Here is a 63,248-nt window from a genome sequence, read left to right as displayed (position 1 = left end):
ACTCTACTCTACTCTACTCTACTCTACTCTACTCTACTCTACTCTACTCTACTCTACTCTACTCTACTCTACTCTACTCTATTCTAGGTTGATAAGATTAATGATTCTGACCAACAGTCCTCTGATGATGAATTTATCAGGTATCTAAATCGTTTATAAAAACCTGTACAAAAATAAGTAAATTTTAGACAATATACGAAAAAGTTCAAACACGTGTTATACTGTTAAAACTTTCAAATTTCAAAACAAATTTAAACTTTATTTTACAAAAGAAATCGAGCAATGAGAAAGATGAGACTTTAAAAACGACCTAAAACTCTTTCAATATACCAATCCGCAGATTAAATTTTACTTTGTACATTTAAAACAGATTTGGAGAAAAAATTACCATTGCTGAGAACTTTGAAAATTAGTAAAAGTATTTAATAAGTTCCGTACAGACGTGTCTGAAGTCTCATCCTTTGTGGGTAACCCTGTATTTTGTAACTGTAACAAAACCTATGAAAAAACATGTATATAAACTCCTTTGGCCGAAAAATCCCTTACAACATCTTTAATAGTACTTTTTTGTTTCTACTAATACTATTTTTTAATAAAACCCCAACTTTTTTAGAGCTTTCCAAGAAGAAGATGAATATTCTGAAGATGAAAGGGAAATAAAAGTTCTTAATACAAGGAGTGTATAAAATGTAAAACATAATTTATCATTAAAGGGAATATTGTTGTAATTTCAAGTGCCCCCCCCCCCCATTTAAACATTTTTCTTCTCAAAAATGTGTAAGATATCTAATAAGTTTCTTCATTGTTTCTGCAGTATGAAGGCGCAAGTTGCACAACTTAATTGAGAAACCACAATTAAAAACAAATTTTATTTAGAAACATGTATTATTATGTATTACTTATTCATTCTATTCTTGATTAGGTTAAGCTTTATTTAAGGATACCGTTGTGATTTAGACTTTCCTTCTTAAAATGGTTACGTCTAACAGTCCCTTTAACCGGTTTTAAAATCCTAGTTGAACAAGGATCTAATGAAACTTTAATGAAAATCTAATTAATCTCTTTTCTCATTGGGAGGAAACTTTAGAAGAAAAATTTGTCCATAGAAAAGGGAAGTTTGGATAAAGGAACTTGATAAAGCACTGGACTCAAACTCAAATAATTGAATCCCTCTAGCTTTGAATTCTGATTCTGCAAACCTTAGTTATTTCTGACTTTGAATACTAAATCTTGCAGAAATTATTCAAATAATTCGTTTCTTGAAGGTTTTGATTAGAAATACAGCTGAAAATTATCAATATTAAAGTTTGAGGTAGTGAATAGTTCCATTGCAGAGTTTTATTTATTGGCAAAAGTTTTGTTCATTCTATAAATTATGATTTTTAAAGAAAGTTTAGATAATACAGAGATATATAACACCTCCAATCAGATTTCTGTGATCAGAAACTGATATTTTAATCCCTATATCTTTGTAATCCGACGTCGTACACATATCTTTGATATTTCAAACAATAAATTTTGTTAGATCAAATAGTTTAAGTTTGACGTAGACCGTAATTTCAAGTGTTCAAGTGAGTGAGTTTCCCAATATAAATTTGAGGAAAATAGGTCAAGGGGGTTCATGAGTTATGATCGGACATCTAGATAGACAGAGATTAATACTTTGAATATATAGTAGCTGAAGTGCCCGGCGTTGCCCGTTGTAAAAACAAATTTAGAATTTTGGAAAAAATATACGATTCTTGAAAGAAAATTCATTTCGAATTTTTTTTAGCCTTTGTTACCCCAATGGTATAACATTGGGTTCCCTAAAAAATGTCAGCTCACTTGGTCCAGTCGTTTGGCCAGCCATAGCTATTATATATACATTACATACACCCTACAATATACGAGTAAAAGCTTTATTGTATAGATAGATATTCTTATTTGTATAACCTGCTGCATACCTTAAAATATGAATTCTGTTATATCAAATGAAAGTTTGCAACGACTAAGGGATTTGGAAACATTAGTTTGCGACGAGTATTCAGTTCTTTTTTATCTTAAATTGAAATATTGGGATCAATTAAAATTATATCTTAAAGGAATTGAGTTTTTGCCACAACCTTTGATTTTTTAATCCCAATATCTCTGCAACCCAATGTCGTAGACATATTTCAAACTATGTATTCTGATATATCAAATAATCTAAGTTTAAAATATTAAAGGTTTACACCATCAGGTTGCAAAGATATAGGAATTAGAACATATGAGTTTGTGACAAAGACTCAGTTCCTTTGCTAATCCCTATGCCTTTTGCAACCTGTTGGTGTAAACCCCTTAATATTTTAAAATAGATTGTTTTATCTTATATATTTAAACCGCCGCTCAAATTCTTTAAATTCCGCCACTGACTAGAAAAGTGCTTAATTCTGACAATGTCCGCCATTGTTTCTGAAGAAGAAATGTGCAATTTATGATGCATGTTCTTTTTCAGTGTTACCGTTGTGCATCGAACATACCCCTTTTCAAATTGAGGGAATTACCTAAAATTACATCGACACCCTAAATTCAGAAATGTTATGCTTAGGAGTTTATGAAGATTACAGAGGGTAGAGAAATGATGGAAATTCTGAATGATTTCAAAACTTTTATCTCAAGAATTGGAATAATTCCGGGACATATCAACAATTTCTTTCCAGCTTTCAGGGATGTCCAGTTCTATGAATTGTTTTTTTTTGTCAAAAATTGTTTTAAACGAGGATACATTTTCGCTCAACTTTTTCTACCAAAAAAATTCTTCTACGGTGGTAGGCGATTATATTCATATAATGAAGACGAGTTTTTTTTTATTTAAGTTGTAATTGTAAACAAGCTTTTTTCGAATTACAAGTTTACAAGTTAATAAAGAGAAGCTTTTCTTAATGACTGCTTCTCTTTGTTTCTATGTTTTGTGTATAAAAATTTGATATTAATTAAAATAAAAATCGAAAGTTATCTTTATTATATTGATATAATCGTCAACCACCGTATATGAAAATATTTGCCTTTTTGTGTGTAGTGAACTCTGCATAAAGTTCTGAAAAGCTTGTTTTTTTATATTATATTTTAATTAAGTCTAGAGAACTGTAATTTCATTAGAACGTTCGTAAAGCGTGAGGTTTCGTTCAAATTCAACGATTTATTAGGTAATACTCTAGGGTTAAAGTGTCTTGATACATAATTATGCTTGAAAAAAATAAGTTAGGTCTAACTAGAGGGACGAAATAAACGCATTATACCCCCTCCCCCCTCTATCCCGTTCTAGCGATAAGTTTTTAAACAAAAAATAAGTTAGGTCTAACTAGAGGTACGCAATAAACGCATTATACCCCCCCCCCCTCNCCCCCCCCCCCTCTATCCCGTTTTAGCGATAAGTTTTTAAACAAAAAATGTCCGATCGTTCATCTGGTTCAGGCGAATATCCTCTCTCAGGATTAAACTTTTAAATAGTATTTAATTAAATACTTTGGGGGTATTTTTTTTAAAGTGAAAATATTTTATAAATGTCTTAAAAAAAAGAACGAAATCCAATGTTCAACAAGGAGACTGTCAGAAGCCAATACTTACAGGGCCAATATATATTTTAGATAAGTTGGAAAAAAGACGACATCTCCCAGAGTATAAGGGTGGTCTGGTGGGTAGGGGTGAGTTTATACAAATTCATAAACGCAACAAGATCCTGAGAAAGTTTACAAAGGAATTATATAGTCTTTGTCAAAAACTTAAATTTTTATAATCTCTATATCTTTGCAACTTGATTGCGCAAATCTTTGATATTTCAAAAAGTTTAAAATATCTAAAGTTTATGTTATTGGGTTACAAAGATAAAGGGATTAGAAAATCTAAGTTTGCGGCAAAGACTCAACTACTTTCTTTTTTCTTCCGAAATGATATAATTAAAAAAAATTATATTTTATTTTTTTATCAGGAAAAAAAGTTTTGATAATTGGAGCAGGACCTTGTGGCCTACGGTTAGCCCTGGAAACTCAGCTACTAGGTAAGCAAGGGCCGAGGTTGGGGGGTAGGGCTGAGCATGCTTAGACTTTTTTAAAGCCTTTCGTTAACAGTTAGTTTAACCCTTTCAACAAACAACTTTTCTGGTAGCCGTTCTGTCTTTAGCTGAGAACTGAAAGTATTTTTCTTTCTTTCTTCAAGTTTCCGTTCGTTAACGGTATTTTCCTTTCTTTTTTCAAGTTCCGTTTGTTAACGAACTTAACTTTAATAACGGTGCCAGCCTTTCAGGCAAAAATAGCCTTACAATTTTGAAATAACTTTATGAGTTCACTTTAACCCTATTTTGAAACAACGTCTATGCGGCCACTTTAACCCTATTTTGAAATAAAGTTTATACGGTCACATTAACCCTATTTTGAAATAAAGTTTATGTGGTCACATTAACCCTATTTTGAAATAAAGTTTATACGGTCACATTAATCCTATTTTGAAATAAAGTTTATGCGGTCACATTAACCCTATTTTGAAATAAAGTTTATGCGGTCACTTTAACCCTATTTTGAAATAACGTCTATGCGGTCACTTTAACCCTATTTTGAAATATAGTTTATGCTGTCACATTAACCCTATTTTGAAATAAAGTTTATGCGGTCACTTTAACTCTATTTTGAAATACCGTTTATGCGGTCACATTAACCCTATTTTGAAATATCGTTTATGTGGTCACATTAACCCTATTTTGAAATACCGTTTATGCGGTCACATTAACCCTATTTTGAAATAAAGTTTATGCGGTCACATTAACCTTATTTTGAAAAAACGATTATGTAATCACTTTTATCCTTTGAAAAAATAGGATTAAAAAAAGTAGTAATTAAAGTTTAGTAATAAGTCAAAGAAAACATCATTGTTCTATGAAAAGAGGCGCGAAGCTTAACAAATTTGTCATTGGATTAAATATTTCAGGAGCTGAGACTACAGTTATTGAATCCCGTTCATCCATTGACAGGAAACATTATACAATATTCTTTCTTAATCATCATTTACAAAAATAAAGTAGATATTAAAATATTGGATGAGGAAAATTTCAAAATATTTTAACAATCCAGGGGCGCCACAATATCTTATAACATTTAAAATTTTTTTTTTTTGCAAAGTTAAAGCATAAAAAAGAGATTCATTCTAATCTCAACATAAGACAAAAGTTTACACTACTAGGCTTTCGATTTTAAGTTTTAATGGTTACTTTTTTATCGATTTTTTTATTTGATTTTGATCATTTAATTTTTTCAAGGCAAATTTTAAAACTTTTGATTATCTATAAACCATCCCCGGGGTCCTGTGAGTTGCTTACAAAGTTTGGGTTCGATCGGTTCAGCTGTTTATACGTATATTGGACACAAACAAACAACAAAGCATTTATATTATGTAAAGATTAAAGTTTACGACTCTGTAAAGCAAAAAAGAAAACTTGTTTAGCTAAAATGAAGGACTTTATGATGGCTCAGTAACATTTTGCCTAGTACAAGTTCGCCTAGTACAAGTTCGCCTAGTACACTTTCGCCTAGTTCAAGTTCGCCTAGATAACATTTTGCCTAGACAACATTTCGCCTAGATAACATTTTGCCTAGATAACATTTTGCCTAGACAACATTTCGCCTAGATAACATTTTGCCTAGATAACATTTTGCCTAGATAACATTAGAGAGTAATTTTCGCCTAGATTGACATTCTTAAAATTAACCAGCTTTTGGAACCAAAAAATACGCAATTTTTACTGTAAAAATTTCACAATTTTTTTTTTGTAGTTTAAATCATTCAGTTTTCTACGGACATTGATGTCGACATGACATCCTTAATTCAGGCTGGGAAAACCAAACGAGGCAGACCAGCCAAAATTGATAATCAACATTTCTCAAATGTATCCAATGGACCTGGTAGTCAGAAAGTTTATAATTGGCGCTGTTCAAACAGCTAGTGCCCTTTAAGAAAAAATTTGTAAACATTATTATAATACATTTTTTTGCTTTTATTTGAATTTCTTGAGAAAAAAGAGGAACTTTATAAATTTTAGTGAATTTATCTAGGCGAAATTTACCTTCTAATGTTATCTAGGCAAAATGTTATCTAGGCGAAATGTTGTCTAGGCAAACTGTGTTTAGGCAAAATGTTATCTAGGCAAAATGTTATCTAGGCAAAAAGTTAGTAGGCGAACAAGTACTAGGCGAAAGTGTACTAGGCGAACTTGTACTAGGCAAAATGTTACTGAGCCCATCATTTGTTCAGTAGCTGTCTGGAAATCGGCTCTAAATTTAAATTCTTACTTAAATTGAGCAAGTTTAGGTTTTCACTTATAATTTTATAATTTTTTAGATTAAAGTTTTACATTTGTAATTTTTTTCAATTTTCTGGGTTCAAATTTGAAAGTTGAAAACTACGTTAATCCGTTAAATGAACTAAAATGACGAGAAATAAAGAATAATTTTGTCTAGAAATTAAATATTAATCCTTTGAACCTGAAGTATGATGGGAAATATATAATAAATATCAGGAAAACTGGAATAGAGGGGGCTAGAAAGATAATGGAGGGGGTAGAAAGATAAGGGAGGGGAGTAGAACAAATTAGTATCTAGATATCGAAATATTGACAGGAACAAAATTGATAATATATAATATAAGAGATCGTGAAGTTTAAAGAACACTTCTTTTGGTTACAACAATTACTTTTATATGCATCATTCTTTTAATAGACATGACTGGACTGGAGATAGGCTATAAATTTGAATTCTAAAATTGAATAAACTTATGTTAAAAAAAGTAGAGTGGGTATGACTAAAAGTGGAGAAGAACGAGAAACCATTTAAAATCATAGCTTGGGTCTAAAAGTCGTCTTCCTATCCGTATCCCACAGTTTAACGAGTCTTACATGCTTACATAGAATATTTGTATGATGAACATCTTTAGGAACAATATCTTGAAGCTGTGGAGCTTTGTGGTGGAGGACCTCAAGGGTCTAGGGGGCAAGAAGCTTTGCCCAAATTTAGGAATCTTAAACAATATTTGTTTTTTGTGTTATTGTTAAAAACCTAAATTTTTTCAATCTTCAAAATATCTTTTTAACTCAAAAACTAAAACTAAAATATCGGATAAAAAAATGTATCAAATTTCAATTTTCCATTTTGTTGTGGTGGTTGTGGTTAATAAAAAATTTAGATTTCATAACAATAAAATTAAATAAACGTCATAAGGATAAAAATATGCATCAAATTCGATTTTTTTCCCGTTTCTGGTTTTGAGTTTTAAAGATGAAAAGCTTCACATAATCCATTCTCCTTTAACTTGAAATCTGTCAAAATTATGAAATTACTGACTCAGCTCTTTGTTCCTAGCTGACAGCTTTAAACTAGATTCTTTCAAGAATTATGCTAAAAATGCTTAAATCTGCTATCGTGTAATAGACATAAAGATTTTCCAACTTAATTAACAATTTTTACAACGTTTTTATTAAGATGAAAGGGACTGTAAGCGTAATTTAAAGGAACTCTCCTTGCAAAGATGGCAATGCCCGATTCACAACTGTATCCTTCAAACCTTTATCTGATCAATAATGCAGAGGATATTGTCAGGTTTCTACAGGTTGACCCAAACCTTCGGAGACACCGAACAAATTAACGAAATGTCGTTTTCTAGACCTAGTGATAATTGAATGCTGCAGTTATTTAGATCATTTGGAGCACTTTTAAACTGTTCACGCATATTTCATGGCTATTTATTTATTTTTCAATTTCTGAGATTTAGGTATAAAAGTTTAAAACCCATTTAAAAATTAAAAAAGACGACATTTTAAAGATTCTTTCGATTTCTCCGAAGTTCTGGATAAAACTGCAGGTTCAAAAATGGTTATTTCTGAAAGTTCCTCGATGTTTTCTGCAGTAGAAATGCGCAAGTCACTTTTGTAGAAACATTTGAAAATAACTATTTTTCAAAATCGTTGACTTTGATATCTTATTCATATTTGACCAGTGAAAGCTTTTAAGGATACCGTTGTTAATCTGACATTGACATCTTTGCATGGAGGGTCACTAGGAATTAGACTTTAAAATAGAAATCTTAATTTTTAAGATGATGTTTAGGAATAAGCTGTCTGAATCATATAAGCATTAAAACCCTTCAACTGATCTTACTAAAGGTACATGGACAATTGGATAATTAAGCTAATTTTTGTGATGATGTAATTTAAAAAGTATAAAAAAGGCTAAAATCTTTCCAGCTCATGCTCGGTCCCAGTTTAGCAATTTTGATTGACACAGCTTTAGTTTGTCCAAACTAAAAAGGGTGGGGAGAGAACAGGTGAGGGGGAGAAGGGGGGGATAAAAGGAGAAAAGAGGAGGAGAAGGAAGATAGGATGAGAACAGGGGAGGAGGAGAAGGAGGGATAAAAGGAGAAAAGAGGAGGAGAAGGAAGATAGGATGAGAGGAGAGAACAGGGGAGGGGGAGAAGGGGGGATAAAAGTTTATTCAATTGTTCAATATTCAATATAAATACTGCAGAAGAAGGATTTTTATTGAAAATCTAATTTAAGAAATTTCTTCACATTTTCTTCATTTTTATGAATTTTTGTTCTATTCTTTTTGAACTTTCTTTCTTCTTTCTCAACTTTCCTTTTTTTTAAATAAATTGTATCCTAGATATATTTTATCCTAGATATATTAAATCCTGGATGTATTGTATCCTAGATATATTGAATCCTTTATATATTGTATCATATATATTGTATCCTAGATATATTGTATCCTAGATATATTGTATTGTATATAAAATTTATCCAGGATATATTGTATCCTGGATATATTGTTTCCTATATAAGTTGTATCCTGGATATATTGTATCCTGGATATATTGTATCCTGGATATTTTGTTTTCTATATATTGTATCCTAGATATATTGTATCCAATATATTGTATCCTAGATATGCCTGATACTGGGTGTCCGGATTAAACCTCGCCAAACATTTAAAGCAATTCTAGAACCATCTTCCTCTTCTTGGCCGGGTAGATTATTTTTATGTAATAACTATTATCATTATTATTTTTTACGATTATTATTATTAATATTATTATCCTTATTTTATAATGTTATTATTATTATTATTATTATTATTATTATTATTATTATTATTATTTTCTATAAATGTAGTGCTAAGTGATATTCAATGTGATAATGGAGGGTTTGTTGAGGAAGAAGAAGAATTTGATGTCGTCATTGGTGCAACAGGCAGGTACAGTACACATTGGTACACCTGTCAGGTACAGTACACATTGGTAACCCTGGCAGGTACTGTACACATTGGTACACCTGGCAGGTACAGTACACATTGGTACACCTGGCAGGTACAGTACACATTGGTACACCTGGCAGGTACAGTACAAATTGGTACACCAGGCAGGTACAGTACACATTGGTACACCTGGCAGGTACAGTACACATTGTTAACCCTGGCAGGTACAGTACACATTGGTACACATGGCAGGTATAGTACACATTGGTACACCTGGCAGGTACAGTCCACATTGGTACACCAGGCAGGTACAGTACACATTGGTACACCTGGCAGGTACAGTACACATTGGTGCAACAGGCAGGTATAGTACACATTGGTACACCTGGCAGGTATAGTACACATTGGTACACCTGGCAGGTACAGTACACATTGGTACACCAGGTAGGTACAGTACACATTGGTACACCAGGTAGGTATAGTACACATTGGTACACCAGGCAGGTACAGTACACATTGGTACACCTGGCAGGTACAGTACACATTGGTACACCAGGTAGGCAAAGTACACATTGTTACACCTGGCAGGTACAGTACACATTTGTACACCTGGCAGGTACAGTACACATTGGTTTACCTAGCAGGTACAGTACACATTGGGTTTTTTTTCGTCTGTTTGAATCCAATAACCATCAACGCAGATTAATATAAACTAATATTGACGCTTTTTCCATTTTACAGGCGAGTTACACTTGATGGATTTGAAAGACAGAGCTTAGAGGCAAAAATGGCAATTGCCATTACAGTTAATTTTAGGTAAGAGATTTAACCCTTTTAACCAAATCAAATTTTTCAAAAAATCTCTTTTTGTCACTTTTGTTTTGTATTTTAATGCAAAAAAATGCCAGATAGTTGTGACATTGGACAAAGAAATTTTCATAATAAGAAATATGTTTTATGGCTAAATATGTAAATAATTAAAACTGAATAAATTAATATAAAGGTCTAAAAATGTTGTTCATATATCAGGCCTTTTACTGGATGGATTTTGACATTTTCAAATAATTCTTCAATATTTAGGAATTTCAATACAGAGGAGGAGAAATGTGTTAAAGAAATTCCAGGTACAGTGGCAGGTTATATCAATACAAGAAAGACGACTTTTATATTGAAGTTTTGATTTTCAAGCTTTTTTCGAATTACAGGTGTACAAGTAATCAAAGAGAAGCTTTGTTATTTGACAGCTTCTCTTGATTTCTATGTTCATGTTTCTCCATGCTGTTGAAAAGCTTGATACAAAATCAAATTTGAAATCGATTGAAGTCGTCTTCATTGTATTGATATAATCGCCTATCACTGTATTAGACAAAAATATAATGATCCATGAACTTCAGTCAAAAAGAACATTTGACAAAAATAAAAATAAAAAATAACGATTTGTTGAGAAGCATGGGAGGGGTAATTTAAGTTCCAAAATAAGTATTTGTTGAGAAGCATGGGAGGGGTAAATTAAGTCCCAAAATAAGGATTTGTTGAGAAGCATGGGAAGGGTAAATTAAGTTGCAAAATAAGGATTTGTTGAGAAGCATGGGAGGGGTAAATTAAGTTCCAAAATAAGCATTTGTTGAGAAGCATGGGAGGGGTAAATTAAGTTCCAAAATAAGTATTTGTTGAGAAGCCTGGGAGGTGTAATTTAAGTTCCAAAATAAGGATTTGTTGAGAAGCATGGGAGGTGTAATTTAAGTTCCAAAATATGGATTTGTTGAGAAGCATGGGAGGTGTAATTTAAGTTCTAAAATAAGGATTTGTTGAGAAGCATGGGAGGTGTAATTTAAGTTCTAAAATAAGGATTTGTTGAGAAGCATGGGAGGTGTAATTTAAGCTCTAAAATAAGGATTTGTTGAGAAGCATGGGAGGTGTAATTTAAGTTCCTAAATAAAAATATTCCGACTTTTAATTGGGCAAAACCTTTATTTGCAGACTTAGTTTTGATAGACGAAATGAAAGCATTGAATATTTTCCAGAATTTTTAATCTTTAATTCCAATATCTCGTCATCCTGATGTCGTAGACCTTTGATCTTTAAAGCAATAAATTCTGTTAGATAAGAAATCTGAGATTGAAATATCAAAATTATATGTCGTCAAGTTGCAAAAATAAAAGGATCTGCAAAAATAAAGTATATGTATCGAGTGTAGAGAACTTCAGTTCCTTTATGAATCACATGACCTGATTATTCGCCACAAACAAAAATTTAATTTTTCCTATCTTTATAACCTGATTTTGTCAAACCTTTGATATTTTAAACGATGTAGACTGCAGAGGTTAGAAAATAGATATTGTGGGCGAGTAATTAATTTATTTTAATTGTTGTTAACACAAGATATTTAAATAAATTAAAGATTGATTATTTTTAGAGCTTTAAGAATGAGAACCAGAAGGGGGGGGGAGAGTGGGGTCCAGAGTGGGGCAAATGCCCCTAACTTTTACCCTGAAATATTTTAGGATTGTCTAAACAGTATGATCTCCAGTTTTTCTCATCTCTAGAACGGGAACGAGGAATTAAACTTGAAAACATTGTTTACTATCAAGGTAAAACTATTAAAACAAACAAATTATATTTTGCAAAATGTTCTATTGAATTAAATGGCACAGCATCCTGCAAAAAAGGTAAATGCAAACTTTTCCCTTAAAGGGACCGTTTCTGTCATTTAAAATGACCAGCTCCATTTAAATAGGGGAATATGTCTGATTTTATGACAGTGTATATTTTAAACCTTTATCTGATCAACAATGTTGAAGATATCGTTGTTTTCTTAGCTTAAAAAAATGTTAACTTATCTTAAACAATATAAACAGTCATAACCATCAGCCATTAAGAGTACCGTTGTGAATAGAACATATTACTTTACATATGAATGGAGGGTTACTTAAGATTAAATTCGAAAAGTATCAAGAAATGCTTGTCAGTAATTACACAAAGTTTAAAGCTCAACAAAAGCCAACTTAATTATCATCTGTTATTAAATATTTTGAATGAAAGCAAGGAAATCATGCAATGCCTATTATAAGAAAAATCAGAATTAAAAGTTACTTTCAGTTACAAGGTTACCCACATAAACGATGAGACTTCAGAGACGACTATACGGAATTAATACTGCCTGCTTCTTTATATTCATGATTCCATGCAACAAGACTGTTAACTTGTTTCTGTCCTTGCTAAATCATTTAATAAGCTATCAAAATACTATATTAAAGGCGGAAGACTTAAATTTAACCTTTAGATCGTCATTTTTAAGAGTTTTATGTCGTCTTACAATCTCATTCTTTGTTGGTAACCCTGTAGATTTTCCATAACATTCTTTAAGCTTTTTATTTTTCTTGTCTTGAAGATAAAACTAATTGTTTGGTAAATAAATCATCAAATTTGTGTACATTACACAGTGTACACTAATTAACACGGGGAAGGAGGGGGAGGGAGAAGAGAGTTGGGGGGAAAGAAGATGGGGAAGGGAGGAGGGGAGGGTAAAGGAAGTTGATTGAGGAGAGGAGATGGAGGGGAAGCAAAGATGAGTGGAAAACTAAAAATAGTGCTGTTTTTCTCAAATCTAGTCTCTAAAGTGTATTCCTTTATTTTCTTTTATCTTGCTTATATCTAGTCTTACTCTTGTCATCTAATATTCTTTTGTCAGGCTCACTCCATGTATACTTAGTTTATATACACATACTTTATACATAGATGTAGTAATATATACCTAGTTTATATACACTATACTTTATACATAGATGTAGTAATATATACTTAGTTTATATACACATACTTTATACATAGATGTAGTAATATATACTTAGTTTATATACACTATACTTTATACATAGATGTAGTAATATAAACCTAGTTTATATACATTATACTTTATACATAGATATAGTAATATATACTTAGTTTATATACACATACTTTATACATAGATGTAGTATATATACCTAGTTTATATACATTATACTTTATACATAGATATAGTAAAATATACTTAGTTTATATACACATACTTAATACATAGATGTAGTATATATACCTAGTTTATATACATTATACTTTATACATAGATATAGTAATATATACTTAGGTTTTATACATATACTTTATACATAGATGTAGTAATATATATACTTAGTTTATATACACCATACTTTATACATAGATGTAGTAATATATACTTAGTTTATTTACACATATTTTATACATAGATTTAGTAATATATACTTAGTTTATATACATATACTTTATACATAGATGTAGTAATATATACTTAGTTTATATACACCATACTTTATATATAGATGTAGTAATATATACCTAGTTTATATACACATATAGATGTAGTAATATATACTTAGTTTATATACACTATACTTTATACATATATAGATGTAGTAATATATACTTAGTTTATATAGACTATACATACACTATACTCTTATTCTCATTAATTTTATTTATTTATCCAACCTCAAGTCTCAAATCAGTTCAAATTAAATCTAAACTTTACATGCCGATTATCAAGTACTATATCATTATTTAATGACAACTTATTCATGAGAAATTGATGTATTGCAATTATTATATTTTATTTTCAAACAGTAATGTTAAGTTATACATGTACCCTAATATATACCCCTATCCTCTCCTTTCCATTTCTTTTAATTAATCAATCACATTCAATCAATCAATTCATTTTACCCTCAATAATATTTGGGAAACAATTAGTTTAGCAGTTTACATTGTTTTAAGCTAAACCTTGATTTTAAAGATTCAAATATATACTTGTTAAATGCGATGTGACTGGATTTTGTAAATTGTATTTCAAAACCACTAAAGAAACTGATTTTTTGCCACAAACACTGATTTTCTAATCCCTTTATCTTCGCAACCCAAAGGCATAGCTCTTTGATATTTCATATAAATTATGTTGATATTATGATATCAAATGTTTACATCATCAGGTTGCAGAGATAGGGTGATATAAAATCAGAGATTGTTGCAGAAACTTTATTCTTTTGCCATTTAATTGAAAAGATAAGAAATACAGTTTGACGATTGTGTTGTACCATTGTAAAGTGGAAAAGCCAACCCATGTGAAAAGGAATGACAACACTTCAAAGTCGGCCCGGTTTGAAAATTACTCACATGATGATAATTTCTTCCATGGTTTAGGAGATACACACTATTTTGTGATGACGGCCAAGAAGGAGAGTTTACTAAGAAAAGGAGTTCTCTACAGAGACCTAGGTACATGACAACTACAGTGAGAACCAAAAAGATAATCAATTAATTTTATTTGTATTTGATGTTGTTACAAAGATAATAGGTTTACTGGTAGCTTAAAATTCACTTTTCAAAACCTTAGAAAAAAGCTTTAACGTACATATCTGGCTAAAAGGACGCGAAGCACTCTGAATTCCTACCAACTATCAAAGGAATATTTCTCGCTGTTAATAAGTGGAAATATTTTGCGGTTCTTAATTATGTTAAAATACATTATCCTCCCTTTTCAACCTGGGGATTTCTTAGCTAGGGGAAATGTTGGAAAATGCTTTTAGAGGAAAAAATATATTTTTATTTACTCTTGAAATTCATTTAGTTGTTGTTCATATTGATATTTATAACAACAACAACAATAATAATACTGATAATAGTAATAATAATAATAATAATAACAATAATAATTGTAATCATAATAATAATAGTATATAATAATATTTCCTAGGAGAAAGAATGGAACTTCTAAGACCTGAAAACGTAAACCGAAAAAAGCTGGAAGAATATGCGAGGGTAAATACAGGGTTACTCACAAAGAATGAGCCTTCAGAGACGACTCTACGGAATTCATCAAATCTGTTATATTTACTATTCCCTGCGCGCAATATTAAACTTGTTTCTTTCTTTGCCTAATCATTAAATAAGCCATTCAAAATCCTTTAAGTTATTAAGTTGAATTCCACCTTGAGATTGTACTTTTTGGAAAGTTTTATGTCGTCTTTACAGCCTCATCCTTTGTAAGTAACCCTGAATCTCAAATCATACGTCAATATGAATATAAAGAAGAAACGGGTTTATTTTAAGACAAACAAATAATATTGTAGACATAGGTCAAAATTCTTAGTCAGGACAGGAGGCCCGGCCTGGGCAATCATTGTTTACAATAAACTATTGTTTGTTTACAATAAACTGTTGTTTTTTTTACAATAAACTGTTGTTTGTGTACAATAAACTGTTGTTTCTTTACAAAAAACTGTTGTTTGTTTACAATAAACTGTTGTTTCTTTACAATAAACGGTTGTTTGTTTACAATAAACTGCTGTTTGTTTACAATAAACTGTTGTTTGTTTACAATAAACTGTTGTTTGTTTACAATAAACTGTTGTTTGTTTACAATAAAACTGGTTTCTGAGTATTTCTAATTTGTCACAGCAAAACATAGCATCCACTTTGTTCACCTCTTCCTTGTTTCTTGGTGCACACAAGGGCCCTTCCCCGGCCCTAGATCAGTAAAATCTCTGGTTTACAGTTGGTTTTTAAACCTCCCCACCTAAATAAAATCCAGTATACAGAGAGTATACACAAAGAGAATAGAATATATATTAGAGTGGAATTTAGACATTCTCTCGGTATGAATTTTTTCAGTTCCTTTTAGCCTGAAAGGGAGTTCAAAGTGTACAAATCATGTAAATGTTCACAAATTATATGCAGTAGAGTACATTAATACAGTATATTCCCTAGACTATCTATTTCAATTTTGAATTTTTTAAAGCTGTTAATAAAACTTTATAAAATGAATTAGGTGAATAAAAAACATCATTTGATTTATAGTTATAACGGAAAATCATCGTTTGTAAAGTGAAAGGCATAGAGTCTATGTGAAATAATCATTGGTCAATTATGAAACCAGCCTATTTCATAATTTGGTTTTCTTTTAATATTAATTTTAGATTTTATATTAAATGATGTTCCAGGGCCTAAAAGGTTATATAGCATAAATATGTGAAGTACACCTGCAGTATTGAAACAGTACAACAAAATGGCCGTTTTAAATTTTTTTCAAGTAAATTTCACTCTAATATATATTCTATTCTTTTTGTGTATACAGTACACGTTGGGTATTCGCTAAAATACTTGGCTTATTTATTTATAGAGATTACAATGTTGACTATATAGGGATCTTTTCACACCTATAAGGACGGATATTCACATCGCCGTGGAAATGTCTCGAAGTATATTTTTAGAAAACGTTTTTTTTTGATTCAACCTTTTCCATCTAAATAATGCATATTAATGTATAACTCATTTTTTTTCACCACAGCAGATGCAACCCAAAGGTTGCAAAATCTGCTGTCAAAATCGATTAGAATTTCTGTAAATAAGCTAAGTGCTTTATAGTATAAAAATGGTCATGTCTTGGGCTACAAGAAGTATATTTAACCCATTAGTGACGAGAAGGTCAATTTTGACCGGGTGAGGGTTTTTTTTTAAAGTGCCTTTTTTCTTAAACTAAATGTTGTCTTATCTTTTCCTGCGCTTTCCTTAAGATTTCCTGTTTTCAAAACATATTTTATATTTGACGTAAATTCAAAATTGGGTTTTTTATTTTATTTTCAATTTTAAAAAACCCAAAAAAACAAGATTTTGAATTCGGAAAAAACCCAAAAGAACACCCTGTAATTTAGTTTTGAATCTATAAAATTGTCAATTTTTTTGCTAGAAAAAATTTAAAGATATTTTTGGAATCTTCTTTTAAAGATCTAAATAACTAAAACATGAAAAGTAAAGTTTTGAATTATGTGCCCTGGGCTGCCCTAACTGTTTAATGTATGTTCTCTGGGCTGCCGTAACTGTATAATGTATGTGCCCTGGGCTGCCCTAACTGTATGATCTATGTGCCCTGCGCTGCCCTAACTGTATGATGTTTGTGCTCTGGGCTGCCCTAACTGTATAATGTATGTGCCCTGGGCTGCCCTAACTGTATGATCTATGTGCCCTGTGCTGCCCTAACTGTATAATGTATGTGCCCTGGGCTGCCCTTACTGTATGATCTATGTGGCCTGGGCTACCCTAACTGTATGATGTACGTGCCCTGGGCTGCCCTAACTGTATAATTATGTGTCCTGGGCTGCCCTAACTGTATGATGTATGTGCACTGGGCTGCCATAACTGTATAATGTTTGTGCCCTGGGCTGCCCTAACTGTATAATGTATGTGCCCTGGGCTGCCCTAACTGTATAATGTATGTGCCCTGGGCTGCCCTAACTGTATGATGTGTGTGCCCTGGGCTGCCCTAATTGTATAATGTATGTGTCCTGGGCTGCCCTAACTGTATGATGTATGTGCCCTGGGCTGCCCTAACTGTATAATGTATGTGCCCTGGGCTGCCCTGCGCTGAAAAGTTGAATTTAAACTTGTATATAACAGTTGTAAAAGTTGTATAAAGTTTACTAGCTCTTCAACCAAATGAAATTAAATTGTTTCTATGTCAAAGTTATTTAGATTATTATCTAACATTTATACACATTTGAAAACAGTAGATGGTTTTATTTGTTTGCTTTGCGCTTATCAAGATTTAATTTTAGAATAAAAATAAACAAAAATGTGGTTTTATGGAAAACTACGAACATTAATTACAATTATGCCCCGTACTTTTACTATATGGATTTTCTAAATCATCTTATTAAATTTCATCCATGAACATAATTAACTTTTTTATCTACAGGGTGTACCAAAAAAACATGGGAAATCAGTGATGAATTCGATATCGTCTTTGTTATGAATTAGCATTGTAATACCTAATTTCAAAAGCCTTAATATTATGTCTGCTAGAGTTTATTTCATGAAAAGGGTAAAAGACTGCAAAGATGTGTCTATAATGTCTCCGCAAGATGAACAGTGAAGACGGACAAGTTTACTCTGTTTGTATACAGCAATTTTCTTTTTTTACTAAGTACAACCGTATACTGCAGTCAATTATAAACAAACAAAATGTGAACATAGCAGACGAAAGTCGAAACCCTTACAGATTACAGCTTTCTCAGTAGGTATCACTATACTAAATCAAAGAATTATTTTAAAAGACGATATCGAATATTCGTCACTGAAATCCCATGTTTATTGGGACACCCTGTATCATAAACAGACGTGTCAGCTTTAAACAATGCAATGTTCTGCCTGCCATGCATTTTAAATAAAGAATGAAACTAACAAATATCTACATTTGATTTTAAAAACTGTTTGTTTAGGAAGCTTCTGAATTTGCCACAGCTCATTTCTCAAAACAGCTTCCTCGTCGTCCTTTCGCGGAGTGGAAGGTATATTTCAAATTGACAGCTACCGTTAAAAAAGAGTTGTTGCATAACGGTTTTCATTAAACCTTTATCTGATCAATAACGTCAAAGATATTTCCGTTTTTCTAGCTTGAAAAGTGATAAATTCTGACAATTATCTCCACTTCTATATAGAAACCACAGTTTAAAAATAATCAAAACAATCATTTATTCTCGAGAATAAAAGTTTAAAAGGACAAGTGCTCCGTCAGAAATCTAACAAACCCTTCAACACAATTATCCTTAATCCCTGTTAGCTCTCTCGACCCCTTTATAAATCCTATTCTATAGTTATGTTCAACAAAATTTAGTTGTATAGGCTAGCAGAAGAAGTCCATTTATCAAAGGGATAAATATATGGAAGATGTTTTCCAAGAATTCAATATTTTCAAACTCAAAGGAAATCTGTTAAAATTTGTAACACTGCGGCACGGTGATAACCAGAAAACGGTGGTACTGATTTTCGTCCTCTTTCTTTTTTTTTATTTAGAAATTTTCTGTGGTTTTGTGACTCTTTAATGTTATAACAAATCCATTTCGGAAAATGTTCCACACAGTTTGAGACTTCAGAGATATTTTTAAAGGAAAAGACAGAAATTAAGCTTTAGAAAATTCTATTTAACGAGCTTTATGGTCGTCAAAAAAGTATATTCTTGTGGGTAACCTTTTACTATAATTTGGCCAGCCAAATTTTCAGTTTATAAAACACGTTGGGTCAACCACTAGACCGGGTCACTACACAGTCATGGTATGATGTAGACTAGACTGGTATCCTTGTACTGTATCACTAGACCGGGTCACTAGACAGTCATGGTATGATGCAGACTAGACTGGCATCAAGTGTACTTTACCACTAGACCGGGTCACTAGACAGTCATGGTATGATGTAGACTAGACTGGCATCAAGTGTACTGTACCACTAGACCGGGTCACTAGACAGTCATGGTATGATGCAGACTAGACTGGCATCAAGTGTACTTTACCACTAGACCGGGTCACTAGACAGTTTGGTATGATGTAGACTAGACTGGCATCCTTGTACTGTACCACTAGACCGGTCACTAGACAGTCTGGTATGATGTAGACTACACTGGCATCAAGTGTACTTTACCACTAGACCGGGTCACTAGACAGTCATGGTATAATGTAGACTAGACTGGCATCAAGTGTACTTTACCACTAGACCGGGTCACTAGACAGTTTGGTATGATGTAGACTAGACTGGCATCCTTGTACTGTACCACTAGACCGGTCACTAGACAGTCTGGTATGATGTAGACTACACTGGCATCAAGTGTACTGTACCACTAGACCGGGTCACTAGACAGTCTGGTATGATGTAGTCTAGACTGGCATCTTGTATACTGTACCACTAGACCGGGTCACTAGACAGTCTGGTATGATGTAGACTAGACTGGTATCCTTGTACTGTACCACTAGACCGGGTCACTAGACAGTCTGGTATGATGTAGACTAGACTGGTATCCTTGTACTCTTATTGTTTTCTCATGCAATAAAGAGAAATAAAAAGGATGACAATAATAAACTGTTTTCTGGCTACCCCTGTATTCGGCAGCTTGGGTATTTAGTTTAAGAACTAGGGCTAGGCAAAAACCTTTTAATTTTAAAACCGTTAAAGAATGGAAATAACCATTTATCATGATGGAAAAATAAACAAGAACAAACTTACAGAAAATAACAATTAAACTTGTATACCCTTTGATATTCTTTGACTTGTTACAGGCTCGTTAAACTGTTAAAAAAAGTTCGTTAACAAACGGTGTCGGTAACTTTAAAAAAGAATGGCTTGAAAAAAGTTTGAAAATGTACAGCCCAAAGAGACTACAGAGGACACAAACAATTTATTCTTTCTGTTTTTTACGTCTAGAGGTTTAAAACAATGATTTACAATGATTTCTTCACAGAATTTAAGAATTTAAGTAAAGGGTTTCATTTCACCGACAATAAACTAATTCTCATGTTTGCACAGGGTGTAAAGGATGTATCAATATTTGATTTTACCAACCTGTATCGGAGCCAAAATGCCAGCAGGATTATTCAGCGAAGAGGATTCACGCTTCTAACAGGTTAATAAAGTACAAGACTTTTAACCGTATTCGAGATTTTTTATTGTAAACTGCAAAAAAAATTACAGAAATTATTAATTATTGGCTTTCAGGATCGATTTTGAGTTGTGAGATATGCTTTGATGTATTTTTAATTCCATAAACTTAAAATTATTTTTTTAAGGATTAGTTGGAGACTCGCTTTTGGAGCCGTTCTGGCCTGAGGGTACCGGAATAGGACAGGGGTTTTTAGGGTACTTTACAACTTTTACAACTTTTATAACTTTTACATATTTTACAACTTTTACATTTTTTACAATTTTAAAAACTTTTACAAATTTTACAACTTGTAAATATTACCAAATGTTTTAAATCTCAATATAAAATGTTTTTTTTTTTAAAGATAATTTAATGGGACTTTCCCGGAACTTTTGTGCCCTCACATTTAAAGATTTATGCTCGATCCACATTTTTCATCATTACTGTAACATTTTCATTTTCTTACAATCCATGATTTTTCGTTTGATTTCCCTTTGAGTTTAATATCTGATATGGTAAAAGTGCAAAGTTTAATATTTTACTGTTTGCATAAATGTCTAGTCATCCTGAAGACAAATTGTGTTGGACTAATTATTAAAATTATCCCAGGAAAAGAATACTTAATAACCCCCAGGAATTTGAAGTATAAAATATGTGCATTCTATGATCCCTTTACACTACTAAAAATATCCTTTGACGATCCTGTAACGAACCTGTAAAGATCATGTAACAATCCTTCAACAATCCTTTAACAATCCTGTAACAATCTTTCAACGCTCCTGTAACGAACTGTATGTTTTCAACAAAAATTCTTACCTAAATAAAATCCCAAAATGGTGGAATTGCAAATTAAACAAATATTTTACGTAAAGCTGTTTATAAATTTGTACATACAGGGTAACCCCCAAAGGATAAGACTTCAAAGACGACAGGACGGAATTTTACTCATAATCTTTGGTTCCCAACAGCTGGAAACTTGTTTCATTCTTTGACGAATAATTCAGCTATAAAAGACTACATTCAAGGCAGAGGACCAAATCTAACCTTCGAACGTTATATTTTAAAGATTGTAAGGTCGTCATTAAATTCTCATCCTTTCCAGGTAGCCCTGTATATTATACAAAGTGATTCTGAGGAGATCTAGAGTTTCTTAAAAGCATTTATAATTAAAGTTTATGATAGCATTTCGTAATTTTTCCATGTTGTTTGTTTGTAAACTTCCCGTACTGCAGGACATTTGACACTGCCTGGATGGTGAAGAGATATTTTGAAAACACCGATCTATACGAGGTAAACAACAACATGATTCATTTGTTGCTTGTCTGTCTGTTTGTCCGGTTACTCCCGCCGTTTACCCGCACTTGAACGCTATTAAAGTCGACCCACTAACTAAGAATCTTTAAATCAATCTAAGAACATTTCCGTGGGTCTCCCGAATCCTCCAATCAAAATTTGAGGCAAATTGGTTCAGGGGTTTCTGAGTTATGTTCTGACAAACAAACAATCAGACAGACAGACAGAGAAACAGAGATTACTTAGAATATTTATATATATAGATTAAAAGAAAATTTACATTTTTGAACAGGCCTTGAAAAAAATAATGAACGAACATGTGTCGCATTTCTGAAAATTAATATTTAAAAATATTTAGACTATTAGGGAACGTGAGAAACTGTACAGTCTTCTTCGTCAATCCACTCAAACCAGCCTGAAGAAAAACTTTGAAAGTAAACGCTCAAAATGTTAAATATTCCTAAAAAACGCTTAGAAGAATGTAAAAAAAAAAATAGAATAAGAATAAAGATAAAAAGAACAATAAGAATAGCAGTTAGAAAAGGATTAAAATAGAAATAAGAATAAGTTAAGGTATAAGAATAAGTTTCTTTTAGAAAAACAATAACAAGATCAAGAATACAAGCGAACAAGAACAAGAACAAGAACAAGAACAAAAACAAGAACAACAACAAGAACAAGAACAAGAATTAGAATAAGAATCAGAAAAAGAATAAGAACAAAAATGAGAATATTAATAATAATGATAATGATAATAATAATAGTAATAATAATAATAATAATAATAATAACAATAATAATAATAATAATAATATATTCAGAGTAAAGTGTTCCAACTGCTGGACTCTGATGTGCCGAGCTCTCTGGATCAGATAGATAGCAGGGTAATTACTGATTAATCATAAATAAAAATTTTAAAACATAATTTTCGAAAATAACACTAGGCTTTTAGCAAGTCCATCTTCTTGTTCAATTGTATACATTGTAAAACGAAAGCAAACGAAAATTTCGAGGATTTTATCAAAAACGTGGATTTTCAAAATTTTCAAAAATTCGATCATCCATAAACCTTCCCCGGATTTACAGAAACAAACATTTCGTGGATTATCAAAAAAATTTTATAGGCAAATTTTTGAAAATTTGATCAACCATAAACCTTTCCGGGGGTCACAGAAATCTGGTCACGATCGGTTCATCCGTTTTGACGTTTATTGGATACAAACAAACAAACAGATTGACAGATTGACAGACAGACAGACAGACAAGCAAAGTATATAGACTGCTTATTTCAGGATTCAGATGCGGTCAAACTCAGGAGAAAATCAAAGAAACATTCCCGCAATCATAAACTCAGAGAAACCATGTTTTTTGCAGATTAGTTTGTTACAAGTGTTACGGAGACGAAATATCGTCATGTTATGGTTGTTCAATAGACTGATTCCCAGCATGTCAGGGTTGTATATAGACTGATTTCCCATGGCATGATCTATGTTATATTTGTAGCAATCTTGTTTTAAAATGTAAATAAAAATAAACCTGTTTTCTGAATTTAATCGTAAATTTTTTTAGACGCTTCTTCTTTGAAAAAATCGTTGAATTGTTTAGATTTTAGTCTGATAGATTTTTTTTATTTAAATGGATTACAATTTTTTTCGATAATTTTATGTAACGTTCTTTTATTTTATAGTAACTTTTGAGCATTTTTCTCTGATTCATTAAAAAAATAACCAATAAATCTAAGATAACTTCTTAGATTTTTATAACTGACATTTAATTTCTGATAAGCCCCCTAGCTTATTTTTACGTACTGTTACGGGCAGCCGTAGTACATTTGAATTTCCGTGCTGGGTCCCAGTTAGTACTGTACAGCTCTATGGACAGGACTAGCCGGTGCAACAAGGTTGACGCGGTCAGACTTTATGCTTCATATAGGTTTAATTTACTTTTACGAAAGGGGCAGAGGTGTGCGCTGTTATTATCAAATCTCATCAGAATTTTAAAAACTGTGTGATTTATAAATAAGATGAAACTCATTTAAGATTTGAAAAAAGACCGAAGTCCAATTTTAAAGCCATAACTCAATTTGTTATCAAAAGCTTTATAATTTGAATCTCTTTTCCCCATCACTGATAAAATATGGGTTTGACAAGAAACTTCTTAATATCTTGAAGTGAATTAAAAATTTAAAAATTCTGATTTGGAAATCAGGAAATATATATCTTTAAATCAAAATTATTTTATAAACCCTTTTAAAATTTAGTTTGGTAATTTTTCTTATTTGTTTTCAATCATATTCATAACTCTTCAATTGAAGAGCTATTGAGAAGAACAAACATGTTTTGAATTTTCCAATATGAAAGATATTAAAGGAATTAAGACATTGCCCCATTTAAAAATTTTAATCCCTATATCTTAGCAATCTGATGGTATAAACCATTCATATTTTAAACTTAAATTATGCGTTCTAATTTAATTAATAGTTTGAAATATCTAAGGTCTACGACATTGTGTTGCAAAAATATGAGTTAGTGGCAAAGGCTCAATTCTTTTGTCGGTTACACATGTTCGCTTATACGCACTGCTTAAAATCAATTACGCTAGAGAAGCAATAAGGTCACAAAGCTATACTGGTAATTTTACCTTCTTCTGTGTAAAGTTTGCAGTGTACCATTTTCCTGATTGGATTGATGAATTTCTCCTATTTAGTATTCTTGAAGAAGAAATTCTATCCGAAGACAGAATATATAGAACATTTTCTATAAATATAGTTTTTAAGATTCAGCTGATGGGGGGGGGGGGGTTTTGTCAAGGCAATTTGTTGTCCGATTTTTTAGTGCATACGTTTTTAGTAAACTCAAATTAACAGACTTCTAAAGAAGCAATCGGCTCCACACAAAAGACGAGTTAACCATTTTCCTTAAAAATAGAAAAAAACAAGGTTTTAGATTAATTTGTGATTGGTTGATTATGATTAAATAAGTTAGTTTTAACATTGTATACGATATAAACATACAGGGTGTCCCACATCAAATTAGACCGCGTCAATGGGTCTAAATTACGATTTGGGGGACAAATCAGAAAATTTAAGAAGAATGAATCATTTTGAAAAATTTAATAAGGCTAATATAATTTTTTTTTTGCAGAAAATGCTAGATTTTTCGAATATTATGTGCGTATTTAAGTGTTAAAGATCGGAGATAATCTAATTTGATATGGGACGCTCTGTATGTAAACATTTCTAGAGTTTTTTTGGTTATATGCCACAAATTCAAATTTTCTGATCCCTACATCTTTGCAATCTTTAAATAGAAATCTAACAGAATTTATAGTTTAAAATATCAAAGGGGACATCTGTGTTGCAAAGATATAGGGAATCGAAAATCAGAGTTTGTGGCAAATACTCAATTGCTTTTTGTGTAAATTTTAGAATCTTAAATTGTATTTAGTACACATTTTCTATACAGGTTTTTAATAAGTCTAATTTCCTTTTTTTTTTGTTGTTAATGTTTGGTAATTATTTTAAATTGAAAGTTTAATTTCACACAGTTGTTTTCTTTAACATGTAACCCATCAGAGAACTTTTAATGGATTTAAGATTATATTCTAGGTAAAGTGTCGTGCAGGCAAAGACCGTGGATTTTTAAAAGCCGTCTAGCACTCGGCTAAAAGCTGCTTCCTGGATAGACATTTTTAAACTGAGGGAATTGCTCCCATAATTCTGAGTAATGCAACTGTAAACTCTTTTATTGGACAAACAGCCATTAAAAGACTTTAAGTTTGAGGTACACGATGTAATTCAATCTAAATTACGTCATGATATGTTATTTTACCTCTACGTCAAACTAAAGTATATTGAATATAAGATTAACATCTTATATGCTTGTAACAACTCCTCTTAATTAATAACTATTGCGTACAGATAAATAATGTTTTGAATTTGTAATATCTAACCGAATAAATTATCTATTCTCGTACGTGTACGTAAAATAAAATTAAAGGAGCTACGAGGTCACAGAGGAGTACTAGTTATGTCGGATAAATTTGATATTCCCCTCCTGTCTTGTTTGTAAACAGAAGCGAAATTAAAAAATATGTTACCATTTTTTTGTTTAGAAGTTTCAATAAAAACTTAATTTGAATTGACTCAATTAGATTTAATTGATTTAATTTAGTTGAAACTGTTTGAACATAATTCTTTTCAATTGTGGTTTCTCTATACAGTGACTTACGAGTTGTTAATTTAGAAACAATGGCGGACATGTTTAGATGTTTAGAAACAATGAAGGAGATGTTTAGATGTTTAGAAACAATGGAGGAGATGTTTAGATGTTAAGAAACAATGGAGGAGATGTTTAGATGTTTAGAAACAATGAAGGAGATGTTTAGATGTTAAGAAACAATGGAGGATAGGATATGTTTAGATGTTTAGAAACAATGGAGGAGATGTTTAGTTGTTAAGAAACAATGGAGGAGATGTTTAGATGTTAAGAAACAATGGAGGAGATGTTTAGATGTTAAGAAACAATGGAGGAGATGTTTAGATGTTTAGAAACAATGGAGGAGATGTTTAGATGTTAAGAAACAATGGAGGATATGTTTAGATGTTAAGAAACAATGGAGGAGATGTTTAGATGTTTAGAAACAATGGAGGAGATGTTTAGATGTTTAGATGATTAGAAACAATGGAGGAGATGTTTAGATGTTAAGAAACAATGGAGGAGATAATTAGATGTTTAGAAACAATGAAGGATATGTTTAGATGTTTAGAAACAATGGAGGAGATGTTTAGATGTTTAGAAACAATGGAGGAGATGTTTAAATGTTTATAAGCAATGGCGGATATGTTTAGATGTTTAGACACAATGGAGGAGATGTTTAGATGTTTAGAAACAATGGAGGAGATGTTTAGATGTTTAGAAACAATGGAGGAGATGTTTAGATGTTTAGATGTTTAGAAACAATGGAGGAGATGTTTAGATGTTTAGAAACAATGGAGGAGATGTTTAGAAACAATGGAGGAGATGTTTAGATGTTTAGAAACAATGAAGGAGATGTTTAGATGTTTAGAAACAATGGAGGAGATGTTTAGAAACAATGGAGGAGATGTTTAGATGTTTAGAAAGAATGGAGGAGATGTTTAGATGTTTAGAAACAATGGAGGAGATGTTTAGATGTTTAGAAACAATGGAGGAGATGTTTAGATGTTAAGAAACAATGGAGGAGATGTTTAGATGTTTAAATGTTTAGATAATGATCACTTATAAAGTTTAAACTGAAAGAAGTCCCTCACGCATCCAAAATAAATTAATAGTATCAATACATTAAAACAAAAACAAAAAATCTTTCAATTTATTATTTCAGGACATAACTTTTTTTTGTTTTATAATTTCTAGACATTTATGTCAAGTTTTGGTCTTCATGTGTTTTGTTGTAGATAAAGCATTAATCTGTGGAAATGGGATTAAGTTTCAACCTTTAATCTGAAATCCAATTCATTTTATGTTTCCCTCCATCACATTGTTCTTGGCGAGAATTTACTAACTTTTCTTTATTTTCGATACTGCTTAGAGAAAACGGTTAAAATTGTAAGCTGATGCATCATGGATCATTGAACAAAAGCGCCTTAGACATTTACACCAAATTCTTAAGCTTACCCCCATCTGGGCCATCCTCCCTCCCTTCTGCTATCTTTGTTGTGCATTACTACTGCTCTCATTTTTAGAAAACTAAGCTTGCAGGGCGCTTCGCGCCCCTCTTCTTTTTCAATTGTAAACATTGTCTCCTTGTATACATTGTAAAACAAACATTTCGTTGATTTTAAAAAAAAATTTCGTTGATTTTCAAAATTTTCAAAAATCGTATTTTGTTAGAGGCGAATTTTTTAAAATTCAATCATCCATAACCCCTCTCTGTGGTCAAGTGAGGTCCCACAAAAAAATTGGGCCTCATCGGTTCTGCAGTTTTGACGTTTATTGGATACAAACAGACATCCAGAGAGACAAATAAGAAATCTAAAACTTGGCCGAATGGATCAATGAAAATTAACATTAGCTTCACTGTGATTGAAAGGTTGAAAGCTCTCTATGAGAATTTTGAAAATTTTTAATTAAAAAATGAAGCTAAAATGTAAAAAAGGATAAGTGAGATAGCTGTAAATTCGAAGCCCAAGGCTTAGGGACACTTTAAAGTCGAATCTGTCTTCAAAATCGATGCAACTTTTCATAGCAGGCCTCTGAGAATTCAATGCAACTTTAAGACCTAATTTGGCCTTTTTTGCCCCCCCCCCCCCCCCCCACGGCATTTCAGGAGTAAAACGTGTTCTTCTCCTTGCAGCTGAAGTGGAAGAAAACTGAGTACCATCATTAGTTAAAGAAATAATGGAAGAAAGAAAATTAATGAATATACATATATTGGGTGTTCTCAAACCAGGTATATATGTATACAGGGTTACCCACGAAGAATGAGACTGTAAAGACGACCCAAAACTCTGTAAATTAAGTTTAGAAGTTGCAGGGAATCATATATATGCCGAAACAGACAGCAAAAATTCCGTACAATCATCTCTGAAGTCTCATCCTTTACGGGTAACCCAGTATATTTAATAATGATATATATTAAATACCAGCTTGGAAACCCAGCTTTGCTTGGAGTTTAAGTTTCCCTATAAAAGTCAACTCACGTAACTTAATCCGAGCTAAAGAACATTACTTTGGTTCTTTACACCAAGTTCTCTAATCTAAATTTGAGCCAAATTGGTCATGGGGTTTCTGAGTTATTATCGGACAGCCATCAAAACAGATAAACAGAGTTTATTTATTTCAGCGTGGATACATATGGTAAAATATCCATATTTAAAGTGTACATATAGTTATACAGGTAAATTGGAATTAATGGATAGGCATCTTTTTGACATCTAAGGGTTTTTTAACTTTTTGGTTTAAAATATGATTTTCTACAAAGAAACCCTCAATAACGAATACATCGAAAGAATTCATCAAATGTCGTATTCTTCATTTTCTGATAATGGAATGTTGCAGATATTTAGTTTTTTAATTAAATAATTATATGGAACTCTTTAAAACTGTTCCTGCATATTCATGGCTATTTATTTATTTTCGCAAATACTGAAATTTACGTAATATAGTAAAAAACTCATTGAAAAATTGTCAAGACGACATTTGATAAATTCTTTCGATGTATTCCTTATTAAGGGTTTCACTGTATAAAAGTTCTAATACATTGAGAAAACTTTTCTTTGGACATTGGCCAATGATATTATCCCAAACGATTTTACTACTCGTATTGAAAAATAAATCTGATTGATTCAATACGTTGATTCTTGCGGTAGCTTCCATAATTCAGCAATCATACTTTATATTTTTTTGGGATCAGTTTAATTATTTTCTTGGTTTCCTTTAGCATGCTTTTTATTTGTAACATTTTACTTTTCTTTCACTTTTTTTCGTGAGTACCTTCAGTTTTCCTGGTAGAACTAAGGTTGCCAAGGTATTGTATAAAGAAGATTCAAGATTGTAAAAACTTTTTTCTTTTAAGGAAAGTTGAGAAAGAAAGTTTGAGGGGCTCACCACCAACTCATTCGATATCTACAATTCCTAACTATTAGGATAAAGATTTTTAATTCATTCACAAAAAAAAACTCTTTTTATTTAAAATCTTTCATTTCTTACAGTGTGTTGCACAAAAGAAGACAGTTAAAAGATTAACAATTTTTTAAGATGCAGCTGATGCTGAAAATCCAACAACAACAAAACCAGTTTTTAAAGTAAAACTATTGTTTTTAAGACGAAGCGATCGTTTTAAAGACAAAACGATCGATTTTGCTTAAAATCTCTTGTTTGTCGTTGTATCTTTTTAATTAAAAACGAAAAGAAAATAGAAGACTGAGAAAACTAGAAAACTAGAAAACTAGAAAACTAGAATATCAAATGTCCCAATTCCAAGGGACATTAGTTTCAACTATAACACAAGACTCAATTCTAACGCTCAGTGCAGTTATAAATGGGCCAAGTGTTAGTTTTGGTACTAATTCCCCTGAATTATCAAACTCGTAATCAATATATTAACTAGTTTTGTGTTGATTACAGTGCACTTTTTATGAAATACCCTGTAACTGAGTTTGGTGTGGAGTGGGGTGGAGCACAGTTGACATTTACACGTCTCAGTATATTTAAAAGATAATCTGTTCCAAGAACCAGCGTCATGCTGGGTCCTCATCTTCCACAAGGGAGTGTTTAATAGAAAGGGGAATCCCATTTCTTTCACCTTTAATTTCCCGTTATCTCACTCCTTCCCATAAATATTTATTACCTTCCTTCCCATTGATATTCCAAAACTTCCTCCCCATTAATATTCCTAACCTTCCTTCCCATTATTATTCCTCCCATTAATATTCCTAGCCTTCTTTCCCATTAATATTCCTAATCCTCCTTCCCGTTAATATTCCTAACCTTCCTTCCCATCAATATTCCTAACCTTCCTACCCATTAATATTCCTGACCTTCCTACCCATTAATATTCCTGACCTTCCTTCCCATTAATATTCCTGACCTTCCTTCCCATTAATATTCCTAATCTTCCTTCCCAATAATATTCCTAACCTCCCATATAATAGTCCTAATCTTTCTTCCCGTCAATATTCCTAATCTTCCTTCCAAATAATATTCCTAACCTTCCTTCCCATTAATATTCCTAATCTTCCTTACCATTAATATTCCTAATCTTCCTTCCAAATAATATTCCTAATCTTCCTTCCCATTAATATTCCTAATCTTCCTTCCCATTAATATTCCTAATCTTCCTTCCCATTAATATTCCTAATCTTTCTTCCCATTAATATTCCTAATCTTCCTTCCCATTAATATTCCTAACCTTCCTTCCTATTAATATTCCTAATCTTCCTTCCCATTTATATTCCTGACCGTAAATAAATAGAAATTTCCCACGAAGTATTTTATTCAATATTTTTTGTTACAATTTAACCTTTAGGCCGCTGCATGGGGTTTCATAAAATTCAGATCTCATTCTGTGTGGTAATTCCCGTTATAGTTTGTACTTTGTTATATGTAAACAATAATCTCACAGGAAAGAGATGATACATTTGGTAAGTACGGTATTTCAAATGAACCTGAGTTTACATTGAATATTTCTTAGTGGATTTGACTTCTATTGAATATGTCGGTCCAAATTTTATCTTTTATTGTGGTGCCTAAGATTTAATTATTTGTACAAACAAATGTTTGCAAAAAAATAAAAAATAAAATTTTGCCTTTTCGCTAAAATAAATTTAGTGGTTCTTATTAAATTTTGCAAGAGGATTTTGGTCTGTCGTGGCATAATGCTTATCTTATCGGAAATTTGAAGTCTATCTTTCAATATACTACGCAACTGCTGAACCAATCGGGCTCAAATTTTAAGTGATTATTTTAAGTCTGGTCAGAATTTAAAAAATTTGCCAAGGTAAAATGTCAATTAAATAATTTTTGGGAATCCATCAATGCAAACAAAGTTCTTAAATTTGGACGGTCAAAGTGCATTTTAAAGTATATACATCGCAAATTTATTTACAAATAAATAATAACTAGGCTGTCAGACTCAGTGTTCTTCCTGCCACTCTTATAGGAATTATATATTTATAATTTGAAAGAAGAAATTATGAATATTTAAAGTTAAGTTCCCCTCCGTCAATTCATTTAAATGTTTGACAGTTTAAACCAAAATGTCAGGCAGAACCATCAGCCATATCAACTATATCAACTATATCAACTATATCAACTATATCAGCCATATCAACGAATCATTTTCAAAATTATAATTTTTATACAGTTTAAGTTTTTAACCAAGAACTTCGGAGATACTTAAATCTCAGTAATTGTAAAAATAAATAAATAGCTTTTAAATATGCGGAAACAGTTTAAAAAAGCTCAATGCAACTATTCAATTAAAAGACTAAATGTGAAAAATTCAGTTGGTTAAGAAGACGACATTTTATAAAATCTGTTGAATCCTCCGAAGTTCTGAGTTAAACTGTATTTGCCATTTGTAACATATTTTTCCACACGTTAGATTGTTTTCAATCATAAAACCTTTTTTCAAAAGCATTATTATTGGGAAAACGAAATAAAGTATTGATGTATTCCTAAAGAGAATAGAATATATATAAGAGTGGAATTTAGACAATCCTTCGGTATGAATCTTGTCAGTCCCTTTCAGCCTGAAAGGGAGTTCAAAGTGTACAAACCATGTAAATGTTCACAGATGATATGCAGTAGAGTACATTAATAGTTAATACAGTATGTTCCCTAGACTATCCGATTCAATTTCGAATTTTTTAAAGCTGTTAAATCAACTTCATAATGAATTAGGTGAATAAAAAACATCATTTGATTTATAGTTATAATGGAAAATCATCGTTTGCAAAGTGAAAGGCATAGAGTCTATATGAAATGATCATTGGTCAATTATGAAACCAGCCTATTTTATAATTTGGTTTTCTTTTAATATTAATTTTAGATTTTCTATAAAATTATGTTCCAGGGCCCAAAAGGTTATATAGCGCAAATATGTGAAGTACACCTGCAGTATGGAAACAGTACAACAAAATGGCCGTTTTACACTTTTTTCTAGTAAATTCCCCTCTAATATATATTCTATACTCTTTGTGTATTCCTGATTTGCAATCCCTCCTTGGGATTCTTGGATAAAGGTTAAAATCCAGGCACATAGATTCAGCCTGCTTATAAAAAGTCTCATCAATTTTTTAGACAGAATCAACTGTGAAGTGTAACAACGCCTTGGGCTTAAATTTTACCGCTCTAACTGACTTGTTGTTTTCTGTAGCCCTCAACATGCACATTTTAGCACTATAAAGCACTTGTAGTTAGCTTTGGTTTTTAAGAAGTAAGTGGCAAAATTCTCATTGATTTTTGCTTGAGAGCGTGAGACCTTTAAGTTAAAGTGCAGGGGGTTCAATAAGTTTGCCTCCTTCTGAAAAGGGCCCTTGTAAGAGTAGTTTAACATTTTTCTTGCCACTTCACGCCATTTATCTTCAATAACTATATTTTTTTCTTTCACTTAACCTACTCTTTCTGAATATTCTCCCCCCCCCCCTCCTTAATTGTAACCCAGAAACTGTGAAGCATGACCCAGCCCACAATTAGTCATTGTTTCTTCCTTTGTGTTTAGTTTTGGTTTAAACTAGACTTAAATAATATTTATTCTTCTTAGAATTTAGTCTTGGCCGATTTTTTTAATCTTGGTAGAAACAATCCAGAAAACGTGAACCAAATCTGAAAGTAACAAATTCGTAAAAAAAAAGAAAAATAAAATCTTTCAATTTTTGCTTTTTCTAAATGTAACATGTTTGTATATAAAAATAGTAAGTAAAAAATGTGAACTAAAACTATCTTTATTAAATATACACTTAAATTGTTAAAAAATGTTTGCTCTTCTAAGAAGACAAATACCTGCAATGCTTAATGGCTATAAGACGGTTTCTAAGATTTAATCAATGACAGAAAAGAGAATGAGTTTAACGTATTTTTACAGATTTAATTTAGTTTACAAAAAGTTCTTCATTTAATCAAATTAAATTAAATAATCTTTTGTATGGAAATTCCGCTGGTATTTAATAATTTAACGCAGAGGAGTTTTTAGTAAAATAAAAATCTGTAAGAAGATGATGAATCATAACTGAGGTTTTCTTACGTCATTGTCGAACAATGTAAATTTAGGATGACAAACTAACCATGAGATAATTATAAAATAAATCTGAAATATTGTACAGCGTAAAATGTGCAATGTGCCTGTATAACAAGCTGTCCTGTACTGGTACACTGTTCAAAAGCATGTACAGCTGACCGATTTTTTTCTGCACTGTGCACTGTTCAACGTACGCTGTACACTATTCGATGTACACTGTACACTATTCGATTTACACTGTACACTGTTCATTGTACGCTGTTCACTGTACAGTATACTATGAACATTGTAGAATGCAGAAAGACTCCAACACCAAAAAAATCAAAAAAACTATTTAAATTATTTAAATAGTTAACTTAAGTTTAATTAATATTTGAGATTGTTTATGTAAATTTAAATTTCACATTTGTAATCAATAAATTGGGGCCTCAAATATTTGTTTTAATGCTACGCTTAACTTTTTCTTTAAAGGTTTATAACTCTGATTTAAGTTCTATTACCTTGATCTTTAATACAGTGAGAACCAGAAAACTTTGGAATACGAAGATGACTTTTATGCTCCATTTATGATTTTAAAAATTATTTTAATCCTAAACTGCTTATAATATAATATAAATTTACAGTTTGAATTACCAAAGGTCTTCGACATCAGATGCAAAAATATAGGGATTATAAAATTAATTTTTTTATTAGAAATCGGATTTTTTTCGTAAAATAAGACAAAATTGTTGTTTCTATATGAAATGACTAAAACTTTTATTCAAAAAAGTAAAGATGTGTTCACCCTGACCTCAAATAATTAAAAATTAATTGAATGTGAGCAGTTTCTTTTTTATTTGTACTGTTAGCTGTCTTATGAGTTTTGTGATTTGTCATTATCAAAGTAGACTACAGGAGTATTTTTGTATCTATAAGTATATTTATATGTATATATATGTATATATATATATATAAAAGTGTATATTTGTATCTATAAGTATATATATATAAAGAAGTGTCGCGGTTAAAGAAATCAGTCTACGTTGAACACTCAACCATGCAACTACTCTCAGCAGGTAGACTATACAGGGATGCCCACAAAGGATGAGACTTTATAGACGACTTTACGAAATTTATACTGTCTGTTTTTATATTTAAGGCAGAAACTTAAATTAACATTTAATATGTTATTTTTAGGTCGTCTTAAAAGTTTCATCCTTTCTGGGTATTACCCCGGAAAACAATAGTGTTAGGATTAGATAAAGTGGTGAATGGGGGGAACAATAGTAATTTCAAAAATATGTTTTTATAACTAAAAAATCTTTGAAAGAAAGGAGCGGAATCGTGTATTATTAAAACAATAAAACCGAATCGGAGACTTGCCTGGCACTCCAATATTTTAATCTCTAAATCTTTGTAACCTTAGATCCTACAATTTGACCTAACATAAAGTTGTCCCGTTCATCATAATTTTCCAAAATCACAATAAAATGTTAAAACAAACCATCCTATCCCCTCTGTTTAGAAAAATCTAAGAAAGTGTTCAAAAAAAGGTCTATGAGAACAATATCTTTAAAACAATCTTGGAAGACAAATGCAAATGTTCTCAATCCTAAGAGAAAATGTCAATGGAAATATAAAGACCTGAGTTTTGGAGTCATGAACCTTTTTTTAGAGTACTACAGGGATATCCAGAAAACAATAGAATAGGAAGACACTAGACACTTATTAAATCACTAATTTTGTAAAATAGGTCTGTTTCCACTGCACAATTTCTGTGCTGTGCTCATTGAATCTATAATTTTATTCTAAAAGTCGTCTTTCTATTTCAGAGTTTTCTGGTTATCAAAGTATCTTGAACATTAATTACCTCCTATTAATATTTTGTATTTCCAGTTGTACTGCTCCTGGTGTGTGGGTCAGGATATGTGTCAGGAGATGGAAAATATTGGTGGATGAACTCAGGAGCTTTTAACAACGGGGGAGCAGGGAATAATATTCAAAACAATAACAATCACAAGGGAAAAGTTCTTAAAAGCAAAAATATCACACACAAAAAATGATGAACATTTAAATTTTGTTTGGGTAATTTCTATAAAACAGGCCACAAATAATATATTATATTGTTTATCATTTTTGAACCAAGGAAAAGCTGTTAATTCAGTAATATGTTAAAGGGACTGTCTTCGTAATTTCAAGTGACCTTCCATGCACAGAGGTGCATGCCCGATTCACAATGGTTCCCTTGAAACCTTTATCTGATCAATAATGTGGAAGATAACATCGTTTTACTAGCTTGAAAAGGATTTAATTCTAATAATTATTGTTTTTTTTTGCATCCGAAATACGCAGGTCACTTTTAAAGGTTACAATAATTTATTAGTTTTCAATTTATCTAATCCAATCTTGACCAGACAAAGCTGTTAAGGGTACCGTTGTGAATCGAATATACAACTTTAAAAATGAAGGATCTCTTGAAATAAAACCAATACCCTTTAAACAGTTGTTTGAAGTTTAAATTCGTGAAAAGAAGGAAATGGAAGACGTACTTTATATTACTGAGTTAATTAAAAATATAAATTTTAGTTAGTCCCAAATATTCTTCAGTCAAAACTTATTCTTTCAACACTGTTTCTAATCTATTTGACTCCATATTACTGAATTTTCATTGATTTAATATTTCTTTTTAAAGCTTTATTTCCCTTATACACTTTGTTTAACTCATTTACTTTATTTTTTACAAAGTGCAGTACTAGTCAAATGTAAGTTTTTAAGATAAATTTAATTTAAATTTAAAATCTAACCTTTCAGGGTTCTCCCAGGTACCTTAGGTAACAGATTCATGAAGAGAACGAATTAGTTGGTGTAAAGCATTAAAAGATAATTGAGTATTATGGTTTTGCCCCTGTCTTCTTATACAAATACTCATATAATAATTCCGTAATCGTGTTTTTGTCAATTGCTCATATAAACACCATTTAAAGGTCTAAACAGAAGAAACAAAACACAGGGTCGGATTCTGCAGTAAGACTGGCATGTTTTGCATTCTTGCATTATTCTCTAGCTTGTATATTTCACTCAATAATTGGCAAAACGAACCGGAAAAAGCATGATTTTTGATCATTTTTCATCGTTTTATGCTCAAGATAATATTTTCAATGCTTTTTTTCTGTGATATCCTACCATTTTTTTCGAGCTTTAAAGACTGCCAATGACATGAAGAATCCTATCATTTGTTCCGTTTAGACCTTTAAATGGTGTTTTTAAGAGCAAAAATGGGAATACGGAATCATTAGATGAGAATTTACATATTAATACAAGGGCAAAACTAAGATACTCAATTATCAATTAACAATTGAATTTATCTTAAAACCCTACATTTTCTAAGTACAGTGGTTACCAGCCATTTTGTCGGTATATATTCTTTATATTACTAAGAAAATATTGCTAAGAATGTCGTATTTTTTTACTGTTTAAAAAAAAAGAAGTTGAAAAAAGATGACTAACATTTCACAGTTTTTGGTTACTTCTCAAAGGAAACCAAAAAAATATACAAAACCCAAGAAATGTTGGAAAAACATGGAAAAAATGGAAAAATACGCTTTGATATATTTTGTACCACCCCCCCCCCCCCTCCCCTGGGGAACCCCGGTCTGTGAAATATCCAGATGTCCATGAAAGTTTATCATTTTATAGATGAAAAATACTGCTTATCTAACATCAACATCACATAAAATGATGAAATCTTATTTTTGCAATTTTTAAAATTTAAATCAAAAAGAGCGAATTGAATTATTTCAATAAAGAAAAAAAAATACCTTAAAAGTTAAATCTATTTTGGACATAACATTTCACATATTCATGTCAAATTTAGCAAATTCAGGGAAAACTGATCCATCGATTTTATATTTGTTTTGTATAATTTTTAGACTGAAGTAATATAATTAGACTCGTAGTCGTTTATTGCCGACTATTGGTATATTTAGAACTTACAAATCATAAATGCTCTGTGGCAAAAAGAAGAACTACTGAAAACATCAAAATTGTTTTGAATTTCTGATTTATCATTAAATACATTTGCTTTTCTCATACTTGAACATAAAATAAAACACTAGAGGAGCTACGAGAACACAAAGTTGTGTCATCAATACAAATTTGACCTCATGTTCATGCTTTTAAATGTTGTGACCAATAGTTTAGGTATAACATCAATTTCAACCAAATCTGTTAATTAACAAGACTGTAGTAGACCTAATTTCAACCAAATCTGTAAATTAACAAGACTGTAGTAGACCTAATTTCAACCAAATCTGTAAGTTAACAAGACTGTAGTAGACCTAATTTCAACCAAATCTTTAAAATTAACAAGACTGTAGTAGACCTAATTTCAACCAAATCTGTTAATTAACAAGACTGTAGTAGACCTAATTTCAACCAAATCTGTTAATTAACAAGACTGTTATAGTTGACCTAATTTCAACCAAATCTGTTAATTAACAAGAGACCTAATTTCAACCAAATCTGTTAATTAACAAGACTGTAGTAGACCTAATTTCAAGTGACTCTCAATTTACAGAAAGGCATGAAAATTGATTTTTTTACTGTGGTTCGATCCTGTACAGTAACCTGCGGAATTCCGTTATAGAAAAAAAAGAGTAAATTTTCATAAATAAATAGTTTTCAATCTAGAAAAACAGCAATATCTTCCGCATTATTGATCAGAAAATGGTTTCAAGGGTACTGTTGTAAGTTGGGTATTACGATCTCGGCATGGAGGGTTACCTAAAATTACGCTTACAGTCCCTTTAAATTGCTTGATTGTACCCTAAAGAACTTTACGTACAGGCGCATAATAATCAACAAGGTGGGACCAACCTGCAGCCTGGAAATAATTATCAAAACTCAGGAAACAATTATCAACAACCAGGAAATAGTTTCCAGCAGAATAATCCAGGAAATAATTTCCAGGGAAATCAAGGTAAGGTTTTTTTACCTGAGGATTAGATAATGTGTAGTAATTATAAACAGTTTATTTACAGAAAGGTATTGTACACTTAACAGATGGGTTGAAAAGATATTGGAATGATAAAGCTATATTTTGTAACAAGTATCCAGTTCATTTACAAAAAAATACCTGCAATGTAAGTTTTAATAAAAAATCTGGTTCCTGAAATGTCTTTTTTTTCTGGAATTAATCCGGAAAAGATTGGGAACCCATAGGTTTTCAAACCAATTTTATCTGGAAAACGATAGTCATATATTTTTGAGGGAAGTTTTGAAGGTAAAGCTGGTCTAGGGATCTAGAGGTACACTCAAATTATTTATTTCCAAAAAAATCTTCACCACAAATAAATTTCTTTTGTAAAAGACAATTGGTATAAATTTACTTTAGTTTGCCGTGATATCTCTTTGTTTTCATTTTTCATTTCAAAAGATTGAACTGTAGACGGTTGCATGCTTATTTACACAAGTTATTATTAACAGAAACCATGAGTCCATCAATTTTTACGTGACTTTACTAAACTTGCGGCATTTTCTGGTTTACTGCGCTCTGGTCTCGGTTCCTGCACGGCACACCTTTCTCTGCGCAGCACTTGAATTCTTAATAAATCAAATTAATTGCAATTTCAGCCAAAAAACTTAATGATGAGAAATATTTCTCTGTCTAAACGGAAATGTATTTATTGTGAGTGTTATTGTTTAATTTTCTTTCTCCACTTGTATTTGATTAATGGTTGTTTGACTACAGATTAGAGGGCAGGGTGGCGTGGATTTCCCGTTCTTGTAAAAAGTGTATTTTTTAGGGGGGAAAAGGAATATATAAAACTCTTTTTAATCCTCATCTATAAAGTAGGTGATGTTTCTTAAATCAAGAAAAAATAATAAAATAAAATATCTTTTAAAGTGTACTCAAGTATTCTCCCATCATTAATCATTAGTATTTCTATTTCGAGAATTGAGAGAGCCCCCCCCCCCCCTGCAAACCCCCTGGTCCTTAGATGCACATTTTGTGTTTTCTTTGTTTACTTTTCTTACAGCTTTATATCTTAAAATATCAGCGATATAGAGAAATATAGGCATATAGAGAAATGTACCAAAATAGAAATATAGGGATATAGGGAAATATCAGCCCTACTATTTCTTCAGTCAGAGTACTGCAGTACACACTGAAAGCTTAGTTCATTGTGCAGCGATATAGAGAAATATAGTGATAAAGAGAAATATAGCAAAATAGATAAATATAGCGATATAGAGATATATTATATCTCTATTTTTTGTTTGGTTGTTATTTCCTCTCTATATAAAACTCTCAATTCTGTAATTGGGTGTTAGATCTTATTTCCTCTCTAAACTATTTCTCTATTCTCTGATTCGGATATTTGAACTTATTTCTTATCTTTATCTTTTTCTGTGACAATATAATATAAATGTTGTTGCTGTGAAGTTCTTTACAATCTCTGTGAATAAAGAAACCAAGAAGAATGATGGTTTGTCTGGAATAATGGTTTTTTTTATTTTTTCAGTGAAAAATTTGCAATGCTTGGTTGCAGTTTGCATGATTTTTGCAATTCCATAATGCATGTTTTGGCACTGCCTCTGTGCAAGTTTTTGCAATTTTTAAGTTATGAGAAGAATTGAAATGTGGGTTTAGGATTCCCTGCCTCGCCGGGTAGAAGAACCAAACCTAGATCCGGGTTCATGTCCGTCTTTACATTAGGACTGGGCACGTCCTGGATTTTTAAAAACCCTTTATTTCTTTTTTTGTAAAGCTAAATGCTAAATGAAAATTGAGAAAATCTGTAGAAAAAATTACACTTTAAGCGTAAACTATAATAAATCTAATGTAATGCAGATAAAACCCATGGAAAAAATTAAATGAAATAAAAAATTTATTTAAATAAAAATTTAGAATTTCTTAACAATGAATAAAAGTTTAGAATTTCTTAAAAATTTGTTTTATGACAAAAAGTTTAGAGTACATTTTTCCATCAGTGAAATCAATTAAATGCAATTTAAGCTATTCTAGAGAAATTGGTTTCTACAAAAAAAATACTTTTTTAGAATACTCTTACTTTGAAATTATGCAAATTTGATTTTTCCCGCCAGTTTTTCTACCATAAACTTAATGATAAAATAAAGGAAAGGTTTAGAATGAAGGACTGTTCATGAAAATTAAAAAAATCAAATCTTTTTGCGGCAATTCAGTCAGTGAGCTAACTGTTTTGACCCCCTCTGTTTATCTATCAAATACAAGTTTTCAACAAATGTCAATCACACGCTTTTCTTGAGTTGTGTCAATCCTCTTTTAACATATCAGATTATAAACATCGAAATAATAACATGTAACTTAAAAACCCGATATAGGACAAAAAAAAATTCTCACTACAAACCCATTGAATAACATTGAATAACAAACTACACTCTAGTCTAACTAAAAACTTAAAAAATAGATAAAGGAGCACTTACTACACCTGATAATACTCCATATCAGAAGTTAGTTTAATATCTAAAACGATGATTGGATAATAAAGATTTGAATTTTATTTAGATAACTTTAGCCCCTGTCCACAAGACCTCTCCTGTCTCCCCCAAAATGAATGTTGGACCCCCCCTGAAGGGGCAATTCTTCCCAGGGTAGCAAGTGTGGGTATTTTTCTTAATAAAGGGACTGTGTGCATTTATTGATTCTTAATAATGTTATTTCCTTCAATTTCCGGTCACTGAATTTCATTCTAAAAGGTTTGAGCCAATGCCCAGACACCTATGCCCTAAATCATTATTATATTTTTAATTTTAGTTCAACAGTTTAGAGGTTGTTTAAAGGTGGAAAATTCTTTAAAAAGAAGAAGCTCTAAAAATGCACACTTCCAAAAAAGGGTTGAATTTTTTCAAATATTTTGTCTTTAGTTTCAAGATTGTGGAGTAAATGAGGTATGCTGTACCCCCAGCCAACCTGAAAAATCTGAGGAAAGGGCATAAAGTCATATTACTTAAAGATAGGCACGTTTGACTTTTTCATTTCGTTTGTTCATCATTCATAAACTACCCTTTTCGTTTTTTCACTTATTCAAAAAAAATTGATTTCGTTTGTTCTCAAAATTATCATTCATTTTCCATTTACTTCATTCGTTTTCTCACTGAACGATTGTTCAGTAAAACTCTTCGTACAGTAAATTATTAGTTCAATAAAATCGTTTGTTCAGTGAAAAAAAAATATGTTTTTTAATTTGTTAGAAAAAATCTTTGTTCATTAAAAAATTATTGTTTTTTAAAAAGTTTGTTCCGACAATTGTTGTTAAAAACGATAGTTTTTTCTAATCTTTTTTAAAATTTGTTCTTAGAGTAAAAACCAATAGTTTATTCAAGTTTGTTTTTAAAAAACGTTAATTTTTCATTTCTCTGAATGATCCATTTTGTTTGTCCATCTTCTTTTATTATAAATGACACCCTCTTTCGCCAAAAATTTTGTTCGTTTGAAAAAACTATGCCCATCTCTAATCTTACCACATATTCTCTTAATTTCCATGCTTTCTTTTAAAACTTATTTGTATTTTCCACATGAATAGTTTGATAGTGTGCTCTTCTTCGACTAGGATCTAATCTTACCAGACACTGTAAATCCGTCCAGTAATAGCATTAATCCGGAATCAGAGCTCCCAGATCTAATAACAACAGAATGTCCTGCTGGTAATCAAATTTAAGAACATAAAGAATAAAGAAATCCATATATTCTTCCTATTTTCCATTTTTAAAGGTATGCTTTGTGTGTCTGGTAACTATTGTGATAATAATACAGAAGTTACAACAAGCCCCCTTCAGCTCTCACTAGCAGATCAAGATTTAAGAAAAAAGCTCATTGTAAGATTTTGAATCATTTTTAATCAAATTAAACAATCACATTTTTTAACATTATTGCATCGCAGCGCCTAATTAAGCATTTTTTCGGAAGCCGTGCATGAACCAGATAACCAGGCAGCTTGAAGTATGTTGTAACCAAGTAGAATCTCTTGACTATCCTACCTCGACTGATACAACAGCTGTTTTGTTAGCTGACGGGTCGGAATCAGCTGACTTAAATGAATCATCTGATTTATCCGAGTCAGCTGACTCTGAACTTGAAACTAGCGAAAGTGTAAGCTCAGCTAATCTTGTGCTTCCAGGAAGTGTACTGCCTGCCACACAAGGCCTAGTTAACTCACCTAACCAGGTAATTGATTTTGATCTTCAAAATTGATTTGGATTTGTACACCCTATTCTGAACTACACCAAAGATTTAAGGTTTTTAAACAAACCTTTTTAAGGGAACTGTAAGCGTAATTTCAAATGACCCTACATGCAAAGATTTTTTAATGCCCATTTTTCTAAGGTTCCCTTAAAAATTCTAAAAATTTCTTCATTTATTCTTGTAAGCAAAAAATGCTCTTACAGACAAAACGCAAATGAAAATAAACAGATTTAAGTTACAACCTTTGAAGAGTACCATTGTACCATTGCCATCTTTTTGTAAACAAATCTAGAAATAAATAAGAAAGTATACTTTTCTTGTAGCTTTATCTGATTCTTTATCTTTCTGTATGAAATTCTTGATTATAATTCCGTAAGAAAATAAGAATCACTTTATTATCAAATAAAAAACATCCCCTGGATTGTTGTTCAAGAGCAATGGCCATTTATATAGGCTCTTCTGTCTAGATTCTACAAATTCTGACATGAATATCATAATATTTAGGGATCATGCCCTGTAGTAAATAATATTCCACCGGTTGAACAGTGCGCGGGACGTGCTTCCAACTGTTGGAGTGTTGGTAAGTTGCATTCATAGTTAAGATGCTAATAGCTTTGCAATCAGAAGAAAAAGTAAACAGTCGCTATTTGAGTAAATATTTTCAAATCTAATTTGTGAAAGGTCAAACTGATGTTGACTGTATCGATAACGCTCTGTGCTGCTTTGATGGGTGTTCTAATGTCTGCCAGGGTCAAGGTAGGATCATGATAATCATATATATATTAATACCAGTGTTTCCTTGAATCTGATTTATATTCTTGTTTTTAAGTTTTATAATCTTTATCATTTATTTGCTAAAAAAGGAGTGAGGCCAGGTCTTCCTGTGCCACAAGTAAATGCCAGGGGACAATCTACCCCCTCAAACAACAACAATGATATAGCCTCTGGGAATGGATTTAATGGTCAGAATGCAGCCTCAAATAACAATGGAAACAGGCCGGGAAATAATGTTCAACCCAACAATCGCGTAAAAAGCAATCAAGGCGACAGCAATAGAAATCCTGGTATCAGTAACTCTGGGATCCAAGGAAATAATGGTGGATCTGGATACAGCAGCCCTAATAATGTTCAAAAGGCAGCGTCAAGCAACAATGTAAATAGGCCTGTCAGTAACCGACAACCTAACAATGGTGTAAATAATAATCAAGGGAGTAACAGACAACCAAACAATGGTGTAAATAATAATCAAGGGAGTAACAGACAACCTAACAATGGTGTAAATAATAATCAAGGGAGTAACAGACAACCTAACAATGGTGTAAATAATAATCAAGGGAGTAACAGACAACCTAACAATGGTGCAAATAGTAATCAAGGCAGTAGCTTTAACAACCTTGGGAACAGCAGTGGTGGTCGAAAATCCTATGGTGGTTCTGGACACAAGGGCCAAACAAACTCAAACAGCAACCAAGCCCCTGGTGTTAACACTAATCTCGGAGTTGGGGCCTCGTCCAATAGCAATGGGTATGGAGGCAACAGTGGAGGTTGCCAACCCAATGGCGGTGGGAAAAGTGGTGGCTGTCAAAATAATGCAGGTCTAAATGGAGGTTGCCAAAATGGAGATGGTTGCTCCAACGGGTACAGAGGAAATTCAGGTGGGGTGAAGAGGAAACCTCTGCTCCTGCTTTCATTTGCCATATATTGATGTACCAAGCTATGCTGCTTTCATCTCTGTGTTTATAGCATGTTGGCTGGCCAATAGTCAGCACTTGATTTTATCATTATGTTAATCAGTTTTTAAACCACTTATTTTTCCTTTTACTTTATTGATCCATATGTTATATTTCCGCTTTCAAGCTTTGCTCAATGCTTTGAGAAAAATCCGAATGAACAAACATATTTTCTGCATCAAAAAAATAATGCATGCCTTCCAGTGAACTCATCTGCAACAGAGAAATCCTATTTTTTCTTATTTACAGTGTTCAGTGTCAACTTTTTGTGAATGAAGTCACAAATTCCCATACCTAGAAAATTCCTTTAATTCAGAATATTCTATGTCGAAATCGGTTTTTAAGAGTGCGATAAAAAATTTATATCTGCATCCTCCTTGATCCTACAAAGGTTTAAAGAGTATCGTTGTGAATCTAACATGCCAATCTTTAAATGGAGGTTTACTTTCATTTACATCTACTGTCCCTTTATGATTTAGCGGTTACCCGTGCATGATTTAGATTACAATAATAAGGGTTTCCTTTATTTCTGAACAAAAGAAAAAAGAAATGTTCTCATGAACACTATTATAGAATGTTCTAGCCGACCATAGTGAGAACCAGAAAACCAGGAAGACGATATTATTACAATACTTAGGTTTATTTTATCTTGTTGTAATGCAGATAGTTTATACTAATAATTTATTAAATCATATATTAATTGAAATGGTCTGCAAATTGCCGTGTTTCAAGTGTTCATTGGACAACTTGAGAGCGCCTAGAAGTCGTCTTCCTATTCCAGAGATATCTGGTTCTTACTGTATTTTAGCTAGGGTTTCCATCGAAATATAAAAAAATTTTCGCGAAAATTTCGCATCTTTCCTCATTCTTTTTTTTGCGCAATAGATTGTTGCAGCTGCAATTAACACTATAGATTAGCTGCGGATTTTTTTATGTTTGAAATTTTTTTTCGCAAATTATTTTTCGTGAAATTCCGCCTCGTTTTCACTTCCTGTCGGCTGTCGCAGAATTAATTATTGCGAAATTTTGCGAAATACGAAAGAAAATTTTCGCGAAAGTTTTTCTCCATTGGAAACCTAATCTTAGCCTTGAAATCTTATTCTGAGTATTCTGTATTCTACCTTCAGATACCATTCTTCCATTAAGAATACTAAACAGAGGAAATATATTAATATGCAACCCTTGATACACAACATTGAACAATTCTATTTTTGTTCAAAAGGTAGGGCAGTTTTGTTATAAAAAGGTAAGGCAGTTTTATTTAAAAGGTAAAGCAATTTTGAATAAGGCAATTTTTTTCAAAAATAAGGCAATTTTGTTCAAAAGGTAAGGCAATTTTGTTCAAAAGGTAAGGCAATTTTGTTCAATAAGTAAGGCAATTTTGTTTAGAAGTAAAGGCAATTTTGTTCAAAAGGTAAGGCAATTTTGTTCAAAAGGTAAGGCAATTTTGTTCAAATGGTAAGGCAATTTTGTTCAAAAAGTAAGGCAATTTTGTTCAAAAGTAAAGGCAATTTTGTTTAGAAGTAAAGGCAATTTTGTTTAGAAGTAAAGGCAATTTTGTTCATTTACAAGGCAATAAGTGAGTGTATTTTTATATGTCCTCTAAAATATAAACTTTTTCTCCTGGTGAATCAAAAGTATAAGTTCTTTTAAAAGTGCATTGTTGAGCTGATAAAGCCTTTTATAGGGATGGGTTATAGCCAGATTTGTTATACAGAAACTTTCATGGTTTTTAGACTTTTAAAAGTTTTTACGACAATTGAGAAAATTCCAACATTTTAAACTTTATTCTGTAGAAGTTTGCTTTTATCAAACATGCAAATTCTTTACCCTAGAAAGCAACATCGATCATTTTAAAACGATAGTTTTTCGGTTTTTGGTTCGTTTTTACCTTTTATTTTCACCTAGGATAACAAATTTGCATGTTGGATAAAAGCAAACTTCTACAGAATACAATTTTAAAACGTTGAACCCTTCTCAGATTGTCGTAAAACTTTTAAAAAGTCTAAAAATAATAAAAGTTTCTGTATAACGAATATAGCTGTTGCCCATCGCTACCTATCAGAAATTCAGAAAATAAGATCAATAGGTCGAACTGATTTTGGTAATTTACTATGGTAATTATGCATGTGCTTTTAAATGTTGTCTTGCACGAAAATATTTATTTTTTGAATATATTTTTAGACCTAAAATCAAATCTTTATTTAGGATCAATTTCACCGGTACAGCCTCCAAACCCCAGGTACGACTAAATACGATAATTGAGAGACGACTTCTGAATATTGTCTTTGATATCTATTTAATGATAAAGTACAGAGTATCCAATAAAATATTAGATTACCTCCAAGCTTTAACGCCAAAATGTGTACATAATGCTCGAAATACCTGGTATTTTCTACAAGAAAATATTTATGTTATACATTTTTTGATGATTAATTTTTTTAATTTTCTGATTAGTCCCTTTAATCTTAATTTAGAGCTGTAAACGATCATAATATGATAAGATATGTATCTGTACCTATATATATAAAAAAGTTGCACGTATTAAAATCTTTCTGTAATTTGGTCTACCTACTTTTTACCTGAAAAATAGCAAAGCTATTGGATGTTTAGAAAAATTTGGCTTTACTCAATAAATCAAAATTCAAACAAATTCTTCATATCTCGGATAATTTTAAAAAATGGACAGACCACATTTTGGAGATGCCATGACTTGGGCTATTTTATGATTACTGCTTCAATAAATATATTTAAAGGGTCATATTTTTCAATAAATGTTTAGTGAGATACTATGCAGAAAATATTAAATGAAATTACAAGGACCGCATTCTTAATGACATAAAATTATTTAAGACCTGTTCAACCACAACAACAACAACAACAACAACCTCGGCCTGTTCAGCAACAACAAGCTCAGCCTTCTCAACAACAGCCATTTGTGCAACAACAACAACAGCAACCAAGACAACCTGTACAACAGCAACCTAGACCAGTACAACAACAACAACAACCTAGACAACCTGTACAACAACAACCAAGACCTGTACAACAGCAATCACAACAGGTACAGTGGGACCCATAAAACTGTGGGATAGCTAGACGACTGTTAAACTAAAGAAAAGGTTTTTATTAATCTATGAACATGAAGCACAGCAATTTCACCTAATCAGTTGATTTTTATGCTAGTATAGGGGTTCACACTGGTCGGCGTTTATATCAATAGAACGAAGACAAATTTTTCATTTCTAACCAGCTTTTTCAAATTACAAGTTTAGAAGAAAACAAAGAGAAGCTGCTTATTGGCAGCTACGATGACGACTGTATGATAATAAAATCCACATAAGATTGCTAAAATGTCTTCCTACTCCCCAGAAAAATCACAAATAATCCTTAAATTGTTTTAAAAGTGAATTTCTTGATTAGAATTTTGTACCTGCAGATCAGAAACCCTTCACTCAATGTCCAAGTGCTATGAAATGTGTTCCAAGGTAAAGAAGTTTAACAATTTACCATAAATTCTAATTTATTTTCTTATATCTTGGCAACCTGATGTCGCAGGATTTTTATTCAGCAAGCTATAACTTTTGCTTTATCTTATAACCATCAGGTTGCATAGAAATAGAATCAGTTAAGTAAAAAAAAAACACTGCAGATAAAAACACAGCTGCAGAGATTACTTTGTTTTATATGTATATGATAGATATACAATATATGTATATTATAGATATACAATATATGTATATGATAGATATACAATATATGTATATGATAGATATACAATATATGTATATGATAGATATACAATATATGTATAGGATAGATATTATATGTATATGATAGATATACAATATATGTATATGATAGATATACAATATATGTATAGGATAGATATACAATATATGTATATGATAGATATACAATATATGTATATGATAGATATACAATATATGTATAGGATAGATATACAATATATGTATATGATAGATATACAATATATGTATATGATAGATTTACAAGATCGGATTGATTTTATAAAAATCCACGCTTTAATGTTAATTGGTATCATGCTACTCATAAACCATATATATATATATAATATTAGATAATTATTTATTTCGTTTTTATTTTAGGATAAACTGTAATTTCGAGGGAGTGATGGTAAACGAAGTTTTCAATCTTTCCCCAGAACTAGAGATGCTTCGTGTTCCTTTGATAGTAAGAACATTCATTTAATCATAAACATATTATCCATATTATCCATATTATCTATACTATCCATATTATCCATATTATCCATATTATCCATATTATCTATATTATCTATATTATCTATATGATCCATATTATCCATATTATCAATATTATCCATATTATCTATATTATCCATATTATTCATATTATCCATATTATCTATATTATCCATATTATCTATATTATCTATATTATCCATATTATTCAAAATTATCCATATTATCTATATTATCCATATTTTCCATATTATCCATATTATCCATATTATCCATATTATCCATATTATCTATATCTATATATAAATTTGGCTTGTCTGTCTGTTTGTCTGTCTGTCTGTTTATATCCAATAAACGTCAAAACGGCTGAACCGATCGGGCCCAAATTTTTGTGGGACATCTAGGGACCCCAGCCAAGGTTTATGAATGATTGAAATTTTAAATATTTGTCTCAATCAAAATTCGATCTTCATTAAATTTTTTAAAACTTTGAAAATCCACGAAATTTTTGTGAAAATCCGCGAATCATTTTTGTTTTGTTTTACGATGTACACAAAGAGAACATTGTTCACAATTAATTTAGAAGATGGGCGCGAAGCGCCCTCTAAGGTTAGAAAGAAGGGCGCGAAGCGCCTTGAATTTCTAGTTTTCTTTATTATATCTATATTATCCATATTATCTATATTATCCATATTATTAATATTATCCATATCATCCATATTATCCATATTATCTATATTATCCATACTATCCATATTATCCATATTATCCATAATATCCATAATATCCATTTTATCCAGTTTATCTATATTATTCATATTATCCATATTATCCATATTATCCATATTATCCATATTATCCATATTATCCGTATTATCCATATTATCCATATTATCCATATTATCCATATTATCCATATTATCCATATTATCCATATTATCCATATTATCCATATTATCCATATTATCTATATTATCCATAATATCCATCCTATCCAAATTATCCATATTATCCATTTTATCCAAATTATCCATATTATCTATATTATCTATATTATCTATATTATCCATATTATCTATATTATCCATAATATCCATCCTATCGAAATTATTCATACTATCCATATTGTCCAAATTATGTAGGGGTGTGTACTAGGGGAGGGCTTAAAAAGTAAAAAGTATCAAATTGTATCGCCAACAGCGGCTGAGCCGCCCCCTTCCTGGAATGTAAAAAAGTTAACCCCCCCCCTGGATAAATTCCTGTATTTGCCCCTTTATACATTATCCTAATGATCTGCATAATTATCCACATTATTAGTTTAATTATCTTGTAATTCATTTAGCCTTGTGTGAACCAACAAGCTGGAAATGTTGTTGATGTATGTTGCAGAGATCCTAATTACCAGGTACATTTTTACAATTATCAACATCTTTACAACCTGATGTATGTTGCAGAGATCCTAATTACCAGGTACATTTTTACAATTATCAACATCTTTGCAACCTGATGTATGTTGCAGAGATCCTAATTACCGGGTACATTTTTACAACTATCAACATATTTGCAACCTGATGGAATACACTATGTAAACTTTTTATATTGCCAGGTTTTGAGTATTTATTTTAACAGGATTCATATTTAGAAATAGCCAAGGTCTACGCCATTAGCTTGCACAGATATAAGGATAAAAATTTCAAAGTTTGAGTCAAGTAATCGTTTTTTCTACTTATTATCATATATATCTACGTGTAATTAATTTGTGAATTGGATTTCTAAATTAATAATTTAATAATTATCAGTGAAAGACCAAAATACAACTCTGGGAAAAAAGAAAGCACTGTGAGTTCATTGTAGAAAATAAATTTCCAACTGGGAAAAGTAATTGGGAGGCGTCATGGAGAAATAAAAACAATATGAAAAAAATGAAAGATAAAAATTAAATTATTTTCCCCATAACCCTAGCCTCTTCCCCCCTCAGGGAGGAGCAATGAACTGGGCCCTGGAGGGAAAACGAAAAGTTAATGGCATGTTTTTCACCCTTTTTGGATACTTTTAACTCAAAAATGTCATTTATTTTTTCCAATTTAGCACTAAGCATACTGGGGAAAAAATACATTTTTTAAGAGAAGGGATGGAAACTTTTATTAAGAGAATATTAACCCCTGTTTTTTATTATTTTAAGGTTTGACATTAAGAATAATGGCATTTGTATTCTAACCAGTGCAGAGCAAAAATTCCTATGGTTACAATCCTGGCTGCAGTGAAGTCCAGAAATCTAGATTTTATCTCTTTTTTATTTCCTCGTAACTTTCTTCAATCTCACAAGCTTGTGACCTAGATTTTACAAACGTACTTATATGCACTCTCTCAACCTGAGTCGGTAATTTAAGAGAGAATCGTTGAACGAAACCAACCCCGGGAGTTTCCTAGAATCCTCTGTGGGGTCTGTACTGTATACATTCTTGCAGATATTAGTTTAAATGGGATTTCCAGCAATATTTCCAAAAATTTCCGAAACCAGGTTTTATTCATAACAATACTACGTCTAAAGTTTCTAGCTCTGTGTAGTAGAAATTCATACGCTTGATCCTATAATATGCGTGGAATTATTTTAACAATCTGGGGCAGAATTTAAAGAATTTAAGCCGCGGCTCAAATATGGTTGGTTCCACTTAAATTTGTATTAAGTTTTTCAAGATTTAAGCCGGCGCTCAATTAATACGTGTATTAAATTCATTAAATTCGGACACTGAATCAACATGGCTGAAACTTTATTGAACGACTTTTATCTGTTATTCTTGTATGGTGTCTATTGTACTCTTAACAATGATAGGTTAAAGGGACATTAATTGTAACTTCAAGTGACCCTCCATGCAAATATAGCAATGCCTTGATTAAGAATGTGAAAGAAACCTTCATTTTTCTATTGTATTGTTAAACGCAAGATATGCGCAAGTCACATTATAGCAGGGAACCTGCAAATCAAAATAAACAGTTTAAAGAAACAAAAACGTGGAAATCTAATTTATACTTGATCAGACAAAGCTTTTAAGAGTACCGTTGTAAATCGGATATTGGTATCTTTGCATGAAGGAACTTCCGAATTTAGCAAGTCAATTTAGCAGGGAACCTGCAAATCAAAATAAACAATTTAAAGAAACAAAAACGTGGATATCTAATTTATACTTGATCAGACAAAGCTTTTAAGGGTGCCGTTGTAAATCGGACATTGGCATCTTTGCTTGAAGGGACTCTTGAATTTACACGTACAGTCCCTGTAAGCCCAATGGAATTGTTAAACATATTACAGAAATTATAAATTGTTAAAGTTTGGATAAACCAACATTTCACATTTTTTACAATTTTTAAAATTAAAAAATAAAAAATTGTTTAGGATCCCTGGCCCGACATGAACAACAACAACAACTTCCAGGGAAATCAAGGAAACCCAGGAAACCAGGGGAACCAAGGGAACCAGGTGTTCTTAGGAAACCAGGGAAATAATGCTGTTAAGAACAAGAAGAAGAATACTGGATACGGAAAATAGTGACATTTTTAATTTGCAAGAATATGCTTTATTTTATAAAAATAAAAGTTACATTACTTTATTTTCATCTCTATTTTTGCTTAAAAACTAAATATATTACATTAAACTATGAGACCCTATGTTTTACTCATTCTATAATTTACAGATTTCACTTTGATTTCCCAAAAAACAGTCGATTGGTTTCTGCTACATAGAAGAAAAACTCGCGGACTTTTCTCAATGTTTTATGCGGATTTTCTTTAAATCCTGAGAGCAATATAAAACAATTCTTTAAGAAGCTGTATGTTTGTCTTTAGACGTAACCTTAATAACGTTGTTTGAAGATATAAAAACTAGATTGGAAGCCTAGCTTTATCTGGAAACTGAGTTATCCCTATAAAATTCAACCCACTTAGCTTAAAAGTTTCATTCCTAGCTTAGAACATTCCAGTGGTTATACCGATTTCTCCAATCAAAATTTGAGAAAGATTTTTATGGTTCAATGTTTGATGTGCGATACTAATTTATTCCAGTAAAATTGATACATTTCAGGTCTTTTTAGTTTAGCGTGGATTATAGTTTTGGTGCTGGGTATGTCAAATTCAAATCGACATCTGGTCCTCTGAAGGAATTTAAAGTTTTCAACATGTAGAAGTGCATTGGAAGGGATTGTTCCAATATTGGAAGAGAAGCCGTAACTTCAATCTAGGAAAATAGGGATTGTTTTATCAAAACCGCACTGGCCAAATATTATTTCCGTAGTGTAAAGTAATAAATTTTGTTCCATGATTGGCGACATTTTATATTTCAATTCAAATACAACATTTTAAGAGAAATTTACCGCATTTTTCTACGGTTGTCAAGCAGAGCTGATTTATAAATAAAACTCCATGTGTTAAATCATGATGATTGAACCTTACAATCTTAAATATTTTTCTGCTTTTTATCCAAAAATGTAATGGTAAAGAAAATACCAAAAACCTAAATTGGACAGTGGTCATGCGTAAATTCCAAATTGAGGGCTGGAGGGTTGAATTACTAAGTGTGTGAGTTTTCACTGCACATATATATCTTTGGGTTGATGCTGCGACAATGCAAGCATTTGCCACGATAAAAGTTTTTGGAATCTGTAGTAAATAGTTTTAATCCAAGAAAACTGAAAAGGTTTATGGAATGGTAAGTTGGCGATAATGTAGCCAGCTAGCACAATAAAGTGCTTGATCAATATACTTTCATTCGGTGATGGTGATGATGGATTAAACCTCTGTAGGGTAAAAAAGTAGATGTTAGTTCCACATTTATTGAAAATATATTTCGGTCTGGGTTGACCCTCGTCAGTTCTAACGATATAATAACCATGATACTTTCCTTGGTTTATCTTCTTTTTGAAATTTCATTAAAATGAGAAAAAAGATATGGTTTAATTTGTAAAAAAGGGGAAGTGATAACACCTATTCTTCTAGAAAAAACATTCTATCCACGGAATATTGATTTTATTCCTACAAATAAATATAAACAATAACACAAGTAAACCTTATCCAAGTCAGTGTTTTATAATGCCCGATAATGAATGTGCTAATTGTTTTAAATTCTGAATGAAGAAAGGTAAACAAAAGTTTTAAGATGAAATTCTAGGATCTTCATTTGTAAAAAAAACAGGACATCCATATTAATAATTTTTAATTAGTTTTAAATCTTGCACATTCTTTAAAAATAAAGTGTTAATTGTAAAGAAAATTATTTTACTTGTATACGCTAGGTTGCCCAGTAAATAAGTTATTTTAAATGTAGAAAAAATTGATATTTTGTTACACGTATTTGTTCTTAATCATAGAATGTTAATATTATATATATATTATATATATATACTATATACATCAATTCCATCTAGGAATGTCAGAATTCAGGAATTGGGAATACTATACTAAATTTGTACCGGCCCTGCCCTATCATCGTGGTGTGTACTGTACATAAATGGTAGCTACACTTCAATAATTCACTAAAAGTTTAATTCCTACTCAATATTGGGAAAACCCCATGAAAACATTGTCTTCGAAAATACATATTCAAACGCTGTATTCTATACTGTAAATGTACTGTTTACCTAAACAACTATAAAGCTTATGATTCCTAGAATCATTTCTATAATCATTAGTGTCCACTGTTCCGAGTTTATCTGTATATTTTTGCATAAATATTAACATACATACATTATATATTACAAAATATATTGTAAAAACTATAAATTATGTATACCAGATTTTCTTGCAGATTTTTTTGTTTTGTCAAATACAATGTATTCAATAAACAAACGTCTATATAGTATACTATAGCTGAAGGGCCCGGCGTTGCCCGTGGGAAAAAAAATTTTAAAATATTTTGGAAAAAAGAAAAAAAATTGAATGAAAAAAAGAAAAAAATCTAACTTTTTGCCTATGTCACGGTCACACCCAGGCTACCCATGAGTGTCCACAAGAAAAGTAAGCTCATTCCGTCCACCCGTTTGGCCGGCCATAGGAAACACATATACGAACGTCTTGTTTTATATAGTACTAGCTAAAGGGCCCGGCGTTGCCCGTGGAAAACAAAAATTGAAAAAATGTTTTTTTTAAATAATTGAACCTTGATCTTGATAGAGGCATTGTCGGATTCACAACGGTATCCTTTAAAGTTTGTCTGATTAATATTGAAGAAGATATCATCGTTGTTCAAGTTAAAAAGTGCTAATCTATTCAAATTTTTCCATTGTTTCTAAAGGACCCTAAAACTGTGGCGCCCATAAAACTGTGGAATAGGAAGACGGTATTTTAAGCAATTTTATTTGTAATTGTATTAATAAGCTGAAACAAGTGTTGTCAGTTTAGCTAATAAAAACTGTATGATCGCCCCAAGCTACTTGCACTGAAATTTGCGAAGAGAGTAAAAAGGGGTAGTAGAGCCCTTTTTTCGATTTTCGGTTTTAAAGTTCACTGTTTAAAGGACTTTTCATAAAAGGTCGGATAAATTTTCACATTTACTCCGAAACCAATTGGGAGCAACTCCAAACCCCTGGGAGCACTCCAAAACCCTGGGAGCAATTCTAAACCTCTCAGAGCAGCCATCCCCTCCATCGTTCACTGTTCAGGTTTTCGATAAATGAGTCGACAATTACATTTAAGATTTAAAAAGCATTAAAAATAATTTTAAAATTAAATTAATCTCAAAATTTAAGCTCTTTGATTCAAAAGTTCCCATTATAAATATTGAATTAAGGTTTTGCAGCTAAACTTAACACTTTTTATTTTCGCAGAACTCATTTTGAATATTTCCGTGTTTTTTAAGAGAAAAGTGAAAAGATTCTGCTGCTTCATTTTGTTAAATTTCTGGAATTAGAAAATCAAAACTGAGGTAAATGTCTACAAAATTTTTATTTCGGTCTAAATCTTTATTATAAGATATATGAATATCAACATTTACATATGCAATTAAATACATACAGTGGTCGCCATGTGACACGTGACTCGTGACGAGAGGACAAAACATTCCATCTCAAAGTCGTCTTTCTTTTTTCTTTTATTTTGGGGACCACTGTTTATTTTCATGATACATAAAATACATGTATTGTATGGTTGCCTCAGATACTTGAGTATAACCTTAATAAGAATGAATAAAACACACATCAAGAATAAAAACACGTGGAAACCTTTTTCCAGTTAATGAAGTCAAAATTCCGGCACTTTTACAAATCCGCAATTTTCTTTTATATTCTTCACAAATCCGTTTTTATAGTTTAAACTGAAAGTTTTGTAGAGAGCTGGAGATTGTTGAATCCTGAAACAAATAAACAAATTTATATTTTAGGTTGAATCTACTAATCAAGTCAAAGCCGAAAATAATAATGAGTTACTGAATAATAACAAATATCTCTGCAGCAAGTAAGCATTTACCATTAAATACAGGGGAATTTCCTCAACAAATCATTTGTAATGGTGTAAACATTAGAAAATTTGTCATTACAATTTAATTTAGTTAAAGATATTTATTATACTAGGCTTTTAGGGCACTTCGCGCCCATCTTCTATTTCAACTTTTAATTGTGGCTTTATCTGTGAGCATCTACTCTTTGAAAAAAATTTAATTTGTGGATTTCATAATTTTCGCGCATTTTTAAAATTTTATAAAATTAAATAATTTAAGATAAAAATATTATAAGATTACATATTTAAAGTATGATTGGCCACAAACCTTCCCTGGGGCCACGTGAGGTCCCACACAAAATTTGGGCCTGATCAGTTCAGCCGTTTTGACGTTTATTGGATACAAACAAACAAACAGACAGAAAGACAAGCTAAATTTATATATGGATATGTGTGTTGTATAATGAAAAATTTAAATAAAATATGCAGAGATTAGATAGATTAATTATATTTGAATAGAATTAATTCTGCAGAAATATTTTCTTAAATACAGCCTTTGTAATTCTTAAGCAAGGTTTAAGTCTAGTTTAATATGCTCCTGGTATGGTTTGGTAAACTATTAATAATTATTTCACTTCAATCTTAGAAAAGTTATTTTGGGAACAAGTAGTAGAAATAACCGCCTAAAAATCAGTGCTTTAACAGATTTTAGTTGAAAGACAAACATTAACTTTTCCATCCGACAATTGAAAGTTTAACATCTGTCCATAAGAAATAAGAATTAGGCCAGGGCATGCTTGGATGTTTTTTATATTATTCGTTTCATTTCGGTTATGTGTTCAATATGAATTGTATTCTTTGTTTACGTGATTTTTGGCATAAATAACTTAACATTTCATACTTTTTGTCTTACGTTGTTTACCAAATTTCTTCGATTTTTAAGAATAAAATTAATTGAAAATTAACGATGTCTAAGTTTAGTTGAAACTATTAAAAGTAGGGCTGGGCAGGTTTTGAAACGAATCGTTAATAAAAAATATTCTTTACGTCAAATTAATTAAAGGAATTGAGTTTTTGCCACAGACAAATATTTTCTAATCTCTAGATCTTTGCAATGTGAGTGTAAACCTTTGATATTTGATCTGACATAATTCATAGTTTGAAATATCTATAAATGTCTACGACATGGGATTGCAAAGATATGGGGATTTTAAACCCGAGTTTGTGGCAAAGACTCAATTCCTTAAGCATTAGATTCAAAACATGCAAACTTTGAATCAGAACTTCTCTTATTGAAGAGTTATTGAGAAGGACATTTATTTTGAATTTTTAGTATATAACCGAATACTTTTTCTCTCATACTTGTGCGTAAAATCAAAGCAAGCTACGAGGTCACAAAGTCGTGCCAGAAACAAAATTTATGAAGAAATATCAACGGGCTCAGCCCTACTTGATGATATTCTACTCATTAGATGGGACGAATCCACCAACTCAGGAAAACTTTTCAAATATATCTTTAGTTTTACAAAAAACTACTTCAAGTTAAACTAAATTTAACAAAATGTCTATTAATTAAAAATGATAACAAGAAAAAATCTAGAATATTGACCATAGATAAAGATAGATAGCGCATAAGACGACATTTTTCATCTTGAAAGATATAAATGTACAGAGATATTTTAAAGATATTCCTATTATATAGATTAACTAGGTCGGTTGTGAACATTGGCTGTTCTTATGTCATTTAGTACTTATGGTGTACATGAGTTCTGTAGAGAGAAATTTATGTTAGTCTAGTCCTTCTCATGTCCTTCTTCAGTTCTCGTCAATATGATATATTACTCAGTGAAATATTGTTGTGCAAATAGTTCCATTCCCGGAGTTATTCATGAAATCCATTAAAACACCACACCACCCCGCTTATCATTGAAGTACACTTTGACCCCTAGAAGTTCGAGGTTCCCGGACTGTACAATTCTTGGTGATTTAGCGTACATAAGCTATCTATGTTTATTTATTTATCTATGATATTGACCTGTAAACAGCTTTGTACAAATTCTTCACGGGTTACAACTCCGTCTCTGAAATGTTTCTATTTTAGACAATGTTGGCTTGTAGAACAAGGTATCTTTTGTCCAATAACATTTTAGAAAATATTTCATATTGTTTTTATTTTTCCAGCAGACTTATCTGGGTAACAATCTGTAATTGTGGTAGATTGTGAAATATATTCTACCTTGGAAGCTAGTTTCTCAGTAGAGAGTGTAGTGTATAATTAAAACATGGTTAAGTATATAAAAGGAGTTAAGGATAGGAAGAAGTAAAAATGACTGGATACACAACTAACGTAAATAGAAAATTTAAAATGGGTGAAAATAAATAAATCTCAGTTTGTTTGCAAATTAAGTTGAACGAAGAAAAACAACAGAAACAAATATGATAATATGCAGTTTTGTTTATAATGGGCGAAGCTAAAAAGCCTATCCTATATTTAAGCTAATAAAAAAAGTAAAAATTTACAGTGCTAAATTGTTGTTAAAAGAAGTTTTAAATGAAACCTTAATTTTATTTCCTTGGACATAAAACTGTGCAAAATGCAAGAATATGCAAATCTAATTTTGCAAATATAAACTTTACTTTTATGCTGGAATCATAAAAGTGTGAAATTGAAACCCTGAATCAACATTGAAAGCTTTATATTTTTTTATTCAATTTTAAGAGAATTTAATCCCGCATTTGTGCTCACAATTTCATGATGTTGGGTTTAAAAAGTTTCTTATTTTTCCGACATTAGTAACATTTGATACCGGTATCGTATAATTTGAAAGGAAGACGACATTTCCGAAGAAAATCCCTTTTTCCGTTTTTAACCTTCGTTTGTTTTTCAAACCATTAGTTTTATAAAAATGGCTTTGATGTTTCAAATTGCGTTGAAATAATTAATTCACATAAGGGGTAGGATCTCCATGCACGACACTGGCAAAGCAGGTTTGCGTTCTTCAATTAAAGAAATCTCCCATGAAACTTGAATTGAATAAATGAATTTATCCATATTTCTTGTGTTATCATTTGGGAAATTATGTTTTTTGTTTGTGATTTTTACTTTTTTAATTCAAGAATTATATACAAATTAAAAAGGTAAAAATCCCGACAAAAAAAGAGATAACAGACAATAACAGACAGTATTATGTTTAGTTTGGCATTTCTGATAATTCCTTTAAATAAATGCTGTAATGTATTTTATAAATATTATTACTAAAGTTTATGCAAGTATTTTTTATTTTCATCTACATTCTGTATAATATCTTAAAAATCAAATTGTATACAGTGAAAACCAAAAACTGTAGGATAGGAAAATGACATTTAAGCAATACTTAAAGTGTATTAGATTTTTTACAAAGCATATAGCTTTACTAGTAAGTTATTGAATCTATTATGAAGTGAAATGGGTCTGTTTACACTACACAATTGCTGTACCTCATGGTTATTGGACGATACAAAGCCATAACTTGAATCTAAAAGTCGAATTCTTTTGCCAGAGTTTTCTGGTTATCGCTGTACAATATATTTATATTTATTACATTTGTAAATTGTACAAGACAATGATCAAAGTATCCAATATATAAATATATTTATAGATAAATATATATATATATGTATATATATATATATATATATAAGTATATGTTTTTCTAGGAAATGAGATTAATTCTCAAGAGCTGTCGATGTGTCTGATCTTATTTTACTGATTAATCTAAAGTCCATCATGAGAAGAAAACACATTGATAGGGCTGTGCTCGTTTCCACATTCTCCAACCCGCTAATTAAACGTAAGATAAATTGATGGATTGGACAGGCTCATCGAGTAGTCTTTCACTTTTTATCAATAACAGTTTTTTCCTTTCGTTCCTCAAGTTGCTGTTTGTTAACAAACTCAATTTTAACGGCGTTAACGGTATTTACTTATATATTTGTTAGTTATTTTACCGTTTTAACAGTTTGTCAATTAGTTGACGAGAGCTGTACTTGAGGTATATAAACTATCCGTTATTTTTAAAATCATTCCTTCGTTTTTCTTTTCATTAACAACTCATTTCGATAGTTAACGTTTTGAAAGCTATAGGGGTTTCAGTTCGATAACGTTAATTTCTGTTAATTTCTAAAATTGCCGTTTGGTAACAAAACATTACCCAGCCTTACATCTCGGAGAAAAAAGGCTCAGTTGTAATTCGAATAGTTACATTTTGTTTAATTAAATTTTATATAATTACACTTCATATAATTACACTTCATATAATTACACTTCATATAATTACACTTCATATAATTACACTTCATATAATTACACTTCATATAAAGTTACACTTTCTATAAAGTTATATTATCTGAACAACCTGAACCACTATAACTACCTTAAATTCCTGTATTACCTGAACTACCTGAAAAACCTGAACTACCTGAACTACCTGAACTATCTAAACTATCTGAACTACCTGAACTACCTGACCTACCTGACCTACCTAAACTATCTGAACTTCTTGAACGTATCTAAACAACATAAAATACTTGGACGAACTAAACTACATGAGCTACCTTAAACCTGAATTACCTGAACTACCTAAATAAACCTCCCACCTGAACTACCTGTCCCACCTTAACTATCTGTTCCACCTGAACTACCTGTCCCACCTGAACTACCTGAAATACCTGAACTACCTAAACTACCTGTCCCTCTTAAACTACCTGTCCCACCTGAACTACCTGTCCCACCTTAACTACCTGAACTACCTAAACTACCTGTTCCACCTGAACTATCTGAACTTGCTGACCTACCTGAACTACCTGTCCCACCTGCACTACCTGTCCCACCTTAACTACTTGAACTAGCTGACCTACCTGAACCTACCTGTTAGTATCTAGCCTGGTAAAGATTGTCTCCACATTATCCCTTAGCTCCCTGACAGATATTGTCAGGTTTAAAGGTGGAATCCACGATTTATCTGCAATCAACCAAAACAAGAAAAGTTAACAATAACATACAAAAATATTATTTTTTGTCAAAAAATATTGATATACAATATGTTCATGAAAACTTCTAAAAAGATTTACAACGTCCACAGTAGTCCTCAGAATAAAGTAGTTTAGAAAATAATAGCAAATGTAGCCCTCTAAATAAACATTACACATATTGAAATGATGCACTGATGGAATTAAATTGTTTTACTTTTGTAAACAATGTATTTGCGCCAAAAGTTGTCTTCACTCTTGTGACCACTGTATGATGAAGTGTGTACATCGAAGAGAGGAAGGCAGCCCACTTCCGCTTTACCGGTTTTCCCTTCCAGCCACTAATGACGTCACATAAAGGATTTGCTGACGTCGCTTACCCGGAGACCTTCCAATCCACACTGATATAGTCTGAGGGCAAACCAATTTTTATGACTTCATTTGTGGCTGGGTCTTGGGAGGTAAAACAGTTGTGGGTTGCCATCCTCCCGTCGTACAACACTTTCCATAACCTGCAATCTTACCTTCTGTTGAAACTGAATCTCTTCTACGCGGAATATAATCAATATTAAGAACTGAACCAGTCTATAAAAATATAATAAAGTTTAGAACAATATTTAGAACTGAACCAGTCTATAGAAATATAACAAGGTTTAGAACAATATTTAGAACTGAACCAGTCTAAAGAAATATAACAAGATTTAGAACAATATTTAGAAATGAACCAGTTTATAGAAATATAACGAGGTTTAGAACAATATTTAGAACTGAACCAGCCTTTAGAAATATAACAAGGTTTAGAAGAATATTTAAAAATGAACCAGTCTATAGAAATATAACAAGGTTTAGAACAATATAAGACTATACAAATTGTATCGATGATTTAGAACCCCTTAGACACCTTCGAGTGTCAAAATAAAAAGTCGTATTTGCGTCATGCATTCTATAACTTTCTTTAACGTTTATGATACTTAAACTAATGATTAAAAAATATTCCCTTTTCTTTCTTAAATATTGTCTGTCATTTTTGTACCGTTTATATTACAGGAGATATTATGAATTTCGTTCAGATTTCAAGTTATTAAATAAAACCAAAATAATCGAAATCTGAACCAAATTCTTCCTATCTCGGGTAATATTGAAAGCACCAAAAAGGCAGACCACATTTTGGAAATGCCTTGACTAGGGTTATTTAGTGATTAATAACTTTAGAAATATACTTCTAGATTTAAGCCTACAAATAAATACCACAAATCAAGGACGACCTTTCAGTCGTTATGATGTTTGGTGGTACACCATGTCTATATATTTAAATATGTTTACTGACCGGAGGGAGAAGGTTTACTCCCATTAGTTCATATATTCCAACAACAACATTACCCAGCTCCGTCTAGATAAAATATACAGTGAATAATAATATACAGGGTTACCATCAAAGGATGAAGGACTTAAGAGACGATTGTACAAAATTAACACGGTCTGTTTCTTTATATTTAGCAGAATCCTTCCAACTCTAAAGGAATTAAATCTTTGCCGTAAACTTTGATTTTCTAATCTCTATATCTTCTAACCAATGTCGTAAACCCAAAGATAATATATATATAGATATGCAGGCAGGTATAAATTTTGAGGTCTTGAGAAAAGGTGCAAACAGCACCATCTCTGTCGTACGCATGGCATTTTATCCTCTGGATTGTTGCTAATTTATCACTTTGTTTATGCGTGATAACACTAAATGCTTACTATAGTATCAACAATGTATACTGCATATTGTACTTAATGAAACAAATTAATCAATGCAAATAAAACTGAGGTAGGAATTTGACTAGACAAAGTTTAAATGTGCAAGTTGTACTGTTAATGGCATACGTAAATTAACGCAATTTAAATAAA

At 31.4% G+C, this 63,248-nt stretch overlaps 3 protein-coding genes and 1 long non-coding RNA gene across 5 annotated transcripts in view; 3 read left to right on the top strand and 1 right to left on the bottom strand.

The window, feature by feature from the left end:
* Positions 1-2,573: 2,573 nt before the first annotated feature.
* On the top strand, positions 2,574-22,498 carry LOC111702890 (F-actin-monooxygenase MICAL2). The gene is made up of 19 exons (XM_023474685.1): positions 2,574-2,688; positions 3,121-3,167; positions 3,609-3,665; positions 3,950-4,018; positions 4,942-4,984; positions 6,940-7,019; positions 8,109-8,164; positions 8,946-9,027; positions 9,173-9,254; positions 9,996-10,070; positions 10,335-10,378; positions 11,759-11,845; positions 14,472-14,546; positions 15,025-15,089; positions 18,545-18,613; positions 20,619-20,715; positions 20,879-20,948; positions 21,966-22,023; positions 22,385-22,498. The coding sequence occupies exons 1-19, from the start codon at positions 2,576-2,578 to the stop codon at positions 22,478-22,480; spliced, it is 1,365 nt and encodes a 454-aa protein (XP_023330453.1). The 5' UTR covers positions 2,574-2,575; the 3' UTR covers positions 22,481-22,498.
* Positions 22,499-22,832: 334 nt separating this feature from the next.
* LOC111702889 (uncharacterized) lies at positions 22,833-23,574 on the top strand. Its single transcript, XR_002765516.1, has 2 exons — positions 22,833-22,910; positions 23,319-23,574. It is a non-coding gene; the product is annotated as an uncharacterized LOC111702889 (long non-coding RNA).
* An 11,163-nt stretch (positions 23,575-34,737) lies between these two features.
* Positions 34,738-52,534, top strand: LOC111702885 (uncharacterized protein DDB_G0283357). Its single transcript, XM_023474680.1, has 17 exons — positions 34,738-34,799; positions 35,620-35,744; positions 38,569-38,701; positions 41,273-41,367; positions 41,632-41,691; positions 42,318-42,411; positions 42,479-42,582; positions 42,674-42,931; positions 43,454-43,529; positions 43,631-43,705; positions 43,813-44,604; positions 46,888-46,921; positions 47,533-47,743; positions 48,103-48,167; positions 48,810-48,894; positions 50,269-50,331; positions 52,321-52,534. The coding sequence occupies exons 1-17, from the start codon at positions 34,781-34,783 to the stop codon at positions 52,471-52,473; spliced, it is 2,442 nt and encodes an 813-aa protein (XP_023330448.1). The 5' UTR covers positions 34,738-34,780; the 3' UTR covers positions 52,474-52,534.
* Positions 52,535-55,840: 3,306 nt separating this feature from the next.
* The window catches only part of LOC111702904 (Kv channel-interacting protein 1), a 27,360-nt gene continuing 19,952 nt past the window's right edge, over positions 55,841-63,248 (bottom strand). Inside the window, exons 7-11 of one of the 2 annotated variants that reach the window (XM_023474709.1) lie at positions 62,683-62,745; positions 61,880-61,940; positions 61,255-61,348; positions 58,384-58,429; positions 55,841-56,262 (exon numbers count right to left, since the gene is read on the bottom strand). In XM_023474709.1, coding sequence (XP_023330477.1) covers positions 56,215-56,262; positions 58,384-58,429; positions 61,255-61,348; positions 61,880-61,940; positions 62,683-62,745 — 312 coding nt within the window. In that variant the 3' untranslated portion in view covers positions 55,841-56,214. The remainder of the gene's footprint in view (positions 56,263-58,383; positions 58,430-61,254; positions 61,349-61,879; positions 61,941-62,682; positions 62,746-63,248) is intronic. The other variant, XM_023474710.1, reaches the window with a different exon arrangement.

The sequence above is a fragment of the Eurytemora carolleeae genome, unplaced genomic scaffold (assembly GCF_000591075.1).
Source record: "Eurytemora carolleeae unplaced genomic scaffold, Eaff_2.0 scaffold313, whole genome shotgun sequence".
In the NCBI taxonomy this organism is placed as follows: Eukaryota; Metazoa; Arthropoda; class Copepoda; order Calanoida; family Temoridae; genus Eurytemora; species Eurytemora carolleeae.
Note: the sequence above shows the minus strand (reverse complement) of the source record. Positions and strands in the feature narration are given on the sequence as shown.

Bases quoted from the DNA above. Each gene is read 5' to 3' on its own strand.
- LOC111702885 (XM_023474680.1), top strand. The intron at 48,168-48,809 runs GTAAAGAAGTTT...TTTTTATTTTAG, and splicing joins GCTATGAAATGTGTTCCAAG to GATAAACTGTAATTTCGAGG. The intron at 48,895-50,268 runs GTAAGAACATTC...TAATTCATTTAG, and splicing joins TGCTTCGTGTTCCTTTGATA to CCTTGTGTGAACCAACAAGC.
- LOC111702890 (XM_023474685.1), top strand. From the start codon at position 2,576: ATGAAGATTACAGAGGGTAGAGAAATGATGGAAATTCTGAATGATTTC. The intron at 14,547-15,024 runs GTACATGACAAC...AATATTTCCTAG, and splicing joins AGTTCTCTACAGAGACCTAG to GAGAAAGAATGGAACTTCTA. The intron at 20,716-20,878 runs GTTAATAAAGTA...TATTTTTTTAAG, and splicing joins AGGATTCACGCTTCTAACAG to GATTAGTTGGAGACTCGCTT.